This window comes from Brassica napus, chromosome C3 (genome assembly GCF_020379485.1).
Source record: "Brassica napus cultivar Da-Ae chromosome C3, Da-Ae, whole genome shotgun sequence".
In the NCBI taxonomy this organism is placed as follows: Eukaryota; Viridiplantae; Streptophyta; class Magnoliopsida; order Brassicales; family Brassicaceae; genus Brassica; species Brassica napus.
Window position 1 is genome coordinate 56,640,597 of NC_063446.1, and position 72,089 is coordinate 56,712,685.

At 34.8% G+C, this 72,089-nt stretch overlaps 4 protein-coding genes, 5 long non-coding RNA genes and 1 pseudogene across 12 annotated transcripts; 4 read left to right on the forward strand and 6 right to left on the reverse strand.

Annotated features, from left to right (window-relative positions):
* Nucleotides 1–1,937: 1,937 nt before the first annotated feature.
* On the forward strand, nucleotides 1,938–3,136 carry LOC106384562 (putative F-box protein At1g47790). Its single transcript, XM_013824508.3, has one exon. The coding sequence runs from the start codon at nucleotides 1,940–1,942 to the stop codon at nucleotides 3,134–3,136; it is 1,197 nt and encodes a 398-aa protein (XP_013679962.2). The 5' UTR covers nucleotides 1,938–1,939.
* A 704-nt stretch (nucleotides 3,137–3,840) lies between these two features.
* On the reverse strand, nucleotides 3,841–5,327 carry LOC106389621. The gene is made up of 2 exons (XR_001278084.3): nucleotides 4,482–5,327; nucleotides 3,841–4,395 (listed from the first exon to the last, which is right to left on the reverse strand). It is a non-coding gene; the product is annotated as an uncharacterized LOC106389621 (long non-coding RNA).
* Nucleotides 5,328–11,558: 6,231 nt separating this feature from the next.
* On the reverse strand, nucleotides 11,559–13,956 carry LOC125584018. The gene is made up of 2 exons (XR_007321025.1): nucleotides 13,660–13,956; nucleotides 11,559–11,861 (listed from the first exon to the last, which is right to left on the reverse strand). It is a non-coding gene; the product is annotated as an uncharacterized LOC125584018 (long non-coding RNA).
* Nucleotides 13,957–14,508: 552 nt separating this feature from the next.
* Nucleotides 14,509–16,026, forward strand: LOC106386016. Its single transcript, XR_001277350.3, has 4 exons — nucleotides 14,509–14,910; nucleotides 14,997–15,189; nucleotides 15,281–15,572; nucleotides 15,647–16,026. It is a non-coding gene; the product is annotated as an uncharacterized LOC106386016 (long non-coding RNA).
* Nucleotides 16,027–26,639: 10,613 nt separating this feature from the next.
* Nucleotides 26,640–29,143, reverse strand: LOC106389622 (annotated as a pseudogene).
* Nucleotides 29,144–40,580: 11,437 nt separating this feature from the next.
* LOC111204163 lies at nucleotides 40,581–42,515 on the reverse strand. The gene is made up of 3 exons (XR_002656578.2): nucleotides 42,405–42,515; nucleotides 41,433–41,793; nucleotides 40,581–41,360 (listed from the first exon to the last, which is right to left on the reverse strand). It is a non-coding gene; the product is annotated as an uncharacterized LOC111204163 (long non-coding RNA).
* Nucleotides 42,516–42,680: 165 nt separating this feature from the next.
* On the forward strand, nucleotides 42,681–44,162 carry LOC106386017 (putative F-box protein At1g50870). The gene has a single exon (XM_022697847.2). The coding sequence runs from the start codon at nucleotides 42,895–42,897 to the stop codon at nucleotides 43,813–43,815; it is 921 nt and encodes a 306-aa protein (XP_022553568.1). The 5' UTR covers nucleotides 42,681–42,894; the 3' UTR covers nucleotides 43,816–44,162.
* A 12,675-nt stretch (nucleotides 44,163–56,837) lies between these two features.
* Nucleotides 56,838–58,676, reverse strand: LOC106386018. 2 transcript variants are annotated; one of them, XR_001277352.3, is made up of 4 exons: nucleotides 58,543–58,676; nucleotides 58,265–58,454; nucleotides 57,563–57,757; nucleotides 56,838–57,271 (listed from the first exon to the last, which is right to left on the reverse strand). It is a non-coding gene; the product is annotated as an uncharacterized LOC106386018 (long non-coding RNA). The 2 variants fall into 2 exon arrangements; XR_007321023.1 differs by having other exon boundaries at nucleotides 56,838–57,757.
* Nucleotides 58,677–61,983: 3,307 nt separating this feature from the next.
* LOC106389623 (chaperone protein dnaJ 1, mitochondrial) lies at nucleotides 61,984–67,171 on the forward strand. 3 transcript variants are annotated; one of them, XM_013829932.3, is made up of 19 exons: nucleotides 61,984–62,123; nucleotides 62,205–62,262; nucleotides 62,531–62,575; nucleotides 62,650–62,741; nucleotides 62,864–62,947; nucleotides 63,050–63,088; nucleotides 63,160–63,270; nucleotides 63,357–63,398; nucleotides 63,492–63,579; nucleotides 63,974–64,038; nucleotides 64,138–64,200; nucleotides 64,291–64,363; nucleotides 64,760–64,851; nucleotides 65,039–65,110; nucleotides 65,649–65,705; nucleotides 65,882–65,930; nucleotides 66,010–66,079; nucleotides 66,350–66,439; nucleotides 66,785–67,171. In XM_013829932.3, coding segments are annotated over exons 1-19 (1,209 nt in total). In that variant the 5' UTR covers nucleotides 61,984–62,105; the 3' UTR covers nucleotides 66,786–67,171. The 3 variants fall into 3 exon arrangements, with proteins under 3 accessions (XP_013685386.1, XP_013685385.1, XP_013685383.1); XM_013829931.3 differs by having other exon boundaries at nucleotides 66,807–67,171; XM_013829929.3 differs by having other exon boundaries at nucleotides 61,985–62,123; nucleotides 66,843–67,171.
* Nucleotides 67,172–68,625: 1,454 nt separating this feature from the next.
* On the reverse strand, nucleotides 68,626–70,773 carry LOC106386903 (purine permease 1-like). Its single transcript, XM_013826725.2, has 2 exons — nucleotides 70,069–70,773; nucleotides 68,626–69,509 (listed from the first exon to the last, which is right to left on the reverse strand). Exons 1-2 carry the CDS (start codon nucleotides 70,771–70,773, stop codon nucleotides 69,144–69,146), a joined length of 1,071 nt encoding a protein of 356 aa, XP_013682179.2. The 3' UTR covers nucleotides 68,626–69,143.
* Nucleotides 70,774–72,089: the final 1,316 nt, after the last annotated feature.

Consider the following 72,089-nt stretch of genomic DNA (forward strand, 5'->3'; position numbering starts at 1 on the left):
GAGTGATTTGACTAATCCAACTTATATATAAAATCATAGATTTAACTACGATAAGAATATATAATTTTATAAGAATAGTAATTTACTTTATATAAATCATAGGACAACTCAAAACATATTAAAATGAAAATGAAATATTAATCAACTGTTACAATTTAGTTCTTTGTAAAATTTATATATATGCATGAGACTTCAGAATGTTATCATTTCGTTATATTAATTTATGTAATTTGGGATCAGACACTTTACTTTATTTTTTATTTCATTCTAAGCACAATATATATTAAGTTTTACATTATCTTCATAAAATATATTTACATATCTAAGACAACAACCACCTAAATGCAAATAAAAAGTTAATCAAAATTTTAATATATAGAATAAAAAATATTACAGTTGAATTCATAGACGCAATCCAATTTACCTAAATGATAACTAAATTGACTGCAAAACAACAATACCGATTAGATATAACATATATAAAATCGTATGTATTATTAAAGTAATACAATATTATTAATATAAATTATGCATATAATTAATTTAAAATTAAAAGTAAGAAGCAACCAATTATTATAATATATTTACTTTAGAAATATTTTTACCCATGCATGAGCACGGAAAAATCGCCTAGTAACTAAATATGAGTAAATATTCTTTTGACATAAAATATAAACAAGTAAGAAAATAGAAAACGTAGTTCAAAATATTTTAAATAAAATATTACATATTTTAATTTTAGTTTTAAAATATAACTAGATTTTAATCAGCATGTTCGTGCGGGTGTATTTTTTAAAAAATATGATGCTAGTTGTTTTTATGTTATTATTTAGGGTTGGGCAAAAAACTCGAATTCGAAGAATCGAACCGATCCCAATCTGAATAAGTAGTACCAAATCCGAACCGAAATTGATTAAATATCTGAATTATTCAAAATTTTGGTATTTAAAGAACTGAAACATAATCTGATCCGAACCGAAATATTTTGGGTATCCAAAATAGATTTTTATATATACTTATATATATTAATTAGTTTTAGATTTAATATATATAACAACATCCATAATATATATGATAATTTTAAGTTCATTTAAATACTTGAAAATATATACAAATAATCAAACATAAATGTCTAAAATAGTTAAAATATATTCATAACTCCAAAAATACTTAAATAATTATTAATTCTCTATCCAAATATTTAAACTAAACCAATTTAAATTGGTTATCCAAATCCGAACCGAATCTTCAAAGATCTGAACCGAACACAAAATCCCAAACAGACCCAAAAACGAACCCGAACGTCCACCCCTAATCACTATTATATATCCTATATGTGTCATCATAGGTTATATAAATATGTGTCATCATAGGTTATAAAAATATGTGTTATCATATAATTAATCGTATTTTATACATACCATCAAATAAGTTTTATTATAATTAATAATATTTTATACGTACAATCATATAAATAATTACATATATTATATTTTTAAATTTCAATATGAAGTATAAAAACCATAATTTAAGTTGGTGTTTGAAATAGAGCTTTGTATTGTATTTTTCTTATATATATTGAAAATATTTTAATAATGGTTATTGGAAAATATGTTAGCAAAAATCAAATTTTGAATATATGTATATTTTTGATATAAATCAATTTTAAATTATTATTTTGATTTGAATATGTATATCAAGTAACATAAGCCCACTACTTTTTAATATAATGTAATGGACTTTTAATTTTTTTAATAGCATAAACTCATTATTTTTTTTCTAATTTACTGTTATCTATGTTTCCAAACATCACTATTTTTTTAAGTGCTATCTATGTCGCCAAAAAAAACTTTAATGTACTTCTACCCGATAGAAGTTGGATATATATTTGGAAGAAGGAATTAGGGTTTTTAATATTTTCATTGTTGAGCAATCGGCCATGGAAGAACATAAGAAGACAAGAGAGATCAACAGAGCAACACAAGATGATGAGGATGATAGATGTCGAGTAGACAATATTCCTCTTGATCTAACCTTGGATATACTCTCAAGGCTTCCTCCAAAATCGATCGCAGGATTTCTCTGTGTATCCAAGCTCTGGTCTTCTTTCATCACACTTCCGAGTTTTATCACCTCCTTCGCGTCTCGGTCCTCTTCACAGCCTCCGTGTCTTCTGCTCACCTTCACACTTCTAGAGAAGAACACACTTCTAGAGAAGCACTCGCTTCTAGAGAAGCACTTCGTTTTCTCCTTTCCTCAAAACCAGAATGAAGACGGGTCATATCCTCCGTACCACAGTTATCAGATGACAAACCCAAAATATTCGGTTATTACACTATCCGAGAGCGTCCAGGGCTTGATTTTATTAAAGGATCTTGTAGTATGGAACCCAACCTTGAGAAGGTTTTTAACCTTACCACAACCCCAAGAAACCATCTCGGTTAAAGGTTCGCCTTGTTCGGGATACCGTTCTTATTTGGGCTACGATCCTTTGGAAGGTAAACACAAAGTATTGTTCATGTTGAGAATGGAATTTACCGACCAGCCACGGGTTCTTACATTGGGAGGTCAAGAATCATGGAGAATAATAACCAAAGGACGTTGCCCTATGCATTCCTCAAGTATAGGAGGATATGGGCGATGCTTCAATGGGATTCTGTATTACGAAGCTTATGATACTGATGGTCATCGTATAATAATGAGCTTTGATGTCAAATATGAAAACTTCCATCTTATCAAAATTCTGGAAGGTTTTTATCAAATGCCGTGTCATATGATACTTTATGAGGGAAGACTAGCCTTAGTTCATAAAAGGACACATGACCGTAATCTTCATCTATATATTTTGAATGATTCAAATGGAGACGAATGGTTGCATGAAGAAAGCTGTCTTCATATACTTGCTGGTCTATTGTTAAACGGTGTTACTGCTGCTGGTGAGCTTGTTTTTACCTCTACCAAGAATGAATCGCTTTATATTCTATATTTAAATCCGAGGAGAAACATGATGAGAGAAGCTTTGTTTGAAGGAATTGTGGATGGTGACTTTAGAAGTCGTTATGGACTTTGTAGCAACGGCGGTATATACAATATTAGTGTTTTCCAAAACCACACCGAGACTCTTGTGTCTTTCTAAATCAGCGCTTCATTCGCAGTTGCACCTTTTCTTTTCTTCTCAGTGACACTTAAAATTTATGACACTAAATGATTCTCTTATGTTTTCGTTTTACTTGTGATCTTTAATTAATGATTTGACCGTTCCTTGATTTGTTCTGCCTATGCAAACTATTAATTACATGCGTTTACAATAGATGGTAGCGGCTTTATCTTAGAAACAATTGTATGAAGTTAGTTGAAGATATGGAGAATACACAATATTAAGCTAGATGGTTAATTATCAGCTGTATACGTATGAGAAGAAGAAACATGTGACATAGTTTGATCCGTAGTCTGTAAAGTTCATTTGATTTTTGAAATATAATTAACCTTAACAAAACATAAAAAGGAATAAGCATGGTTAACTAAACCAGAAACTTTGATTTTGTCAAACCATGGGACTAGGACTGACTATATGCAGTTCATCTCCTTGTCTTAGTTAGGTAACTGATTAGGTGAATTTGTAGAAGAGAACTAACGTGTATATATAGTCCGTTAAATATTAAATATGCCAACAATGTACAATAAACCACTTCGGCTCAGGTGGTAAAAGCCGCTGTTTGGTTGTAGTGAAACACCATTTATAACCCTTTTCTCACCGATCTTCTCTCGAGTCCCTCTCTTTCGCATGATATCCGTTATAACTGAAAGCAAAAGGTAAACAGAGAATAGAAACAGAAGATATACTCAAAGCTTAAACTCCATTTTTATTACTTAAGAATTTTTTTTCTTTTTATACTTAATAACTTGTACATCCTTTGTTATTTATACAGAGAGGACAAGCTTAACCTAATGGAATATATTAAGGAATTTTCTACTCAGAGAGCTTAAATGTCGTTTTCTGCAAGGAGACCAAATCTGTTCTCCAACTTAATTGTTGAATCCATACTCTGCTTGTTTTCAGGGAAGGCTGAGCTGTTGACAGTCAAGCTAGCTGTTGGTGTCTTGAGCTGAGTTGTGGGCTTGCGTTGTTGATGGCTCAATTCTTCTTCTTTCTTGTCATGGGCTGTTGGACTGTTGGGTTGATCATGTTAACAGTAAATCCGGTCTTCTTCCAAAAACCAGAACTCTTTTTCCTGCTCTGTCTCCCTCCTCTGTTATATTTGTCTTTTTTTTTGGAAAAAAGGGGTTCCTCTGTTATATTTGTCGTCTTTACTTTTCTTTTTGTGTGCACATATTTGTTGTCTTTACGACCGAAGAAATACCAAACATAGTCCTTCCTTATCGAACTCGACTGGGCTGAGAAATAAATTAATAACAACAAACAAATAAACAAAAACTAGCCGATGTTTCAATACAACAGTGAAGTAGTCGGTAAGACTTACAAGGTAACTCCCAAGGATCCAAGCTATAGATATCGACTGTGTTAATGAATTCATTGACATGAGTCGTGTTGCCATCCATATTTTTTGCCCTGAGGTAATAGCCAATGATCTCCTCGTCGGTCGGATGGAATCTGAAACCCACCGGATGCGAATTTACCATATTCTCCATGAGAAATCTAAAATTTTCAGATCAAAAACGAAAAAGAAGAACTAAGAAAAAAAAATATGCAGCAGAGCAGAGCGCTTCTTTCTATGTTGTCGCTTGCTGTTCTGTTAATTAATCTTCTCTTGTTTGTTATTATGAACAAGACGAAAGGTGTGGGGTTATATAAAAAAACTTGTCCCGGTATTTGCGGGGACACAATTTCAAATATTATTTTGTGTCACGGCATGGAAACACATAACCGTGACGTATTGTGACGTTTATCTTTCGTGGGACATACGTGGAACGGTAGATACTTATCGTGTTCATGACCTTTTCCTTTAAATAATAAAATAAGAGGGTGTTGATATAAAAAAAACCTTGACCCGGTATTTGGGGGAACTCTAAATTTCAAAAATTACTTATTGTGACGTTTTATCCTTCGTGGGACATACGTGGAACGATAGAGTTTGCCATGTTCATGAACTTTTCCTTTAAATAATAAAATAAAAACCAGTGCTTGTGATATGGTGTTGATTAATTTGAAGAGAAAAACTCAAGAAGGTGAAACCACTAGAATTCGAGTCCTAGCCACTAGAGAATTAATATTTCGGTATCGCTAGAAACAGAGAACCGACACGTGACAACACATAACTAGTCTATACCATTTATGTGAGGCCAAGAATATTCCTATATAATTCAAAAAATAATAATAAATAAATAATAAAATAAAAAGGGCAAAAGCGGAATTTGCAAGTTGTCATCGACGGTCAATAACCATGTTTAGGTCATCTCTAATCGAACTGTAAAATACCATTTTAGTGTAGTTTTTACACTAAAATCATCTCTAATCTAACTGCAAAAATCACATAATTTCATATCAAATTAAAAAGTGTAACACTATTTATCACGCTACAACACTATTTATTCCATTAAAATATTATTCATTTATTTTATTACTAAAATATACAAATCCTCCAGTATATTAATTGAGAAGTCACTTTAGTGAATTATGCTGACGTGTCACTCATACAAGAAGTCTCGCAATAATCCTTATAATCTATACTATTAAAGCAGAATCCTTCTTAGGATTATGCCCCTGAATTTTCCAATTAATTACAAAATTTTCCATTAACTTTTTCAGTGACTTTTCCAATAATAAACCTAATTTTGTCGGTCAAAACAATAAACTAGATTTGTAAGGGCATTGGGCTTGAGCCTATTTAGGTAAAATAAGATATATGTTTGCTTTGCTTTCTGGTTGAATTGGTTTTTGCGATCCAACTTAATCATTTTTGCATGTGATTTTAAAATCAAGTAATAGTGCGTCTCATTTTAATTCTTTTCAGAAAATTAAAATATTTGAAAATATAAAATATCGACATTATAATTTTTTCATAATATAAACATTACAGATTAAATTTTTAATAAAAACTATAACATTTTTTTCTAAATATAATAACTTTATGTTATTAAAATTATTTGCTATTCTTTGCTATATTATTTATACCTTAAATAAATAGATATGTAAATAAAATAATTTTCTAAATATTTCTCCTATTTTATTATATTGGTGATTTACAATATGAAGATTTTTTTTATTTTACCTCAATTATTTGAAATGATTTAAAACAGAAATGTAACCAGAACCGAAAAATTCAAAATTTTTATATATCCTTACCACATAAAATATCAATATATTCAATCACTTTAACCAAAACTCAACTTCATATATAACCAAAATTGTTTTTATATTTTTTTAAACCAAAAACCACAACCAAACTAAAATCTAATAAAGGCAAATTAGAGTCGAACAAAAACCAAAAATGTTTATAGCGAAATAAATTAGTTAACAAACAGTTATATCAATAAATTTGTAAACAAATATATTCCAGCGCTTTGAAAGCACAGATCAAAATCTAGGCTAATCTATTAAAACAGGAGTACATTTTGTACTTAGCCCTGAGTTTTCTTCTATAATTACAAGGTTATGTCACTGAGTTAATAAAATAATTCATTTATTCGATCATTAATGTCCCTTGCGTAATTTAATACCGGAGCATAACCAGCCCATTCGATAGAATTACGCATTAGGTATTTTGACTATTTTTAAACCAATATAACTTGGTTTAATCTTCCACGGTGGTCAGAATTTCCTTTCTCTGCAAAATAAGGTTTGTATCTATTAATAAACCAAGAAGATTAAACCAAGTGCATAAAATATTATTCATGTTAAACTATTAATGGAAAATTACTATCACTCATCCGTGCATATGTAATCACACAAAATCCAAACCAAACCGTATGTTATATACAAACCATTTCAAGGGAAATGGTACATCCAATTGTAAAATTAATTTGTATGCGTTTTTGTGAATAATAATAGTATATACATTTAAATATTAACCAAACCGAGCCAAATGTTATATACAAACCAAACCAAACATTTTAGTTTTTGAGAATACGAAGTATACATAATCGCTTATAGGATAACAAAAGCGAATATTCGATGGATTTAAGCAATGCTAATGCAAATTGTAAAGTATTGATACGTATTTAAATATCTAATCTTAACTAACTAAATATGACAAACCTTAAATATCAGAATCACTGAATCAGTATTAATTATTTCAATATATGCATATTCTTTTTCTTTTTTTTTTGGATCAAATGCATATTCTTTTTCTAAAACGTGCAAATCACACTAATTTAAAATATTTTCTACTGATTCCTTCCATATATTCACAATCACACCAACCATATATATACCATGAACTCTATTTATATTCAGAAAACAAAGAAGTCAAGTCAAAAGAAGTTTTACTTCTCAAGAATGTCAAGCCATTTAAAACCGGATGCATTCAAGTAAAATTACAGCATTAGTTGAAGAAACAAAACATCTCCTACGGAAGAAAATCTCTTGAAATGGTTCTCGCCGATGAATCTGTAAGTTTTTTATCATGTAATTTTTATGTTTTCACGTTGATCTAATACTATCACAATACCGATTTTGTAGCCAATGGTTGCATCTTCATAGAGAAAAAAATCAGAATTCAAATGCACAATGGTGGATTCTTTAGAGTATGAGAATCAGCAAAGAAACATTAGTATCTGGGAGAATTTTGGCAATATTCAGACTATTTAATCCATTACACATCGTCATGACAAAAGTATTCTAAACATGCAAAACCAAACTACTCTTTCAAGGGAAATCTATTTGAGACATGGATTAAAACTAATAGAATGAGAAAATATAGTTTATAAAAAAAAGAGTGAGAAAATATAAGTTGGGTCAAACCTTGTGTTTTGATTTATTGTACGTTACATAAACGGTCTCCATGGCTGAAGTTCTTAATTGGAGGTGAACTGTTCCTTAGGTTTTAGATTTGGTGTTTTTCTCTGATTCACACACGAAATCTGCAATATTAAGTTTATATATCCTCCAGACAAGATAAAAGGCTTATATACGATGAAAAGGAAGATGAATAAAAAACAATTTAAATGAATCAAAGAAATACTTTTAGATTTCCTGTGATTCTGTTTATCCAACCTCTAATGCCATCTTATTTAGTCGGGTTCTTTATCCAACATGAACATCCGATTGTTGATTTTGAAGAAGCTTCTACAGAAATCTCCAAGAAAGTAAAGTTACTGATTTCTTTCGTTGTCCTTTAATTTTTTTTCTTAAAGTGGTGTAACGAACGGTCATATTCCTAAAACAAAAGGCTTTCACCAAAATGTTTTGATATCATATGATCGAGGCCCAAAATATTTTAATTGCTTATCAAACTTTTGTCATCTGGCTCGATTAGAAGTTCTCATTGACTACTAATTCTTTAAACAACTCATTTTAAATATATTATTCGGCCACTTCTAGGCAACAAATATGATAAATTTTAGACAAACCCAGTCTAAAATAAGTACAAATTTTCTTTTAGTAAAAAGTATAGATAAGCGCAGTAAATTTTAGAATAAAATTACAACATTTTATTCAAAACAATATCTATCTTCACTGAAAATCATTATTATTGCCAATATTTGCAACTTGATTGTATCTTCCCAAACCAAATAATATTTACCACATTTATTCAATTTAAAATAAATTAGATATAAAAACAATATAAATGTATTACACATAAAATCATATTTATATCAGTGTCAGTTATTAACACTCATTTTAAATTAAAAATAATAAAATGTATATTACTAAAAAATTCCCAGTAAAATTCTTTATTTAAACATACAAATTTTTGGAAATACACATTAATCTTATAAATAAATAAAACCTTTGTAATGTTGTTAACATAATTTCACACCAAAAATAGAAGAGAAATTCTCTAAGATAGTCTTTTTTAAGTTTTTATCACAAAAATAGTCCTCAATGAAGAAAAATGACCAAAATAAGTTTTATTAAAGGATAAAATATATTTTTAACCTAGGGTTAACTAATCTAAACTTAGGGTTTAGAGTTAAGGGGTGGGGTTTTAGGGATATGGTTTCAAATAAAAAAATATATATATTAAAATTTTCAAAATAAAAAGAAGCTATTTTGGTCATTTTCATTCTTGAAGGTTATTTTTGTAGCAAAAACTTAAAAAAAATTATTTGAAAGAATTGCCAAAAAATAACCAGCACTTTATTTCATAACTACATTTTTATTATATTTTTACAAATTGGCTAATACCTAATTATTTATTACTAATAACTAAACATTTAAAATACATACGAGTTAAATAATGAATCATTATCACTATAAGTAACATTGTTATGATTTTTTTAAACATGTTAATCAACATATATTTTTTATATATCTAACAAGAATTGTTTTTACATAAACGGTGAGAACCATAAACTGTAGAAAACAATATATAAAATTACTGTAGATTTATGTATAAAACTGTGTTGTTAAAAATACAGATTAAATAAATATTTTTATTTGTAAGTTTAAAGTATATACATTAAAAGTGTAAAACAAATTTTGAGTAATATAAAAATAAAAAACATCCGGGTGTCTCTGGTCAAAATCTAGTTTCATTGGTCGAAACTTTTTATTTTCATTTATTTTTTAAACATTACCGAGCGATACAACTAAAATACATTGCCAAACAACTAAGAGCATCATTATCCTACCAACTCATAATGAGTTGCTTAATTATATTATAATAGTATTTAATGAGATAATTTGGGTAAGAGACTTAGCTAAGCAACTTGACATTTTTTCTCCTCCATTGCAAGTCTCTTATTTTAGGATGCTTAATTATTTTAAACTTTTTCTTATGAAAATTAAAAAAAATTATTACATAAAACATAATAAAAGATAACATTTTGAACATAGATTTTTAAATAAAAACATGAAACCAAAGATTAGTAAAATAAACGAAGTACATTCGAAAGAAGCATCAAAGCTTAGTTGTTGTCTTCATCACCCCCAAATCTATATAATACATGTTCAACCAAATCATTTTTCAGTTGTTCATGCATTGTTCTATCACGAATTCTTGTTCGAACACCCATCATATTGGCGATATTTGTAGGGATATCTCTATCAAAATCGAGATCGACATGTGAACTTCCGTTTTCTTCTCCTTGGATGAACTCTGAAACATCAAATTGAGTGTATTCATCTCGCTCGTCTTCTACGATCATATTATGGAGTATGACACATGCTCTCATAATCTTCCCAATTTTGACTTTATCCCAAAAAAGTGCTGGATTTTTAACAATAGCAAAGCGAGCTTGCAAGACTCCAAAAGCACGTTCGTCGTCTTTTCGGACAGCTTCTTGATGTTTAGCAAATAAAACAGCTTTCGGCCCTTGTGGTATTGGAATAGATTGAATAAAGGTTGCCCATTTCGGATAAATACCATTGGTGAGATAGTAAGCCATATGATACTTTCCTCCATTGACAAAGTAAGTCACTTGCGGAGGTTGACCGTTTATTATGTCATCAAAAACATGTGAGCGATCAAGAATATTGATATCATTTAATGTACCTGGAGGTCCAAAAAACGCGTTCCATATCCAGAGATCATATGAGCAACCGCCTCTAAAACAATAGTTGGTTTACCCGAACCACGAGTATATTGCCCTTTCCAAGCGGTGGGACAATTATTCCACTCCCAATGCATACAATCGATGCTTCCTATCATCCCGAGAAATCCACGATGCTCTCTTATTTGAAGTAGACGTTGAAGATCTGCCGGTGTTGGTCTTCTTAGGTACTCATCACCGAATAAATATATTATTCCTTCCACAAAATTTTCCAAACATAGCCGAGTTGTTGTTTCACCGAGCCGGAGGTATTCGTCGACTGTATCAGCCGCAGAACCATATGCCAAAATTCGAATGGCTGCAGTACACTTTTGGAGAGGAGAGAGACTAAGCCGTCCGAGCCCATCTTTTTTTTGGCGAAAGTATTGAACCTCGTTGGAGAGTCGATCAACAATGTGCATGAACAATCTCCTGTTCATTCAAAAACGTCGGCGGAAGAAATTGTCGGGATACGTCGGAGTTTCACTGAAATAATCATTCCATAAACGAACATGGCTTTCTTCACGATTTCTTTCGATATAAGCTCGTTTTTTTCTTTTTTTCCTTTCTTCTTGTTGATCACCAATGGTAAAATTCTCAAAGGTTTGATCAAAATATTGATCAAATGTTTCATCTTGTGATCCTTCATTACTGGGTTGAGAGGAAGATGCCATATTTGTGCTTCAAAGGAGAATATGTGTGTGTGATCAAACGATGATGAGAAATGAGAGTGTGTGTGTGTGTGATCAAACGATTATCTTGGTAAGGTGAGAAGGATAATATGTGTGTGTGATCAAACGATGATGAGAAATGAGACTATGTGTGTGATCAAACTTTGATCTTGGTAAGGTGAGAGAAAAAACTATGAGAATGATGAGCGAAAGTGTGTGCGATCAAAACATGTCTACACAAGCTTATTTTATAAAGAGAATATGAATTTAGATTCAAGACTCGTGACATACAAATACACAAGTCAAGACTTGTGACAAAAAAACTAAGAAAACAGAAGACTTATGACACAAAACAACAAAACTACAAAACTCCTCGTGACATACCAATACAAAACAACAAGACTGACACAAGACGTGTGACACAAAACTACAAAACTCCTCACAAGACTACAAGTACAAGACTTGCTCCACTCGTTCTCGTCTGTTTGCTCTGTGACAGAAGACTACAAGTACAAGACGCCGTGACTCCATTTCCACCTGAAAGAAAAACATGAAATCAATAACCACAACAAAAACATAAACTTAAGAAGATGCATAAACATAAACTTAAGAACACGAACAGAACAACAAACAACTCATCATTCTCATTACTGAAACAGAACATGAAACAGACAACAAAGAAGAACATGAGACAGACAACAAAGGAGAATATGAAACTCGACAGACCTAAAACAAAGACAGTTAAACAGATGAGCGTATTCTCTAGACTAAGTGGAGAACAGCTCATTAAGAGCTTCTTCTTGAGACATTCTTCGTACTCAGGGAGTGGCTCTGTTTTAGCAAGTAGAAGGTCAAGTAGACCCATCTTGGTGAGCCTTTCTCTCCTACTCAAATCTTCTTGTCTAACGTTCCACACCCGCTCAAACTCACAAAACCCCTTCCCCTCCACTGGCTTCTTACCACAGCTTTTGGCTGCCTTAACACCAGGGGGCCGAGCCGTTCCCTCTTCCGCTTCACCAGTTGCGTGAGATGTTGACGATTGTGCACCATCTTCACCTTTTCTCTTTTTAGAGGTTCTGTTGGTAGATAGATCACGTCACTTCTGGTCATGGCGAAGCTCCTTCCACGCATGCTCCAAGGTGAATTTTTTTTTATAGTTGTTGAAGAAGATGATGTGAGCTTGTTTGAGAATGTCATTCTCATTTTAGCCGCTAGTTTTCTCTCTTGCTGCAGCTTCATATGCTCCACAGAATTTGCAGACTAGATCATTGATCTTGTGCCATCGGTGCTTGCAGTGCATTGGGTCTCTTTTCTCACAGCCTGCAAGCTTCGGACTAGCAGCGACGTAGTCTGCAATCCTCTTCCAGGAGGCCGCAGCCTTTTGCTCGTTCCCAACGACAGCATCCTTGCTGGTGTTTAACCAAGAGCTGATGACGACTACATCATATGTAGGCGACCAGGACCTTCGTTCTTTACGCTCTACAGGAGTGTCTTGCTGGAAGTTTGAACCTTGTGTAGCTTGCGTGCCAGACAACGGAATGGGAGAAGATTCTAAACCTATGTCACTATCTTGTTGACTTTGAAGAAGATCAACAAAATTTAAATTCAAATATGGATTAGAATCCATATTTGAATCAAGTGATGGAAAAGAGAGATGATAGAAAAGAGAGATGGAAGAAAAGAGAGATGGAAGAACGTGAGTTTGATAGATGGAAGAGTTAAAGGATTCGGTTTAATAGAGGAGAGAAATGAGAGAAACGAAAGAGCATTTATAGCCGTATTCATCACACCAAACCGTAGAGACTAGACATATAGCTACCAGCAAGCATCAAACCAAAACCATTCATAACCGCATTCATCACATCCAACCGTAGAGACTAGACATATAGCTACCATAATAACCACACTTAAACATCTATTTGTTAACTCGTTCAACAATAATCTAACACTAACCATTTATTACCAACGACTCAACCACAAAGCTTTAAATGAATTCAAAAAGCAGCAAAGCAGACATTCATGAAGAACATGAAACAGCGACATGACTAATATGAAACACACAACAAACAACTCGACAGAGGAAAGAAACGATTTGAAACAGAGGAACAATCATTGCTTTATATTTGAAACACTCAGAAACAAATCACATGATTGAGAAACAGAGGAAATAAACGATTTGAAGGATTGAAACATACAAACAAAAGGAAATTGCGAACATATCAAAAACGATTTTATCAAATCACAGAACATCCAACTTACAAACAATTCATATTTGCTCCATCAATCTTAAGACATAAAATACCAAATCAAACAAATACCAAAACAGAAACTTTACCTTTCGATTCGAGGAGAGCCACCGTTTGAGCTTCGTCTCCACCGAGAGAGAGCTTCGTCGCCACCGAGATAGAGCTCCGTCACCGTCGAGGAGAGCTCCATCGCCACCGATAGACCGAATTGAACCGAAGAAAGAAAGAAAAATAGGCATACTTTCAATCAGCACAAGTACAACAAATTAAACTAGAACTAACAAATAAGATAGAAAAACTACTGATCAGAACAAGAACATGCATAAATCTTAAGACATGCATAATCGAAGAACACAAAAGCCGCTTACCTTTCGATTAGACAAGAGCCACCGAGAGAGAGAGAGGTCGCCGCCGAGGAGAACCATCGAGAGAGGTCGCCGACGCGAGCCACCGACGGACACCTCGCCGCCGAGACCAGAGCCACCGCGATGGATACAATTCGCCTTTCGTAGATGAGAGGATTCGAGAGAGAGAGAGAGAGAGAGAGAGAGAGAGAGAGAGAGAGAGAGAGAGAGAGAGAGAGAGAGAGAGAGAGAGAGAGAGAGAGACCAAAAGCCAACTTTGATCGCGTTCAACGCGTAACCGAACCTCAACCCTCTCATTTGCTGACACCTCTCCAAGAGAAAACGTTGTTTCTCGGGTTTAATTAGGGACCGTCGCTTCTGCTTTCTTCTATTTTTGATTTTACTTTAATTATCATTAATGTTAAGCACCCTTATTAAGCGCTAGCAATAAGGATGGTCTAAAGATGAATAAACCAGGGATCCAGAGTTATACTTTCATTTACCTTTAGAGCATGATTATTGGGAGTTCTTAAGGTGGAATTTTTAGCAGAATATAAGAACCCGTCTCTTAACTTTTAACTAAAAAAGCTAAGAAGCGGTTCTTAAATAAGAGTTTTAAGAACCGGCTCTTAACTTTTTTAGTTAAAAGTTAAGAGACGGATTGTTATATTCCGCTAAGAACTCCACTCCAAGAACCCCTGTAATCATGCTCTGACAAGAAGATTTTTTTGTTTCAGTTTTTCTTTCTTCAATCCCTCTTTCTCGCACCCCTAACGCCGCCGGAGATTTGCAACCTCACCGGTCGTAACCGTTCGTTTCGCGGCTCTGCTTCGTCGGATTCCGTATGGGAGAAGAAGCTACCCCCGAATTATCACGATCCGCTTGATTTGTTACCGTCTTAACCTCTCACGGTTTTGGACTTTTTCATAAATGCCCTTTGAATTTTAATTGGATTTGGGGATTAGGGTAATAAGAAGAGGAATCTCCGGTTTGTTTGTAAGTTTGTTTGTCCTCAGAGAAAGTAACTGTTTTCCCATGGATCTATGTGTTTAACCTCCTATTGGTCTTATGTTTCTTTAAAGAGTGGTGTGGGATGCTCCATAAACTGTAGATGTGAAGGGTGTAAGAACGCATTTGGCCGCAAAGATGGTTAAGCTTCTCTTCTTCTGAGTTTTCACTGCTAAACAGTCTCAAGTTCAAGGAAGAAGATGAAGATGAAAACTCCGACCAAAGTCGATACCTTTGGGTTCAAAAGAATCGGAACAGAGACTTCAGGTTTGTTAAAATCAATCTCTTTTTTTTTTTTTTGAAACTTTTGTTAAACTCAATCTCTCTGTTTCATAAAACAGTTTTAACATTTTTGCAGTGTCTGTGTGCAGAAGTTGAGTTGTTGAAAGAGAGGATGGCGAAGCTACTGCGTCGTGAAGACATGTCAGGTTCTGGTAAGGAGTTTGTCCAGCTCATTCCGGGAAGATGGAGATAAATGGTGGCTTCCTCTCTGCCACGTGTGCCTTCTGATGGACTCTCTGAGCAGTCTAGGAAGAAGCTAGACCACTCGTGATTTCACTAACCAAATCTTGAAAGCGTGTATGTCAATCAACAGCATTGCTTTAGCTGAATGGAAATTCCACAAGCATACCATGAAGCTCTTCCAAAAGGTATAATAAAAACTTTTAAATCTCATAGCTAATTTTCTGAAGTTGTGTCTGAATCACATTTTTTTGTCTAACAGAACGGGAGACCATGTCTGGGAGATTTTCTTTTTATAAACATCACTCTTGATAACTTCTCAGCAGATTACTTGCTGGAGTCAATAGATCTTTCATCTCAACATGCTGTTGTGGAGATGGCGAATAGAGTAGAAGCATCAATGTACATTTGGAGGAGAAGAGCTTATTCATGCATTTGATTTCAATGTATAGATCCACTGGTGCAAGACCCTCTTGGGGGATGATAGTGAAAGAGATGAACCAAACGGTAACACCATCGAAATTAAACCAATACATTATTACTTAGTCATTAATTCGTAACTAAACCAATACATTTGTAAAATCGTAATTAAAACCAGTACATTTGTATGTTACTTAATTTATTAAATTTTTAGTTTCCTTATTGTTGCGTTAGTTCATATACTCAATTATTCCAAACCTAAGTATATAAATTTAGCTTTAGTTTCTGTCTTAACTGTTTCGTGATTAGCTTTAATCTATGTAGTATTCATTATTAGTCTTAGTCATTAATTAACATTAATATTACTATATGCTAGTATATTCGAATATACAAATGATAATGTGATAAATGTATTTTTTCTAAATGTTCCTAATTTGTTAATTTATTAAATGTTATAGTAACTTTTTTGTGATATACTGCTTGCGATAGTTCATATATGCAATTATTGCAAGACCACATTATAGCAGTTAAGCTTTTTACTGCTTTCTCTCTAAATTGTTTGGTGATGTTAATGTACATACCTTCCGAAGTTTTAGTATAAAGGTTTAGCATAATAATGTTAATGTAAATAAATATTATGCTAATAACTCTCAAACGTGGAATGTAGAGTATATATAAAGGAGACCTCCAAGTTCTTACAATACAACCATATTTCTCTTTTGCTAACAGTTTTAAAAACCAATGGCAATGGTTCAACCCCTAAAATCCGAGATTCTTATGTCAAAGACTTAAAACTGTGGGAAAATACATGGCGTATTGAAGTTAGGATTATTCACTTACGGAGAAATTATAACAAAGAATCTGGAAATACTATCAGAATGGTTTTCGTTGATAGGAGGATTTGGTTGGTGATCAATTTTTATACCATTTATCATGCACTAATAATTTATATCTCTTGATTTTGTTTGTTTTTTTGGTTATGTGGATGTTGTTGGCCAAATAGTTAATTTTGGGTCTCTTGAAAACAAAATGATAAAAGGAAAAGGTAACATGAAGCTTTTAATTGAGTTACGTGGCCAAAAGTAAGTTTAATACATTTTCTAGATAAACATATATATTCTATTTATTAGCTTAAGTTTAATTTATATGTCAAGATAATGTATGCTTTCTGGGGTAGTTATGCTAAGCAAGTATATGATTATAGTACGAGTAACATGTCCACAATAATAATTTGTGTTATCAGGTTCTCTTCTATTAAAGAGTGGAAAGGTATATAATACACCTAAGTTTCTAAAATTATTAATTTTAGAACATGTTAATAAAATCAAAATATAGGTGATTACTCCATATCTTGCGGATGGAATTCAACCCATATTTTCCTCAATCCAACACTGGATTAGATTGACCAGTTCAAAGCAAGGTACTTCTCCAGTATGTAAGCTTTTGTTAGCTAATTCTTAATTTATATACAGAACCTTGACAACATACTACAACGTTTTGATTTTATGTATTAATTTATTTTGCAGTCTCCCTAATGATTCTCTTGCTCTTACAAACTATGGCGTTCGTACTGCTTTTTATCGAAAATTGTAATTCTTAATTTATATTACTTCAACTTTTTATCATATTTTTTAAAAAATTTGTTACTGTTTTTAACAAAAATAAAAAAACATAAATATAATCTTTCACCTAAAATATATAATTACAACATATATACAACACAATTTCACTTAGTGATAATATAAAATATGTAAAACTAAGCACTATTATCTTTTTAATTTTTTGTATTTCTTTATTTACATTATAAATATATATTAAACGCAAAAGTGCAAATCAATACAGTGGGTTTCAGTGTGCTGGAAAAATACAAAACGATTTGGTCTAGATCTATAAGCAAGTTTGAGCAAGACAAAAATATAAAACTAAGCACTATTACTCTTTTCATATTTCGAATATTTTTTATGTGGGTGCGACTAGTCACCTAGTTACAATTAAATAAATGAGAAATAAATAAATAAATACATATAATATTATAAAATAATTTTAGTGTAAAGTTTGGTAAAGTGGTTGAAAAAAAACTATTTTTAAATGTTAAAATCTACATCAAAAATAATGCAGTTTTGACACTATTTTAGTGTTATGGATTGAAGATGTTCTTACCTTAAAGATGATCGTCGCCCTTTTTTTTTTCAGAAACACTAATTATTTATATTAAATTAAAAGTCCAATAAAATTATGTAGTTACTAGTTACAACGAGTACTCGACGGGAAAACAATAAACAAACATAAAAAACAAAAAAAAAGGATGGGAATAGAAAACACAAAAAAGAATCCGTAGAAAACCTTCATTTGAAATTTTTGATACCGTTGGTCAAACAAATATGATGAAATCGGATTCGATAGCAACATTGAAATACTCAGTGGAATTTGAAGCGGTTTCGTAATTGTCTCTGGTAATATTACCTTTACCGGAGAGCCAAGGAAGTGGTTGATCTCCCGTAAAACTCCTCAGTGAAGGAGAGTTTGGGCCATGATTTACGCACCACATCTATTTACAAGTTTTAAATGTCCAATTCTTAATTTCGTTTTGCTTTAATTTAACCAATCATTTCTTTTACTATTTGGCGGTAATCAATGTTTCCAGATTCTTTTATTTTGATCTCCAGTATCCATTAGTAGGGGTGGACACTTCGGTTATTTTCTCGGTTCGGTTCGGGTTCGGTTTAGTTCGGTTAGTTCGGTTCTAGTATTTTTCCAATTGAAATAAACCATAGTTAGTTTGGTTTGGTTCGGTTCGGTTTGTGTTTGGTTCGGTTTATATTCGGTTCGGCTTATATTCGGTTCGGTTGGATTTATTGTTTGGATCAGTTTATTTAGGTTCTTCTTAGTTGGGCATAAATTATGTAAACATAAACTATGTGAACTAAATTCAATATAAAACTGAAACAAAAATATTTAAAAAGTCACAAAAAATAAATACGAATTAAAAGGTATACCATGAAGCTCTTCCAAAAGGTATAATAAAAACTTTTAAATCTCATAGCTAATTTTCTGAAATTGTGTCTGAATCACATTTTTTTGTCTAACAGAACGGGAGACCATGTCTGGGAGATTTTCTTTTTATAAACATCACTCTTGATAACTTCTCAGCAGATTACTTGCTGGAGTCAATAGATCTTTCATCTCAACATGCTGTTGTGGAGATGGCGAATAGAGTAGAAGCATCAATGTACATTTGGAGGAGAAGAGCTTATTCATGCATTTGATTTCAATGTATAGATCCACTGGTGCAAGACCCTCTTGGGGGATGATAGTGAAAGAGATGAACCAAACGGTAACACCATCGAAATTAAACCAATACATTATTACTTAGTCATTAATTCGTAACAAAACCAATACATTTGTAAAATCGTAATTAAAACCAGTACATTTGTATGTTACTTAATTCATTAAATTTTTAGTTTCCTTATTGTTGCGTTAGTTCATATACTCAATTATTCCAAACCTAAGTATATAAATTTAGCTTTAGTTTCTGTCTTAACTGTTTCGTGATTAGCTTTAATCTATGTAGTATTCATTATTAGTCTTAGTCATTAATGAACATTAATATTAGATAAGATCTGCGCCTTGCGCGGAATTAAGTTATTATTTTTATTATATTTTGGAGAATGAAACAATAGTTTGGCTTCATTTGGATTAGGGGTGTTCAATCCAGATATCAGATTGGTTTCGGTTCGGTTCGGTTTTTTCGGTATTTTGGTTAGTAAAATATAACTACTATTCTAAATCCATATTTACTTTGACTTTAATCTTTCACATACATTTGAAAGATTTCAACTGGACAACTAAATTGATCAGCCATTCTTGTTGCTTTAAATCATTAGTATATATATATATATATATATATATATATATATATATATATTATTTTGTTTGAATATTTATTAAATAAAAAAATCATATGCGTTATATTTTATGATCATTTGTAACTTATTATAACAAAAAAAATAATCTATTGATCACAAAATTTTCAGAGTGAGAATCTTCAAATTTCTAATAATATATAGACGTTTTGAAAAATTCAAAATATAACATATAAGAAAAAATATAAATGTTTTTATTATATATTTAATGTGATTTTTAATATCTTTTAATAATATAAAATTTTAAAAAAGAACTAAGATACTAAAATTGTTATCAAATATTTATTATTCATAATAATTAATTTTCATATATACGTTAATCATATTAGGTAATTTCGTAGCTTCTAATTAAGGAAAGTGCAAAAACAAAATTTGGTAGATTATTTATCAATTCGAATATTCGATAGTTAGCTTAATAAAAAATATAATGTAAGTTAAGAATAGTATATTTTATATAGTCATTTATTAAATGAGAATTTATAATCATACAGTTCTATGATCATTCATATCGTTTTATAACTGAATATTTAAATCAACGATAACAAAATTTTCAATGTGAAATCTTTAATAAGTTTATAATTTATAAATGTTTTTGAAAATTCATTGAAAGTTTTAATATTAAAATATTTATGTAATCTTATGGTATATAGTTTAATCTATATATAGATATATGTTTTATTATTAAATGATATTTTTTACTCATATGGTTTTAAATCATGTGTATCTTCTTATAATATTAAATAAAAGTTCATATTAATACAATTTTATGATCATTTGTAACTTATTATGACAAAAAAAAATAATCTATTGATCACAAAATTTTAAGAGTGGAGATCTTCAAATTTCTAATAATTTATAGACGTTTTAAAAAATTCAAAATATAACATATAAAAAAATATAAATTTTTTTTATTATATATTTAATGTGATTTTTAATATCTTTTAATAATATAAAATTTTAAAAAAGAACTAAGATACAAAAATTGTTATCAAATATTTATTATTCATAATAATTAATTTTCACATATATGTTAATCATATTAGGTAATTTCGTAGCTTTTATTTAAGGAAAGTGCAAAACATTTTTTGGTATATTATTTATCAATTCGATAGTTAGTTTAATAAAAAGTGTAATATAAGTTAAGATGGACCAACCTATTTTTCTAAGAATAGTATATTTTATATAGTTATTTATTAAATAAGAATTTATAATCATACGGTTCTATGATCATTCATATCATTTTATAACAAAATATTTAAATCATCGATAACAAAATTTTCAATCTGAAATCTTTAATAAGTTTATAATTTATAAATGTTCTTGAAAATTCATTGAAAGTTTTAATATTAAAATATTTATGTAATCTTATGGTATATATATTTTAATCTATATATATATATTTTTTTATTTTATTATTAAATGATATTTTTTACTCATATGGTGTTAAAATCATGTGTATCTTCTTATAATAAAAATGTTAAACTATTGATCATTAATTTTTAACATAATAATTTTAATAGTTTTAGTCATTTATTGTCGTTTTTAAAAATTCAAAATATAACATATACGAAAAAATCTAAATTTTACTTTTATAACTAATTTGATTGTTTAATTTATTTTAATAATATAAAATTAAACAAAAAATGATGGAGGAGATATAAATTGTTATCAAATCTTTATTATTAAAATCATTAATTGTCATATATATATTAGTCATTTATGGTAATTCCGTAGGTTTTATTTAAGGAAAGAAAATAGCATATCATATCATTATATCATATAGTTTGACCAACTTATGTGTCTAACAACATATAAAAATCGAATGTGGACCTACTTATTTTTCAATTGAATGCAATTGACTACCTAATTGAGTGCCACCTATGCATTGTGGCCTATTTTAATTAATACAAAATTGAGGTTACATCTTTTCAAATGTTTCTCAATTAATATATAGGGGATATGCTAGTATATTGGAATATACAAATGATAATGTGATAAATGTATTTTTTCTAAATGTTCCTAATTTGTTAATTTATTAAATGTTATAGTAACTTTTTTGTGATATACTGCTTGCGATAGTTCATATATGCAATCATTGCAAGACCACATTATAGCAGTTAAGCTTTTTACTGCTTTCTCTCTAAATTGTTTGGTGATGTTAATGTACATACCTTCCGAAGTTTTAGTATAAAGGTTTAGCATAATAATGTTAATGTAAATAAATATTATGCTAATAACTCTCAAACGTGGAATGTAGAGTATATATAAAGGAGACCTCCAAGTTCTTACAATACAACCATATTTCTCTTTTGCTAACAGTTTTAAAAACCAATGGCAATGGTTCAACCCCTAAAATCCTAGTTTCTTATGTCAAAGACTTAAAACTGTGGGAAAATACATGGCGTATTGAAGTTAGGATTATTCACTTACGGAGAAATTATAACAAAGAATCTGGAAATACTATCAGAATGGTTTTCGTTGATAGGAGGATTTGGTTGGTGATCAATTTTTATACCATTTATCATGCACTAACAATTTATATCTCTTGATTTTGTTTGTTTTTTTGGTTACGTGGATGTTGTTGGCCAAATAGTTAACTTTGGGTCTCTTGAAAACAAAATGATAAAAGAAAAAGGTAACATGAAGCTTTTAATTGAGTTACGTGGCCAAAAGTAAGTTTAATACATTTTCTAGATAAACATATATATTCTATTTATTAGCTTAAGTTTAATTTATATGTCAAGATAATGTATGCTTTGTGGGGTAGTTATACTAAGCAAGTATATGATTATAGTACGAGTAACATGTCCACAATAATAATTTGTGTTATCAGGTTCTCTTCTATTAAAGAGTGGAAAGGTATATAATACACCTAAGTTTCTAAAATTATTAATTTTAGAACATGTTAATAAAATCAAAATATAGGTGATTACTCCATATCTTGCGGATGGAATTCAACCCATATTTTCTTCAATCCAACACTGGATTAGATTGACCAGTTCAAATCAAGGTACTTCTCCAGTATGTACGCTTTTGTTAGCTAATTCTTAATTTATATATAGAACCTTGACAACATACTACAACGTTTTGATTTTATGTATTAATTTATTTTGCAGTCTCCCTAATGATTCTCTTGCTCTTACAAACTATGGCGTTCGTACTGCTTTTTATCGAAAATTGTAATTCTTAATTTATATTACTTCAACTTTTTATCATATTTTTTTAAAAATTTGTTACTGTTTTTAACAAAAATAAAAAAAACATAAATATAATCTTTCACCTAAAATATATAATTACAACATATATACAACACAATTTCACTTAGTGATAATATAAAATATGTAAAACTAAGCACTATTATCTTTTTAATTTTTTGTATTTCTTTATTTACATTATAAATATATATTAAACGATCCCAAAAGTGCAAATCAATACAGTGGGTTTCAGTGTGCTGGAAAAATACAAAACGATTTGGTCTAGATCTATAAGCAAGTTTGAGCAAGACAAAAATATAAAACTAAGCACTATTACTCTTTTCATATTTCGAATATTTTTTATGTGGGTGCGACTAGTCACCTAGTTACAATTAAATAAATGAGAAATAAATAAATAAATACATATAATATTATAAAATAATTTTAGTGTAAAGTTTGGTAAAGTGGTTGAAAAAAAACTATTTTTAAATGTTAAAATCTACATCAAAAATAATGTAGTTTTGACACTATTTTAGTGTTATGGATTGAAGATGTTCTTTAAAGATGATCGTCGCCCTTTTTTTTTTCAGAAACACTAATTATTTATATTAAATTAAAAGTCCAATAAAATTATGTGGTTACGAGTTACAACGAGTACTCGACGGGAAAACAATAAACAAACATAAAAAACAAAAAAAAGGATGAGAATAGAAAACAAAAAAAAGAATCCGTAGAAAACCTTCATTTGAAATTTTTGATACCGTTGGTCAAACAAATATGATGAAATCGGATTCGATAGCAACATTGAAATACTCAGTGGAATTTGAAGCGGTTTCGTAAATGTCTCTGGTAATATTACCTTTACCGGAGAGCCAAGGAAGTGGTTGATCTCCCGTAAAACTCCTCAGTGAAGGAGAGTTTGGGCCATGATTTACGCACCACATCTATTTACAAGTTTTAAATGTCCAATTCTTAATTTCGTTTTGCTTTAATTTAACCAATCATTTCTTTTACTATTTGGCGGTAATCAATGTTTCCAGATTCTTTTATTTTGATCTCCAGTGTCCATTAGTAGGGGTGGGCACTTCGGTTATTTTCTCGGTTCGGTTCGGGTTCGGTTTAGTTTGGTTAGTTCGGTTCTAGTATTTTTCCAATTGAAATAAACCATAGTTAGTTTGGTTTGGTTCGGTTCGGTTTGTGTTTGGTTCGGTTTATATTCGGTTCGGCTTATATTCGGTTCGGTTGGATCTATTGTTTGGATCAGTTTATTTAGGTTCTTCTTAGTTGGGCATAAATTATGTAAACATAAACTATGTGAACTAAATTCAATATAAAACTGAAACAAAAATATTTAAAAAGTCACAAAAAATAAATACGAATTAAAACAAATGAAAGTTAACTAAAAAAAAAAACCAACATCATTAGTAATGTCTTTTATATCATTATTAAAAAGCTTGCAATGAATCATCTTCCATGTGACGCTGTGGATAAGAACTTTTGTTTTTAATAAAACTTGGGTAGGTCTGCGCTACGCGCGGAATGTGCTTTATATGTGATTTATATAAATATGTAATTGTATATATTTTGTGTGTATGTTATGTAAGCTTTTGCAAGAGAAATGATAATAATGCTTATGGTTTTGAGAATGTTAAAGGTGAGAAGAGATTATGTATGTTAAAATTAATTATGTTTGGTTTATTAATAGACTGCAATGTATAACATATATATTGGGTAGATGAGGTGTATGTGGTGCTCTCATTGTATATTTTTGATGATTTTGAATCCAAAATTGGTTGATTAATACTGATTTGCTATATTTTAGGTTTTTAAGAATAGGTGTGTGTTTTGACAAAAAAAAAAAGAATAGGTGTGTGGTTCTTATGATTATTATTTGTATGAATGGATTGAGGTCAACATGATTGTATTTTGTTATGGTATAGGTTAAGCTGAATATGATTTTTAAGAACTGACTAAAACAGTTAAGTGTAAATTTAATTGTTTATATTATAAACTAACACTTAAATATATAATTATAAATATTTTTTTCAAATATTTCAATTCGTTTAAGGTCGTTGCATAGATGTAAAGCAGATACCTTAGATGCATAAGTAATCTACGTCTTTTGAAGCTCCAATTATATTTTTTAATAAATATTATGTAAATAGTTTAGTTTCATTTTTTATTTTTTATTAGTTTCTTAGTTTTTACAGTTTTTATTGAATATTTTTTAGTTCTTTGTAAATGAATAGTATTATTTTAATGTTTTATCTTAAATGTAGATAATTTAATATTTAAAATAAGGTTATATTTTATGGAACCAAAAAATATTCATCTAACAATAAAAACGATGAAGATATATATAAATTATTTTTATTCCATATCGTTGAACTCTCCTTATTTATAATTTGGGATAATGGATTTTTTATGTACTCTAATACTTTTTTATAAATTTTTAAAACTTTTAAAAATCTTTATAAATTTAGTTGTTTTGTATGATCATATGATGTCAGGATAATATTTATAATGCTTTTACTTGAAAGATTAACTATTTTGAAGCCTATAAAAAAATTAAATTTTATGTTTATATTCTAAGACAAAATTTATTTTGGTTTAACATATTTTCAAACGATCATTTATACTCCATTCGTTTCAATATAGATGATTTTTAGGTGATTGTTTTTGTATTACAATAGATGATATTTTCTCATATCTAGGTAACTTTAAATTTATTAAAATTGTGTAGCCAATTGTATTATTACTATTTTTGTTTATAATTAAATAAATTAGTCTAAAAATGTATTTTCAATAATTTTCAGAGAAAATAATTTTTTTGATATGTGTGCAAAGAGCTAAAACTTCATCTACTATGAAATAGAGGGAGTATAATTTAGATCCATACTTTAAAATGTTCATAATTTTTTTGCATATTTTTTTTTGTATTTTATGTTTACTAAATCCTACATTAAGCTATGTGACTGATTTTCTTTCTATATATAAAATGGTTTAATTTGATAGTAAGTGAGAATTATTATTTTTGTTTGGTTATTTCACGTTTGTTTACATGATTTTCTAGCTAAAAGGTCCACAAAAGAGTTGCTAGACCATTTCACTATAAATGTGGATATTTACATATAAGTGTGGTGTAGAAATATGTTCTGAAGTGGTAGTGACACTAATTAATGGCATACTTTTTAAATTAAACAACTTATATATATATATATATCAATTTTTTATTTGTTATAAAAATATGTTAAAATCATTTTAAACATAATTTAAATAGCAAACAAAATTTTGAAAACAACATTTGTCAGCAATTGAAATTTAAAATTAAAATAATGTGACATACGCTCTTTATGAAAATAATATTATTAAGTTCGTTCTCTTAGGATAGTCTTAAAATATGAAAATATAAATTATATTAATATTCACAAATTTAGTTTTTTTAGTTGTTTAAAAAACATGTTTAGGTAATAATTATTTTGGAACCATCTAACTGCTCTGGATTCCTAAGATTGCAGTAGATGGCTACTGCTGCCACTAAAGCTCGATTGGGTTAAAACTCAGCAGGTGGTGGACAATAATTTGATGAAAATGCAGTCCCACTGTTAATATTCCTCTCCATCAACGCCTGCACAATGAACCTTAAATGCATTTTTAGATGTTCTCAGTTCCTTTTCCGTTTCTGATTGAGAGTCGAGGCATTTTGAGTTCTTTCGAATTCATAAAATGCGAGATCTCAGCTTTCTTTAATATGAGAAACAAAAAGTTAGTATAAGAAATCTAAGGAACAATGGTAAGTGAAGATAAAACCTTCACTAATCCAATCTACAATTTTGTGTTTTGTTTTAATCAAGATATGTCAGATTGATGGAGCTTGTACATAACTTGAAGCTTCAATCACTCCATCGCAACTTCTGCAGCCCTGATTCCTGTCAGCTTAGTCATAGCTGAGTCGAATGCTACAAAGAGAGATTTATCATCACCCGCCTCCACCAGCAGCTCAACACGATACCTTGCGATTGTGTTTTTTTTTTCCCAAATAGTTGGCACAAATAACAAAAGGCTGTTTTTATTAAGCAAGTTTAATATAGATATGCGAACCGAACCTGACAACTCCAACAGCAATGGCATTAAAACATGTAGGGCATGTGAACGAAGAGTTCCCTCGCTGGAGCTTCTTGGAGCATTTAGCACAGGAGATGTAACACCATCCGTTTGTAGTTTCCAGTGATGCGATCTTGGCTTTGCATAGAAACTCAATGGCCTGCAGTTATTAAAGAATTTTGGTCTTAGTCCACAGAAGCATGAGGCTGAGGCAGTAAATTATCAGAAACTTACTTGTAGGGGTGACTCCAGAACATAGTTGTTCAACTCTCCTGGTGAAACCTTTTCGAGCTTCTTTACACCATGGTACTGCTTCGCACTGGTAGTGTCCTTCTCGGGTTTTGAATACAACCTGCATATTGTATATAATCAGATATGAACAAAGACATGTGTAGATTATTTTTAGACATGTGTGTAATAAGATGAGTACTCTTGAAATAGTCTCTGGCTTGCGGCCACCTCATGGTCAAAGTAAAAATGAATCCCATAAGTAGCATCCAGGTATAGTCAACCTAAAGAAAAAATTAAATTTATTTATATTTGTCAATGGACATAAACATATGATTTGGAGTGGAAATAAATCAAAAAATGCTTACCCCCTATAAACTTGGGGTTGATGTTGGTTGCGACGATCACCTTTGCCACACCGAATGTTACCTCCAATAGACTTGGGGTTAATGCTGGTTGCGACGATCACCTTTGCCACACCGATGGCCAAGATATTTGGTTTTAGCTGGTCCGCTTATGCATCAAAAACACTTAAAGAAACAGTTGTAGAACTGCAACTAAGTTTAGTTCCATATTAGACTTCAAATATAAATTATGTAAACACATACCTATTATGAATCAATCATCGCACCTGTTAATCATAATGTGTTGAGCTGTCCACGTCTGATCATTAAAAGTAATGTTGATGTCTCGTACAGCCCCTATGATGTCTACAAAGGTTAGGTTTAGTTTGATTATACTCGATACAATAAGATCTAAACTTTATGAGTGAAAAGCTTTAAAATTTATGGGTGGTTTTGGTAAAAGTCGAAAACTTTCGATACAATAAGACGTTAGAAAAAGAATACAGATTAACACGTTCCTAACCTGGTAACTGAGTATTAGTATTTGCCAAAGACATCAGCTTAAATCACTAAACCATTCAAGAGCTACTAAGATGAGGAAGAGAAGAGAAAGGCTTCGACTTTTACTAAAACCACCCATAAAGTTTAAAGTTTTTCAGTCATCTAACAAAACCCTTATCAGCATAGAACAACAGATTAAGAGAGAGATATCTTCTTACATAGCCATTGAATTGCTGAGCAGCTGCCTTAACTTCAGACACAGAAGAGATAGTCACGAACCCGAAACTCCTGCTTCGTCATGTCACTTTGTCATAGATCACCTAACAAAGACAAATGAACTATTCTCAACTCAACAACAACAAAAAAGAACATATCTTTGTCTCCTGTCGGAATCCCATTGTAACATAACATTAACTACAGAGACAAATGAACTAATCTCAACTTAACAAAAATAAACAGAATCAATCTTTGTCTCTTGTCAGAATCCCATTATGACAATAACACAAACCACTTCAAAAAGCATAAAGAATGATTCTTTCATACCTCAACCATCTCAACATTTCCGGCGCTTTCGAAGAGCTTAGCGAGCTGAGCACTATCGACGTTAAAGGGAAGGTTACCGACAAAGAGTTTATGGTCAGCAGAGAAGGATTGCTCCTGCTGCGGAGGCGGCAGAGCCTCATCGGAGAAAATGCTCCCTTCTTCTTCTACGTTGAAGTCGTCTGTAACCGCGATGTTGCGGACGAAGCGAGACGCGGCGGAGGAAGCGAAGATGGAGAGGGAAATGGATTGGGAGTTGAGTTCGAAGGAGAGGGAAGAGGTAGGAGGGAAGTGGAGGCAGGTTTGGAGATGGAGAAAGGAAGGGATTTAGGGTTGAAGGTGGAGAGAGCGAGGGACGAAGCTGAAGCAGCCATGGAGGAGGAAGAGAAGAGATAGCGTTGACGACGTTAAGAGAGGATTGCGTCAAATCCTCGGCTAGTCTTTTTATCCACATATAAGGCCTAAAACACATAGATAAGCCAGCATCAATTCATTGCCAAGTTAATGAAACGGTGTGTTGTAATTTATGGGACATATGTAGCCTATTGCCCTATTTGATGAGGTGGCAAGAGGAAAAGAAAACAACCTTCTACTTTATGTTATAAGATTTGCTTTATGGTTTAGGTTTTAGATTTAAAATCAACTAGATCTCGATCCGCGCAACCGCGCGGATTTTTGTTTTCATTTATTTTTATATGAATATTTTGTTTTCAATTTTTAATTTGTATATATATAATATATGTGTCTATCAATTTTTAAAACATAATAAGTTTACAGTATATTTTTTGCATTGAATAGATTGTTTTAAATTTTTTGCATTGAATAGATTGTTTTAAACTTTCACATGCATTTGTATCTTCTTCTATATATATATTTTTGGATTATTATTTCATTATTAAAATCGTAGATATATATATATATATATATATATATATATATATATATATATATATATAAAGATTAGTAAAATATTGTTTTATTGTCATATTCAAAGATATTGTAACATTTCACAAATTTAGAAATTTTTTTAAAAATTAAACTTTTCGCTTCATAGATTTATATTATCGAGTAAATAATTAAACATTTAGTTTTTGTTTAATTTTTAAAATAAACTATATAGCTTAAAATTTGTTTTCACTGGTTTAAGGTAGTAAACATTAATCATTGTTAGATAATATAATTTTTGTTATTTTCAAAAAAAATCTTTATAATTTTAAAAGTTAACATCGACAAATATTTAAATATTTAACATATAGAGGTATAGTATTATAACATTAAATTATATCTATTTAATTTATACTAACTATAAATCTAATGGATCATCTATTCTTTAAATCCAACTATTGATAGCCCAATAAAAATTTCTGGTATGCCCAAAATTTAAATGATAAGATTAGAGATTAAATGTAGCATGACTTTTAAGGAATAGGTCCATTATGTCTATTTTTTTTAAAAAAAATCACACATTAATCAAGGTTGTGACTTCTGTTTTAATATTGCAACATTAGACAAATTTAGAAAGATTTTAAGAAATTAAACTTTTCGCTTCATAAATTTATATTATCGAGTAAATAATTAAACATTTAGTTTTTTGTTTAATTTTTAAAATAAACTATATAGTTTAAAATTTGTTTTCATTGGTTTAAGGTAGTAAAGATTAATCACTGTTTGATAATATGATTTTTGTTATTTAAAAAAAAATCTTTATAATTTTAAAAGTTAACATCGACAAATATTTAAATATTTAACATATCGAGTTATAGTATTACAACATTAAATTATATCTATTTAATTTTTATTATCTATAAATCCAATGGATCATCTATTCTTTAAATCCAATTATTGATAGCCCAATAAAAATTTCTGGTAGGCCCAAAATTTAAATGATAAAATTAGAGATTAAATGTAACATGGCTTTGTAAGAATAGGTCCATTAGGTCCATTTTTAAAAAATCACACATGAATCAAGGTTGTGACTTCTGTTTTAATATATAAAATGTTTACATATATAATAATATAATAAAGATACATACTTTTCTATTTTTTTAAATCAAATATTTTAATGATTACATAGTCGGTTAGAAGAATGTATGTTAATAAATGGAAAAATGGAAAATACGTGGTATGGTATTAGAATTTTAGTATATTGGTATTACTAATATTTTAATTTAAATAATTACAAAAACACATCAGTTCGGTTTAAAACCGAACCATTCGGGTTGGGAAAATCTTCAACCGAATAGTTTGAAGTAGACTTTGGTTCGGTTTGAATCGGTTTCGGTTTGGTTGGTTCGGTATGACTCTGTTCGGTTCGTTTTTTTTGCCCACCCCTATCCATTAGATCTCCACTTGCACATTCATATGGATTTTTTCTTTTTTATACTATACCATTTTAGTTTATATAAAGAAATTTATTATTAAAGTAATGTAATTTATATTTATGGAAAATTTGGAAAAATACATTTATATAAGATTATAATATGAAAAGTACACCTTGATTTAATTATTTTGAAAACTGCACTTTTGGATATTTAAATTGAGCAAGTTATCCAATATAAATATTTAAATAACACATTAACAACTATGTTTTTCAAAATTCAGAAAACTCACTAATTCTCTGAAATTTCTTTATCTCAATTTTTAATTTCATTCTCTTATTATAATTATAAAACATCAATTGGATTCTCTCATGGTTTTAAAATTAGTTTTGCCTTTACTAATTGTGCTTGTTGTTTTGTTCTCAAGATATTTTTGTGTTTTTTAAAGAAACTAGATTAAGATCCACGCATTGCGAGGGATAAACATTATATATAAGTTATTTTTACGTATTATTTTTTTTTACACGTTATGAAATAATAAATATATATTAAATATTTAAAAATCAGTGAATATTTCGTATATTATCAAATTGATGCAAACACATAAATAAATTTTATTAATCCAAACACATTTTTTATTTTATGTGGTCTATATTTAAATTTAAATGATATTTACATAGATATATAATATATTTTTAATATTGATATTTATTAAATCATTTTTTCCACTCATATTTTTTGATCATTTGTATCTTCTTATAACAAAAACTTTGAATTATTGATAACAATGTTTTTCATTGTGTGATGTTTAATAGTTTTTGCAATTTATAATTTCTTTTAAAAAATCAATGCAAAATTTAAAATTTAACTATTAAGCTGTCAATATTTGTACAAAACTTTTATCAAAAACATTGTTCAAATAAAACTTCAAAATGTAAATATTTATGTATTTTATATGGTATATAGTTAATTTAAACGATATATATATATATATATATATATATTTATTTATTCTTAATATTTATTAAATGATTATTTATACTTATATGATTTTGTAATCATTTGTACCTTGTCAAAAAAAAATTAAACCATGGTTCACAAAATTTTTAATGTGAGACTTTTAACAGTTTTAGTAATTTATAGTCATTTTTAAAAATTCAAAATATCACATATACGGAAAAATCTAAATTTTATTATATGGTTAATGTAGTTGTTTAATTTATTTTAATAAGTTAAAATTGAATAAATGATAGAGAATACACTATTTTTTATCAAATCTTTATTATTCAAAATCATTAATTGTCATATATATATTTTAACCATATTAGGCAATTCCGTAATTTTTATTTATAGAAAGAATGAAGAACATTAATAATTAATTTATGGTTAGTTTAATAAAAAGCTTATTATATATTTAGATGAACCAACATATTTCTCTAGAAACTTTAAAAATTATTGTGGTGATGACACATGGCTACCTCAAATGTTGTAATCGTCGCAACAACGATTATGGACGGATTAATGTGAATCCATCCATGAGTGTTCAAGGCCTCAAGGGAATCACGCAAAAACCTCTACTACAAGTGATTTCTAAAAGGAGATGCTGGTATTTTGTTTGTCAATGTCCCCTTCATACAGGTTCAGGTATTCATAATGAACTTGAATTGGCATGTTTCTCTCCCTTTTGACACAGTCTCTTTATTAATATATCTAACTTGGAGTTTTTTTTTTAACAGCTAATAAAGTGTATTTTTCAACAACTTGAAAAAGGAATGCATTTTTCAAAATGTAAACTATTAATAGTGTTATAAATCAATTGATGGATGTCCATAACCGGTCCGGTCCATAAACCGGCTCATACACTAAGAGAGAGAGACGGTCCAACCCTAGAGAGAGGCGGCCACGACTTGAAAAGAGAGAGAGAGAGAGAGAGAGAGAGAGAGAGAGAGAGAGAGAGAGAGAGAGAGAGAGAGAGAGAGAGAGAGAGAGAGAGAGAGAGAGAGAGAGAAAGAGAGGCGGCTTATGCTTTGGAGAAAAGAAAACTCTATTTCCTTTTCATTGTAATTGTTATCTTTCCATTATTATGTATTAGTAGTTTTCCTAATCCTAATGGGTTAAGGTTTTGGATACTTTCCTTTTTACTTATCTTGTAATCCTCTATATAAAGGGAACACTTATTCATTAATGAAACATAGAAACATTCAGTTCAAAATCTAGTGTTTCACAACACGTTATCAGCACAAAACTCTAAATACCCTGAGCCCAAAAACCTAATCGACAAAACCCTTAAACCCTAAACCTAACCCGACGAACCCTAAAACTCGATCGCGTCTCGCGTTCCCATCTCAGTTTCAGACGATCCCTGTCCGTCTCAGTTTGCGATCCGCCTCAGCCTCATCTCGCGATCCCGACTGCAACATCCAAGACCCGATAGCGATCAGCTCGCGCGACTTCAACTCCAACTCGTTTGTGCTTCCATTCGCGACAACTCCCAGCCCGCGACTTGATCAGCACAGAACCAGCTCGCGTCCGTTCCAGTTCGCGTTCCAGCTCATTCCAGTTCGCGTTCCAGCTCGTTCCAGCTCGCGTTCCAGCTCGTTCCAGCTCGTTCCAGCTCGCGTTCCAGCTCGTTCCAGCTCGCGTCCGTTCGAGATTCTCTTGGTGGTCCGGTTTCAACAATCTGCAAACAAAAGATAAAACCCTAGGATAATAGATCAAACCCTAAAAGAGTAAATCGGAGCTCGAATAAGTCTGATCCCCTAAACCCTAAATCGAGATTGATCCATTGATCAATTAAAATCATAACCTTAAAGGTTTTGAATCTCAAATCAAATCTCTTTGATCAAAGATCAAAGTTTCAAAATCCCTAAAACCCTAAATTGGAAAATCGGTTTTAATTTTGATTTGAAACTTAATTATTTGTTTGATCACCTAGAAATATTGATTAGGATTGTTTAAACTTGAATCTGAATTGCTTGACTTGGTTAAAACCCTAATGACCTAGTTTTATCACTTTGAAATCGAATTAGATTGTGGCCGTGTGGCCTTAATACTTTCTAGGTTAATTGTTCTAGATCATCATCCATGGCTGTGTGGCCTTGTTGCATTCATATCTTAACCTGATCACTACTGATTGATTGCAATTGAACTTAGATCTAATTCTAGGGATGATATTGAATTGAACTAAATAGCCGTGTGGCTTGTTCTATTACTTGGCCGATTGGTTTGTTTTGATTGAATCATGAACTGATAGAAACCAACTGCCTTAGGATTGCAATTACATGTAAAACTATATGCATTAACCCTAAATTGAATCTTGGCCGTGTGGCTTCTACTTGGCCGTGTGGCTTCTTCTTGGCTGTAAGGCATATACTTTGGCCATTAGGCTTTACCTGAATGTTTTAAAAACCTTATTTCTAAAAGACCTATATTATCTATGATTTCAGATGTCAAAAATCAATAACTTGGATTTTGCTGCCTTAAATGTCTCTGGAGACAATTACCTTCAGTGGGCGCTTGATACCAAGATCATATTGAAATCCAAAGGTCTCGGTGAATGTATCACTGAGGACAACAACTCAAATGAGAAAGATAGTTACAGAGCCATCTTGATCATTCGTCACCATCTAGCTGAGAGTCTCAAGGATCAATACCTAACCATTGAGAATCCACTAGAGCTTTGGAACAAATTGAAATCGAGATCACCAGAGAACGGTGATCCTACCAAAGGCTCGGTCTGATTGGAGGGATCTAAGAATCCAAGACTATAAGTCCGTGGACGAGTACAACTCGGCCATGTTTAAGATCGTTTCAAAGTTGAAACTGTGTGGTGAAAGTATTACGGATCAGGATATGCTTGAGAAAACCTTTTCCACTTTCCACACAAGCAATGTGCTGTTACAACAACAGTTGAGAGAGAAAGGTTTTAAAACCTATGCTGATCTTATTTCTTGTCTCTTGCTTGCTGAGCAGAATAATGAGTTATTAATGAGAAACAATAAGATGAGACCTGTTGGCTCAGCAGCACCACCTGAAGCACACAACACTGAGGACGATAAAGAGTCCCACTGTTGGGGTCAAAATCAGTCACGTAGGAATCAATGTCTGAAATTCCGTAAAAATCGGCATGAACGTTTTTACGAAAAATAAATCTTAGAAAAAAATTTATTTTTACGAAGAATCTTGCGGAGAAAACACATTCACGAAAAATCAGAGAAAGACACGAACAAGGTTGCCGCGTAGCAACCAGCACAAAAGCTGGTCGCTACGTAGCGACCGAGCTCTCACCGAAGCTCGGTCGCTACGTAGCGACCAAGCACGTACACGGCTCGGTCGCTACGTACACGGCTCGGTCGCTACGTAGCGACCGAACTCTCCCAGAAGCTCGGTTGCTACGTAGCGACCGAGCTCTCCCCGAAGCTCGGTCGCTACGTAGCGACCGAGCTCTCACCGAAACTCGGTCACTACGTAGCGACCGAGCTCTCACCGAAGCTCGGTCGCTACGTAGCGACCGAGCTCTCCCCAAAGCTCGGTCGCTACGTAGCGACCGAGCACGTACATGGCTCGGTCGCTCTGTGCACGCACACAACTCGGTCGCTACATAACGACCGTGCTTTCTTAAAAATCAATACAACACGAATCCATGCATTCTCGTCTACTCTTTAATGCTATCTCCCGAAGACCGTAGCCAACCCATTTAATGTTTCTCGTCATTTGAAGTCATCGATCGAACTTTACGATGAAAACCACGGAAAGTTCGTTTTTATCGAAAGAAGCTGTAATAAACGTTTCGAGTCAAACAACGGTCCAAAGAGACCTAAGACGTGACTCGAAACCCACTTACGATTTCTTAACCAAAAGCCCCTAAACCGTAGGAGGGTTTATGCTTGGTTCGCAAGGGAAGATAAATGTCAAGTTTCTGCGGATAAATAAAAAGTATTCGAAGATATTTAGAAAGATCGGGAAAAACGAAATATCTCCATTTTTAAGTTATGACGGCTTAAGGGCAGAAGAGGAAAAAACGTAAACCGACCTAGGAGCGAGTATATAAGGAGTCCTAGGCGAGAGGCACGAGGACAACTTTTTAGACTCAGAACTCTCGGCACTTAGAAACTCTGAGGCATTATTCTCGACATGCTCTGTTTTCATGACTGGCACCCGATTACCAGACGAACGTGCACAAGCAGTTCGATCTCTTGGTTCACTCTTGAACTACGTTTGGCTTGATCCTCGAAAGGGGGTACGTAGGCAGCCTTTCATAAGGTTCAGTCCGAAATCAATCAAAAACCTTTTCTGTATATTCTTCGTCTTTTGTTATCGAGCTGCTAGTCAACTAGGTTTGAGATTTTAGGCCGCTAGAACTAGGTAACTTGCTGACAGCCTTTGCGGCCAAAGCTTTTATGATCTCTTGTAATGATCGCAACGCTCTCACGCGGACTCGAAATAAGATCTACTGTTTTCTCTAAACTCGGTTTTTATCTTTTCATGATTTTTGCATATATTTGGTCACTTGCCGTTGGCTCTCGCAGAGATTCGGGATCTCTGGGAAATTAGGGTTTTCCTAGTTTCCTAATTTAAACGTAAATCGACAGTGCGAATTTCGGTTCCCACAGTTTGGCGCTAGAAGGAGGGGTTGAACCTCCGACCTTGTGGTTAACAGCCACATTACCAAACCTTGTGGTTAACAGACACATTATCTTAGCGACCTGTCGGGCCTCAAAAAGCTCCTCCTTTGTTTTGTCTTTTGAATCCCGATCGAAACGCTTTTCGTTTCGTCTCAATCGGAGTTTCTGTTGAGATTTTACGACGAAACAAGTAAGACTCGTCTAAACTCCTTCTCTTGCTCCTACTCGCCCTTACCTCCATCTTTGTGTTCTCCTTCAAATCTCGATCGAAACGTCTCTTGTTTCGTCTCGATTGGAGTTACCATTGAAACTTTACGATAAAAAAAAAACCCGCAAAGACTAGTTTTCTCGCGTGGATTCGGATTAATCGTATAATACGGCAACGGTTAACTTAACACCTTAGCCGCCTCAACTATACGATTACGTTGAACCTTTTTATTGACTTCGTATCAGTCAAGTTTGGAAGATAAATGTCAAGTTTCAAAGGATAAACACCAATATCGAAAAAGGCGAACATCATCTTCGAGAGAAATGAGCAAGCAAAACTGAGAAAGCAAAACTGAGAAGAGACAAAACTGCATCTTCGAGAGAACTAAGGTATTTGCGACTTGAAATTTTTGAAATCAGACTTGGAGTTTTCGTAGGAAATTACTAAGAAATAAAAACGTCTTTGAGACTGCCATAGAACTTTAGGGAACGTAAAACCTAGGTGGATAGTCTAGTGAACTAAGTCTTAGGTGATTTTTCCTGTCTCGATATATTGTCCCATAACTATTCATCCAGATCTTGCAAACCGATCTAAACTCTCCGAAAATCGAGAAACGATCGCCACGCATATCAAGCTCGCTTCCTAAGGAGAGAAAAAACTAGAGACATGAACGTCGTCTTAAAACCGATTCGTTTCTGGCAATTCTCTCGCAACCGACATATTCCAAGTCTTCAACCTGGAAACAACCAAATCACAGTCCAAGCGTCGTCTTCAAACCGATTCGGACTGTCGATCATTCTATTCTTCGAGAAAAAAGAACGGAGTAGGTGCGTATACTATACTCGTATACTCTCATACTTCAAAAACATATTCAAACAATGCGAGGTCTCGTCAAGATCAAGAAAACGCTTTCAACAAGAAAACGCTTTTGACAAAGCAAACTCTCGTAGAAATATGCAGAAAAATATTCATACAATGTGATGTCTCGTCAAGATCATCCTAAAAGCAAACGACAATCTGAGATTCGTCTAAACGCTAGGAACTGATCCAAACCATGCTGGAAAAATTCTCAAAGACTATACAGCATCTATCATCGCAATCATTCGTTTAGAAAACTTCTGCCAAACTTCAGAATGAAAGTCGATGATTTGCTGAAGTCATAAAGATCTTTTCCGATTTGATAAAACGATTTTCGTATAAGAATCATTATACGAGAAATCTTTTGGCATCAAAGCATCACTCTCATTTTCCGTTGAACCAACCGACTCACGGAGAAACATCAAAAACATTTGCGACAAAGCAAAATCAAGAACAAAAGTAACAGAAAATACGACAAAGAGAACACGTCCTCCCCGCTCGTCGACTAAGTCTATCGCTGTTTAACTGATTCATTCAAGAAACCTGCAAAAACGTTTCGCGACTAGATCTCGGTGTAATAACCTTTGGTAAAACTCCATGAGTGACTCAGAGAAACTTTCACCGAAGAGTAAAAACAAAAGCGAAAACGTGTCTCAAAAATCTGCGGAAACATCGTTATTTTGACATCTCCATATGTCGCGTCAATTTAATAAATTCGTAAAAACCGGTCGCCCATTACTTACGTAGAAAATCCTTCGTATAATCAGATCATGTCATACGAAGTAACTTTTTCAAGTAAACGTAATAGGTTTTACGAAAAAGTACTTTCCTTATAGCAAAAAACCAAGCTGTATGATCCGACATTGGACGACCAATATAAACTTTACTTCCTCGTACCATGATCTGAAAGGTCTCATTCTTTAGCCCCGCGACTCACTGGCATCCGCTCTCATTCCGCGTGGTCACGTCCGAGCAGGAAATCACCCCGCAACTGACTCCGCACGGGCTCTGTATCGAGCTTCTTAGGCTTTATCTCCCTCGGAAACAAAAGAAACAACTTCCATACGAATAAAGGAAACATTATACAAAACTTTCATCGTATAAATTAACCCTAAAGTGGAAAAACGTTTTCTACCACCATGGGCATACTCGGCCTATCAATCTCGATAAACGCCATTCGTCACTCGCCCAATTACGCCTTTCCTTCGAAGCTGAACTAGGTTACAGCATCCCCTTTAAGGACGATTCTAACCGACTTGACCTTATTGAGAGCACGAAAGTGTCATGGTCTAATCCTTTGGCAACAACGTCCTTGGCTATAAAGCTGAGCACAACCTTCATGCAAAGCCAAAACAATTGAGCAACCACCGCTCCAATAACTTGACGGCTAAACGGTACCGCTCCAATAACTTGACGGCTAAACGGTAATCCAGAATTTGTCTTGAAACGCCAAGTAACAATTACACAAACAATTATCGTACCACCCAAAAACGGGAATCATACGGTAAATTCGTCATAACAAAACTCAGTCCTAACAACCAAACAGTTAAGGGAAAGGTTCCACTTGTCAAAAAATCGACCAAGTTCCATATACTACGATTCAGTTTAAGCCTGCTGTGTTTTACTCGTAAAATGCGGCATGTAAGGAAAACTCGTGACAGAGCTCCTATAGCTATATGGAACATCCTCAAATAGACACGAAAGAATTCTCGGAAGGCCAACACCACACAAAGCACGGTATAGGAGGATGCCTATTTCCGGGGACAAATTTACGCGACCCCTTGGTCCTAACTCCTCGATCGCAAATCAAATCCAAACAGGAACAACAATTCTGGTTGCGAACATCCGTAGTCAAACCAGAATGTTTCCCAAACGCTGGGCTAAGACTAATCCCTTGCAACATCGCGAAACATCTTCAAGCCCGCGAACATTTCAAGCACGAAACGCGGCATACGAAAGAATAACAAATCTTCAGCATCGCGAGACGTCGCAGACGCCTGAAGATTCGTTCTTCGACGAAATTTTCTTCCTCGATAAAAACACTTTCTTGGAAGACCATACAGTCATACGCACTAACATCTTCTCAAAACATATCCTTCGCGAAGACTCGAAACGGTAATTTTAACCATTAAGTTTGTTGCTTATCACAACAAACTCTTAACGTCCTAAACAGACTTAGCCATCTCGTAGAGATGACTCTCGTACATCCGACACAAGGATAATAGCGCTATAAAAGAAACCCAAAATTTTTGGTCAGCACTTCCAGGAGGCTTAAAAATTGTCCTTGGAGAGATGCTCGGTTCCAACCATACAAGTCGTATAAGCCAAGAACCTATCGCAGACTTTAAATCGGTATGGAATCAGGATGGAACTGAAACGGGATACGTAAGTCGAATTAGTCATCGCACCCTCTAAAACCAGGAGTAAACCTAGGTCTTGCCCTAAACCCAGCGCATTGGTCTCTAACATCTCTAGGCATAGTATCAAAAACCTTGATACGAGATCCCAAAATTTGTCTCTTTGCCAATATTCGAGCGTCTTCAGAAATTCCGCAAGTTTACACGCTGCGGAAAACTCTCGAAACAGATCACGGATATAACAGTTCACACAGAGTTAGATTACGAGATGACAACTCGTAGTCTTCCTTCTACACCCATATAAGATACCATCAGCAGCAACACGCCTGATAACCTCTACATAAAAACCAGAATGTAAAGGTCTCGCTGGAAAACTGGTCATACGAACCTTAACTCCAAGACGAACTACGAAAGGCTTGATCCCTTCAACAAGGGTATGTAGGCAGCCGTCATAAGGCGCAGCCCCAATCTTATCGCGTTTTACTTTTAGAAGAGCGAGAAGACAACTTCACGGTTTCGTTCTATATAAGCACGTTTCATTTGCTTATTGGTTTGGGCCTCGAGAATGTCGTTGAATGTATCTTCGCAGATATCGTCGAAAACTTCGTCTAATCTTTCTTCCAATTCATCGGATGAAGATGATGACATCCTGCTTGAGAAAATAATGTCTAAGTTTTTTTTTGTATAAGTTAATTTTTATGTATAATCTCAAATTATGTATAAGTTATTTTTATGTATAAGTTCAAAATTTTAATTCCAAATTTATGTTAACATAATCAATAGTCCTACGCTTAAAATTATGTGTGTATTCGTTTGGTTTCAATCGGAAGCAAGAGAAGTCTTAATATTTTGAAGTCTTAATATCCTTTTTACTATAACATTATAGCAAGTCTTAATATTCTACCAAGTGTTGAGTTCAAATCAAGAGAACATCCTTTTTACAATAACATTCTAGCAAGTCTTAATATTGATACAAAGAGAATCAAGAGAACATCCTTTTTACTATAACATTCTAGCAAGTCTTAATATTGATACAAAGAGAATCAAGAGAAGAACTTCTTACACGCAAATATTACAAGAGATCAGTCAGGTTTTGTGATCTTTAGAAGATCATGGTAGCAACATCTTACAACATCTCCGAGAAAACACAAGAACATAAGTCAAGTTTTGATGAAGAGGAAACAAAGAGAAGATGATACATAGCTAAAAACCAAATGAGAACTACTTATACTACATAAACTGAAAGAGATGAACCCGTGACTTTCAGTACTCCTAATGCACCCGTGACTTTCCCTACTCCTAATGCACCCGTGACTTTCCCAAGCTTCAATGCACCCGTGACAACTTCAGCCTTAACCTGAAACAAGGAGAATCAAGAGAAGAGTTAGTTTAGTTTTAAAGAAATTAGTACTCAAAACAACAGTAATACCTTAAACCGAACAGATAAACATCAAATCAATTCAGACATTAGTTTGAGTTTTAGAGTTGTTTCCATCTCAGAGAGAGGCTCCTTTTTTCGCGAATAAACGATCAAGGAGCTTTTGCCTAGACAGTTTTTCTTTGAGTTCTAAAACGCCTTGTAACTTTGACAACTCCTGTTCTCTGCCACTCTTCTTCCATCATCCGCCTCTGGTTGAGGTTGGTACTCAATCGCCTCTGCATTGAAGTAGCTACTCTCAGCTTCATCCGCGTACATCTGACCTTCTGCTTCAAGGAGGGAGGTTATGTCTACAGAGTTTGATGATGAAGATGGCTGGCTGTAACTGTAATCGTGTCCCATATTCGTTTACCTGAAAGAAATGATGTAAGAACATGGTTAAAAAACAATAATCATCATCAAACCAACGCAAGCAACAAGTAAGAACAGAGTTAAAGCACAAAAATCATCATCAACCAACGAAACCAACGACCAAGGATGCAAGTTATATCCGACTAAGTTAAATGATAATATTATCATGGAACCAATATTATCATTTTTATAAGAACAAATATGACAAATCAATAAGAACAGATTGAAATCGAACACAAATAAACCTAAGATAACACAATCTCGTTGTAATCGATTGCAAACATTAAAAATGACAAATCAATAAGAACATGTTTCGATTAAAAAAATAAAAGGTTTTGAAACCGTTAATCGATTGAAACAAAAAATGGAATTTCTAACCGTATAAGAAATAAAGAGAAGATTTGCTTCCGATTGAAACCAAAATTGTTTCGAAACCATATCTACAAAAGCAAAGAATTCAGAAAACAAATTTTCCCCAAATAGTTTTGAAACCCTAATGTCAAAACTTTTCCCAAATCGATCGAAACTACATAACCCAGCCCTTTTTAGACAACAAACAAGATGGAAACTGATCTTAATCGAGAAATCTACAACTTTAAAGCTTGGATTTACCTTGGTCAAGCCGAGGGAGAGATATCGCCGTGTTGTCGCCTTTCTCTCGAGAGCTCTTTTTTTTTCTCCTTCGGTCGAGAATGATTTTCTTTTTTTTTACCCAAGCCAAACCATAAACCGAGACCGACCCACTCAAGCGGTAACACGTACACAAGAACTTGATCCTTAATATCCTTCTCGACGGACCAATCCTTAGTTCAATTAGGATAATTAATAATATTTTATTAAAACAAACCTAAGGATTTGCGCTAAGGATTCCTTCCCGTTGTGGATGGTCTAAGATTTACAAAAGATATATTTGTAAATGTTAAAAGGATAAGTAAGAACCTGACTTTCAAAATAGTTATATAGTATATAGTTTTCTATAATTATTATATGTAATATATTTGTCAATATATTATTACATATCGTGCCGCCTAGGTTATTATATATACACGACTACATATAACTGAGTCTAGTAAAAGGGGGAATATAACTCTGGAAAGAAAGAATGAGGGTTTTTAAGAAGAACAAGAAGAGAAGAAGACGAGAGAAATCCAGAGATGATAGATCACAACCAAACCATATTCCTCTTGATCTAACCTTTGAGATACTCTCAAGACTTCCTGCCAAATCAGTCGTGAGATATCAATGTGTCTCGAAGCTCTGGTCTTCTTTCACCACACTTCCGAGTTTTATCAACTCCTTCGCGTCTCGGTCCTCATCACGATCACCGCGTCTTCTGATCACCTTCACGCTACAAGGGAAGCACTTCGTTTTCTCGTTTCCTCAAAACCAGAACCCTGAAGGGTCTTATTCTCCAGTGTACCGTTATCATATGAAAAACGCTTATTATGATTATATGCGATCGGAGAGCGTCCATGGTTTGATTCTATTATATGGATTCCGGATTTGGAACCCAAGCTTACGTCGGATTTTTACCTTACCACATCCCGAAGAGCACATCCCCATCTCGCTTTGTAGTCGTAGATCTTATTTAAGTTACGATCCATTGGAGGGTATACACAAAGTACTGTGCTTATATTATGGAAGTAATTCTGTAGAGCCTCTGATTATTACATTGGGAGCTCAAGAATCATGGAGAATAGTAACCAAAGGACGTTGCCCTGTGCATTCCCCAACTAAAGAAGGATATGGGCGTTGCTTCAATGGGATTCTGTACTATCAAGCTAGAGTTGATGATCATGATATAATAATGCGCTTTGATGTCAAATCTGAAAGCTTTAGTCCAAAGTATACCAGTAGTTTTCGATCGTATAAGATGATGATACCTTATGAGGGAAGGCTAGCCTTAGTTACTCATGACTTTCCAGGTGAATTATATATTTTGAAAGATGCAGATGGACACGAATGGACGCGTCAATGTTTACCACGTGTACGTTTTAAGAGCAAGTGGAGGATTTATATGTAATTGAAGGGTATTACTGATGCCGGTGAGCTTGTTTTTGCACCAAGAAGTTTTGTTGACTCGTTTTATATTCTATATTTTGATCCAAGGAGAAACAGTACTCGAGAAGCCTTCTTTGAAGGATTTATGGGTGATGAATTTAGACGCAGTGATTATCGATTTCCTAACGACCGAACAGACTGTTTGGGTGTTTTCGCAAATCACATGGAGAGTCTCGTGTCTTTCTAGGTGCAGCCTTCTTTCGCTCAATGCTCTTCAATGTTTTTGTTTTCGACTTTTGTTGTGGTTTTTTTTTGTTGTTGAAAGAATGTAAACATTTATTAATTTCAATCAAAAACATTGTTACAATAGATGTGTCACTGTTTAGAAGATCAAACACAAGAAAAAAATGTCATGCTTTTTCCCTAGTTCCTCCAAGCCTCCATTGTACCTTGATATTTGCTGCAATTCATTCTCCAAAATGTTGAGATTTTTTTTTTTTTTTTAATTTTTAAAAGTTTTTACGTACCCACAAAGATGATGCAACCGATCAAAATACATAAAACGAAACAGATATGAAGCAAGCTATAGTTTAGGAGAATTTGTGTAACAGCTCCTTAGACTTGGACTCTATCGAACCAAATGTAGAGGAAGGTTTGTTGCTGTTGACTTTGTAGAGTAACAGGTCTCCGCAAATTTGTTGTCTCTATATCCAATGCAAAAAGCTTTGAGCGCAGCTGTAGAGATATGTCCTTTATAATTTGAGCTGGGGGCCTAGTTGAGTTTAAGTGAAACCTGTTGTTTCTTTCCTTCCAAAGGTGATAGATGGTTGCCTGAAAGAGTAGATGCATCATGATTTTTAACTTTTCTGTGAGTTGAGGAGAAGAGAGCCAAGCAACAATGGCCTGGAGCGCTGAAGGGGGTGTGAGTCTTGATCTGGAGACTAATCCATTCCAGACAGAGAGATAGTAGTCGCATTCAAAGAAAATATGAGGGGCAGTTTCATCACAGCTGCCACACAATAAGCACGTTGAAGGAACATTCATACCCCAAGAGATTAACCTGTCACCATTCTTTCTCTCATGACGAGCCAGGTTATGAAGGCATGTCTAGGAATCCGCTTTTTAAACCAGACCACCCTGTGCCATTGTGCAATAGGTGGGTCAGGGTTTAGCGTGCTGTAGAGCTTGGAAACAAAGAAGTCCGAAGGTTGGTCAGCTGGAGAATTGCGCCACAGAAAAAAGTCTTCATCTATGGAATCAACATCAGGCACATGAGCCGGAAGCACTGAGCGAATGTAACGAAGAATTGGGTGTCTGCTCCTTGAAGAAATGGTCCACGTGCCATTTGTTACAACGGAAGAGACAGAAGCATCCAAGGGAATACCCGAGACCATAGGGCCAGTTGGTCTGGTTCTTGAGAGGATTGGTCCATCAGGAGTCCAAATATCATGCCAAAAGGAGGCTTGCCTTCCAGAAACCGCATGACACATGATGAGGGGACGAGTCAAGTCCCGCAGCGTCATCAGCCATCTCCATATCCAACTCCCAACAGAGGTGAAATCAGCAGTCCAAAAGAGATTATCCGGAACATAATGACGCTTCACCCAAGCAACCCATAAGGACCCCGATCCAGCAAAAATGTTCCACACGTGCTTAATTCCATAAGCCGTATTTAGATCTGAAATCCGGCGAAGACCTAACCCTCCACTCTCTTTAGATGGGCAAACTGAAGACCATGCAACTTTTGCTCCCCTAGCCGAATCTGGCGCCCCAGACCAAAGGAAAGCTTTTAACATCTTTTCAAGAGCCTCCACACAACCTTTTGATAGAGGAAAAGCTGATGCCCAGAACCCGATGATGTTGTAGAGTACTGACTGAATTAATTGTAACCTCCCAGCGAATGATAGATGTCTTGCTTGCCACGAGGTAACCCGAGATCGAATCTTATCCAGAAGAGGCTGATAGTCTGTTCGCCTAGCCTTGTGAGGTAACAACGGCAAACCCAAGTATTTTACTGGGAGAGAACCCCTAGTGATGCCAAACTCAGTAGCCAAACTAGCAGATGCTTCAGAATTTTCTCCTATAACAAAGACACATGTTTTACGGAGGTTTAAAGCCAGGCCCGTACTCTTCTGAAAATCTCTGAGCACCGTTAGAATACCTCTAAGGGAGTTAGAGGTTCCATCAAAGAAAATAAGCAAGTCATCAGTGAAGCTCAGATGAGTAACCAAGGGGTCTAGGCAACTCGGGTGAGCTCCAAACTTCCCTTCACGAACAGCAATGTCCAGATCCTTGGATAGAATATCCATAGCCATAACAAACATAGATGAAGATATTGAATCACCTTGCCTTAAACCCTTTCTTCCTTGGAAAAAACCTGAGAGTTCTCCATTCAGCGCAACTGAGTAATAAGGTGTTGTTATGCAAGCCTGAATCCAACTTATGAAAACAGGAGGAAGGTTGAAGGCAAGAAGAATATTGAGAATAAATCCCCATTCAATGCTATCAAAGGCTTTTGAGATATCAACCTGAAGGCAGCCTTTGGTGATTCTTCCCCTCTTGTGGAAATCAGCAACCAGCTCAGACGCAAGTAAAACATTTTCACAAAGCACCCTGCCTTTCACAAACCCCACTTGGTTCCTTTGAACCGTATCCTGAGTGATAGTCTTAAGTCTAGCAGAGAGGATCTTTGAGATAATTTTGTATACAGTATTGCATAATGAGACTGGCCTGAAGTCTGTGAAAGCAGACGCTCCAGCTATCTTAGGGATCAAAGAAATCACTGTTGCGTTAGTCTGTCTTGGCATAGAAGACGTAAGAAAAAAGCTCTGCACTGCGCTGATCAAGTCTCTTCCAACCAGATCCCAAGACGAGGTGAAGAATTCTGAGGTGAAGCCGTCTGGTCCTAGAGCTTTGCATTTTGGTAAAGAGAAGATGATTTCCCTGATCTCCTCAACCGTTGGAATTGCCACTAAAACATCAGTTCGAGAGGAGTCGTGTCGATAAGGATGAATTTCTCGGATATATCCGATTGCATAAGGAGTAACTGCCACATTCGATCTCCCTTGAAGGTAGGAGTAGAATCGAATGACCATACTCTTCATTTCCTGTCCATCAAACACCCTTCTGTTATTCTCATCATTGAGGAAGTGAATGACATTCCTAGCCAGATTTGCCTTAACAGACTTGTGAAAAAAAGCCGTGTTCAGATCTCCTTTTGTCTCCCATCTGACCCTGGACTTTAGTTTGAAAAAGTTTTGTTCAGCTGCAGCCAGCAGGAGCCAAGAATCTCTGGCAGTTGCCTTAACCTGAAACAGCTGAGTCGAGGGAGCCGTCAAAACCTGAGATTGAATATCCTGCAGCTTCTCAAATGCCTCTTTGGTTCTCTTTTCAATATTGCTGAAACCCTCTCTATTTATCCCTTTGCCACAAATCTTTGCTGCTCTCAGCTTTTGATAAAAGGATATTAATGGTGCTGAAGATAAGACCGAAGAAGTCCAGGCAGCCTCCAGAAGTTCTCTGTAGTTCGGGTGGGAAGTGAAGAAGGTGAATCTGGTATTCCTTCGAGGAGGGTCAATTCCAAATTGCACTATGCAAGGCGAGTGGTCCTGGGGCGTCAAAGATTGCTAGTGAATTAGGAAACTTTTCAACCCATGCCTCATTAATAAGAGCTCTGTCCAGCTTCCTAGTCCTGGGGCTGGTAGGACTTTTGTTTGACCAAGTAAAGAAACATTTTGAAGGCTAGGTCAAAGATCTCACTCTCCTGCAAACATTCTTGGAAATCTGTCATACCTCCGATCGATAGGTCAGAAGGATGAAGGGAGTAAGCTTCTGATAACGCCAGTACTTAATTGCATAGCTTAACCAACGCCGAAGACTTTAACTTTGAGACCCATAAAGCCGAGGAAGGCCAAGTGGACGGTCCGAGGTTTGCTGTCGGAGCCTCAGAAGAAGCGGCCGGAGGAATCACAGGTGCCAAAGGAAGAGGTGACGAAGGTCGAGAAGGCGGCGACGGTGAAGAAGGCGAGACCTCAGGATGAAGAAACTGAAGCATATGACTTGGTCGTTGAGTAGTTCCGAGACTTGAGGGATAAGTTTGTTTTCGTTTTTAGTTGTTTCTTGCTGAATAAGTCATCCTAATTATTAGGATCAGAGTAGTTAGGCGTTGAGACTTTTACGCTAGTTTGTTATCTTCAGTTTCTATTTAAGCTTATGTAATTCTTCATTTACGAAATAAGAAAACTATTCAGCTCATCTTCTTCTCTTAGTTTCATGTTCTAAATACAACAAGTGGTATCAGAGCTCTTATCTTAATTGAGCAAACGAGCTGCTGTGAGAAACAAAAGAGAGATCAAAATGAGTGAGAAAGATAGGTCACTGAGCATTCCTAAGTTTGATGGTGATTATGAGCATTGGGCTATGCTCATGGAGAATTTGTTGAGGTCCAAGGAATGGTGGGAACTCATCGAGACAGGAGTGACTCAAACGGAGAGAAACGCGATCCTGACGGAGGCACAACAGACAGAGATCGCGGAACATAACCTGAAGGACTTGAAGGTGAAGAACTATCTCTTTTCATCTATCGACAAATCCATCTTGAAGACGATCGCAAAGAAGGATACTTCCAAGGATATCTGGGAGTCCATGAAGGTGAAGTATCAAGGGAACAAGAGAGTTAAAAGCGCTCAACTCCAGCGGCTACGAAGGAACTTTGAGGTGCTAGAGATGAAAGAAGGAGATACCATCACAGACTACTTCGCTAGAGTGATGATGGTGGCCAATGATATGAGGAATCTTGGAGAAGAGATGCCGGATGACAAGATTGTAGAGAAGATACTCAGGACACTTGTGGAAAAGTTCACATACGTGGTATGTGCAATTGAGGAGTCCAAAGACATCAAGGAGCTCACGGTGGACGAGCTACAAAGTTCCCTGCTGGTACACGAGCAGAATCTCAGTAAGCATGAGAATGGTGATGAACGAGCACTGAAAATGGAGGGAAACAGAGGTCGTGGTAGCTATGGAAGAGGAAGAGGAGGTTACAGAGGAGGAAGAGGTGGTAGAGGAGGCTCCAGCTTTGACAAAAGCAATGTGGAGTGCTACAAATGTCACAAGCTAGGTCACTTTAAAAACGAGTGTCCTCTATGGTAGAAAGCAGCCAACTATGCTGAGTTGGAGGAAGATGTACTACTGATGGCGATGGTGGATAAGAAGGAGGAGCTAGTGTGGTATCTAGACTCAGGATGCTCGAATCATATGTGCGGAACCAAAGGGTGGTTTGTCAGTCTGGATGAGAGTTTCAGACAACAAGTGAAGCTCGGTGATGATAGAAGAATGCAAGTAGAAGGAAGAGGAGACTTAAGATTGGAGATTGATGGTATTGTGCAAGTAATCTCCTCGGTCTACTTTGTGCCAGGGTTGAGAAACAATCTTCTAAGCGTGGGGCAGCTGCAACAGAAGGGCTTGAAGATTGTTATAGAAGACAACGAGTGCAGAGTTTGGCATAAACAACAGAAACGAATGATCATGCATTCAAAAATGTCTGTTAACCGTATGTTTGTCATCTTAGCTACAGTGATGGAGCCCAAGAAGTGTCTGGAGATGAACCAAGTGTGCAGTAAGGATGAGGCACCAGAGGAAACATGGCATAAGAGGTTTGGTCACCTTGGTCTCACCTCTCTAGCCACTCTTGCGGAGAAAGACATGGTAGCGGGTCTTCCTGCAATCACCAACACTGGAGCAGTCTGTGAAGTGTGCATGAAGGGGAAACAGAATCGAGCAAACATACCAAAACGCAGTGAGTGGAGATCAAAGAAGAACCTGGAGCTGGTACACAGTGACATCTGTGGTCCTATCTCACCAATCTCAGAGAGTGGGAAGAGGTACATCATAAACTTCATTGACGACTTTAGTAGAAAATGTTGGACATATTTTCTCAATGAGAAATCAGAGGCGTTAAGAGTGTTTAAGGACTTTAAGGTGGCGGCAGAAAGAGAAACATAGAGTGGTTAATCTGTCTGAGAACCGATAGGGGTGGAGAGTACAACTCAAGGGCCTTCCAAGACTTCTGTGTTGACAACGGTATCAAAAGACAACTCACTGCGGCTTATACACCTCAGCAAAATGGCATCGCAGAGAGGAAGAACAGAAGCATTATGAACATGGTGAGGTGTATGCTATTTGGAATGAAAGTTCCACTGAGGTTCTGGCCTGAGGCGACGCAGTATGCAGTCCACATTCTGAACCGAAGTCCAACGGCAATACTGGGAGAAGTCACTCCATCAGAAGCATGGAGCAAGCACAAACCGTCAGTGGAACATCTCCGAGTGTTTGGATGTCTAGCCTACGCCATGATCCCATATGAGAAGAGAACCAAGCTAGAAGAGAAGAGCGTTAAGTGCGTAATGTTTGGGGTAAGTAAGGAGTCAAAGGCGTACCGTCTCTATGATCCCACTACAAAGAAGATCATCATCAGTAAAGACGTAAGGTTCGATGAAGAAAAGATGTGGAATTGGGAAGAGAAACCTGATGATGATGAAGTCTTGAAAGATATCGCTGAGATAGAAGAAGAGACAGAAGCTGTGGGTACTGAGGCTGTGGGCAGAGAAGAACCACTAGAGACTCGCGGTGAAGAAGAAGAAGTTGCAGAAGCCGATCAAACTGGTGAACAAGTAGTTACGAACGAAGAAACAAGAGCAGTTGGATCAAACAGAGGTGGTAGAAACATACAAAGACCAACTTGGATGAAAGATTACGTCTGTGAAGGACTGAGTATGATCATTGAAGAAGGCGAGGCAGAGCTCATGGCTCTGTTCATTGGAGAAGATGATCCAGAGAAGTTTGAGGAGGCTATAAAAGAAGAGAAATGGAGGAAGGCAATGGAGGCAGAGATAAAGTCTATCAACGATAACAACACTTGGGAGTTGGTAGACTTGCCAGACGGTGCTAAGGTGATTGGGGTGAATTGGATTTTTAAAACCAAGTTCAACGAGAAAGGAGACATAGACAAGTTCAAGGCAAGACTTGTAGCAAAGGGCTTTCATCAAACCCATGGCATTGATTTTCATGAGGTCTTCGCACCTGTGGCAAGATGGGACACAATAAGGTTGATTCTTGGTTTGGCGGCTCAACAAGGGTGGGTAGTTCAACAGCTTGACGTAAAGAGTGCATTTCTTCACGGAGACCTAAATGAGGACGTGTACGTCGAGCAACCTAAGGGCTTCAAGTGCAGAGAAGAAGAAGGGAAGGTGTACAAGTTAAACAAAGCCTTGTATGGTCTAAGACAAGCTCCAAGAGCATGGTATAGCAGGATTGAAGGTTACTTTGTCAAAGAAGGCTTCCAGAAATGCTACTGCGAGCATACCCTATTTGTGAAGACTGAGAAGGAAGGTATTCTTATCATCAGTCTTTATGTTGATGATTTGATATATACAAGTAACTCGGGTGAGCTTCTCAAAAGGTTTAAAGCCTCCATGGAAAACGAATTTGCCATGACTGATCTTGGACAGATGAAATACTTTCTCGGAGTGGAAGTTATTCAAGATGATCATGGCATTTTCATTAGTCAAAAGAAGTATGCAGAGGACATACTGAAGAAGTTCAGTATGGAGGAGTGCAATGCGGTGAGAAACCCAATGGTTCCTGGTAACAAACTAACCAATGATGGAGATAGAACCAGCATCGATCCTACTTCGTTCAAACAACTGGTGGGAAGTCTCAGATACTTAACTGCTACAAGGCCAGATCTCATCTACTCCGTCAACCTAGTGAGCAGTTATATGGAGAAATCTGGAGAATCACACCTATCTGCAGCAAAAAGGATCTTGAGGTATGTCCAAGGAACTCGAGAGTATGGTATTCAGTACAAAAGAGGTGGGGATGCGAGTCTAGTTGGCTATGTGGATAGCGACTATGCGGGTGATGAGGACGATAGAAAGAGTACTTCAGGGTATACTTTCATGTGGAGTGGTGGAGCTGTCTCGTGGGCATCAAAGAAGCAGCCCATTGTCACACTCTCCACTACTGAAGCAGAGTATGTATCTGCAGCTTATGGGGCGTGTCAAGCTGTTTGGTTGAAGAATGTTCTCAGTGAAATTGGATTAGATCAAGAAGAAGGTATAACTATGTTCTGTGACAACAGCTCTGCAATCAAGCTTTCAAGGAATCCAGTGCTACATGGGAAAAGCAAGCATATCAGCGTAAGGTATCATTTCTTGCGTGAACTTGTCAGTGAAGGTGTGATCAATTTGGACTATTGTTCCACGCAAGAACAGATATCAGATATCATGACAAAGCCGGTGAAGTTGGACGTGTTCGAGAAGTTAAGGAAGATGTTAGGTGTTGGTCCAAAGGAAGAAGTAAACTGAAACAGAGTGTTTGCAGTTTAAGGGAGGGATTGAAGCATATGACTTGGTCGTTGAGTAGTTCCGAGACTTGAGGGATAAGTTTGTTTTCGTTTTTAGTTGTTTCTTGCTGAATAAGTCATCCTAATTATTAGGATCAGAGTAGTTAGGCGTTGAGACTTTTACGCTAGTTTGTTATCTTCAGTTTCTATTTAAGCTTATGTAATTCTTCATTTACGAAATAAGAAAACTATTCAGCTCATCTTCTTCTTTTAGTTTCATGTTCTAAATACAACAGAAACATCGCATAGGCCAGGTTACTCGCCTGAGAAAATCTCGAGTCGGGAGAGATAAGACACAGATCTGGTGGCCAAGGAGGCTCAGACAACGCTGAGGATGGGTCCGTCGAGGAAGACATGAAGACCGGAGAGGGAGAGATTCTCAGTGACGGCAAGTGGCACCGACACCGGCAGCGGTAGGAGGAGAAGAACCTATCGCCTTAGAAGTCGCAAGACTCGGATCGAGATCTTCTTTCAAATGTTGAGATTTTATTTCTAACAGTCTTCTCAATGAATCAACTTAGCCATATGTGTGAGCATTTATTATATATCTCAGCATGCTTCCGACCATTTTCCCCACCATACTGAGTGGATAGGAAGTTGGTAAACATACCGAAGAGACAACAAAGTGATTTGTACTTTGAATCATCCACCATAATGTCTATGACATTGCTTCAACTAGACGTGTAATCTGACCCAAGAAGTGCGGCGACGAGTGATCTCCGTACTCCCTCCCTGTAGTTGCACTCGAAAAACACTACTAGAGAATGATCGAGGTCCAAGAAACTTTAGTAGATGCTCAGTTGATGTAGCAGAATCTTTATTGGATAAAACTAGAAATCCTTTCATTCTGAGAATATCCGGAAAACTAGAATAATACAAGGATCTTATTTAGTCTAAGAATACCGCTTTAGAATATAAAGGATTAATTTAATAACTACTTTGATTTTAATAACTATACTAGATGATGACCCGCGTACCTGGGCGGGATTTTTTTGTTTTGCAAATTTTATATATATGTTGTATATTATTTATAGTTATATAATTTTGAGTTGTATAACACTTATTTTATGTGATATATGTATTTTACTCAATTTGAACTATATATATTTATAGTTTTCCGTGAGTGGAATACCAATTATTTATTTATTTTAATAAATATTCTCTTTACCTGTGAAAGTGAATCATGAATAAGAAATATCAAATCAAGAGATATGGTTGAAAGTTAGATTTTATGGTTAGTCGAAGTTACTTGGAGAATGGTTTATTCCATAAAACATTTTATGGAAACGTTTAAATTGATGTTTCTGTTACTGGCATAGATATCAATTTTAGATTGTCCTTAAGAATAAGAAGTTAGAATAACCAATTTATTGTGTTTTGAAAGTTTAATTTGGAGATTTCGATTAAAGAAAGATATTAACTATTAGTTATTCTCATTTATTTTCGAAATAAAATATATACTAACTTTCTAACCGAGAAAAGATATTTATTTGGAAATTCTTGGGGAACAATGTTTACCACTCACTTTTTAAAAATAAAATATATACCAACTTAATAACTGATGCAAACGATTATTGTTTCGAGATGGTTGGGGGAATAATGTTTACCTTACCACTCATCTAAGAAGTGTTGATATTAAGATACGAGTTATTCTTGGGTTCATTCCATAGGGTAAACCTCTAGGTTCAACATCTAATATAATTTCATTAATTCAAATTCGATATCTTTTAAAAAAGGAAGCAAAATATTGTCAAGTTATATTATGTTTTTAAAATTAAAAAAAAATAGTATTACAGAAAAAAAATTAAAAAAAAAAATATTTTTAACATCATCAGCAAAACACTAAACCCTAAATCCTAATCCCTAAACCATAAACCCTAAACCCTTGGGTAAACCCTAAACCCTTGGATAAACCGTAAACCCTTGGATAAATCCTAAACTCTAAATAAAAAAACACTAACACCCTAAACCCTAAACCCTAAACCCTAAACCCTAAATCCTAAACTTAAAACCCTAAATCCTTGAGTGTTTTAATGTTTAGTGATTTTGATTTAGAGTTTAGGATTTATCGTAGAGTTTAGGGTTTACCCAATGGTTTATGGTTTACGATTTAGGATTTAGGGATTAGGATTTAGGGTTTAATGTTTTGCTGACGAAATTAAATTTTTTTTTTTTGTAATTACTACTATTTTTATTTATTTCTTTTTACTTTTTAATTTTAAAGACATAATATAATTTGAGAATATTTTGTTTCATTTTTTAAAAGATATCAAATATGAAATAACACAATTTTATTGGTTGGTGAACCTAGAGGTTCGCCCTAGAGGGTGATCCCAAGAATAAGTCTTAAGATACCAAAGAATTTTTGATTTATATGTAATTCTAAATTTATAATTTAAATATAACGTGCTTCTAAAAAATTCTCCGAATATATAATAACTCCGGATATATATAGAAACTTCTAAATCAATATCTTATGTTTATGTTTTAATAATAAGAGAGATTATAAACCATGTTGAAAGTAGAGTAGAAACTTTTGAGATGGACTAAATGGCTATGTTTTTAATATATAGGCTAATGGTCAATGGTTAATAAAATAGATATAACGTAATTGAACTATAATGTTGAGCCAAATGTGTTTATCAATGCTGGTTGGTTCACGGAATTCCTTTTTCTTTAATTTAAAATTATATTTTTTTGTATCATATTCATTTTTGACTGAAGATATATATATCTTTTTATTGATTGTCAATCTTATTTTTAGTTTAAATATTATTATATCATACTTAGTTTATATGTTCAATGAATATGGGTATAGAGTTTGTCATCTTCAAAAATTAATATGATATTGATATATGTATGTTAATGAATACGAAAATATATTGCATATTAATAATCTATCTCATAGTATAGTAGGTTAGATAATGGGACGATAATATAAGAATATAGGAAAACATGCGTACTGGATGCATAATATATGAGAAGTAGAAAACAATGATAATGGTCGTTATCAATAGAATTATAAAAGGGTACATTTAGTAATAGGCATATTAATATAGCATTAAATAGATAGGTCCACCTTAAAAATCCACCTAAATCCACCTAGAAAAAGTTGTAATGTTTCTGTTTTAATAAGATAGATATATTCATCAGCAATTTTAGAACTCAAAATGATCGTGTCTATTTCCAGGTTTATATGGACTCAAAATATTTCGTATTATGATATTAAATCAAAACTACACTCATCACATCTCAGAAACACAAACATAACCACTGAAAGTTCTACACAAACAAAAGCCTTGTAGAAACTTTTATGTTTTGTTTTTATTCGTTACATGGTCAAGGCTAAGGCTGGGCAAATAAACCGAACCCGAAAATCTAAACCGAACCCGATCCGATGAAAATAAATCCGAACCGATCCGAACCCGACATAAATACCGAATGGATCTTGTTTTACGGTATTTCGGGTTATGGGTATTATCCGAACCGAACCCGAAATTAAATGGATATCCGATAGAACCCGAAACATTCAAAATGCCAAAAAAGAACTTGTACCAAACATGATTTCAATTCCTGATATGTAGCCAAAATACACTAAGATATTATTAAACATCTACGATAACTATCTACTACATGAAGGTTGATGGTTGAAAGTGGCGGTTGAGGCTTGAAATTTTTAGATTTTGGTTTTATTTTCATTGAATAATTTTTTTCATTTCATGATAACTTAATTTTTCGTTTTATGATTTCATTTATTGGTTTTCTTTCTATCAATAACAACATATACCTTTCGTTTGACTTTGAATGATCATGTTTGATGTTTTTTTCTTATTTCTGAATCTATTTTACTTATGTTTTGGTTACAAAATAGGTACAAATCAAGTACTTTAAACCCGAAGAACCGATTTTACTTATGTTTTGGTTACAAAATAGGTATAAATCAAGTACTTTAAAACCGAAGAACCGGTTGGAACCCAAAACCCGAAAGTACACCGGGTTGTACCGGTTCTTTGAAGATTTACTAACCCCGATCCGAACCCGATAAAACCCGAACCGGTCCCGAACCGAATTTTTATATAATCCGAATGGGGCTGATTTTGATAAACCCGAAAAACTGAGACCCGATTGGACAAAACCGAAACCCGATTAGGACCCCGAATGCCCAGGCCTAGTCAAGGCAAAACATTCTTTGCCGCTCTCTCTTTTCCTCTTGAATAATAGCTTCTTCAATAAGCCTAATCCTCACTTTTTTCTTGGAACCATCTGCATCTTCTCAGCATTCTCGGCAAAAAAGTTTGAATTAATATTTTAAATTATTTAATTGATTGTATCTTTAAATAAGTTTTTGTTATTAAAACTTTTTGAGTGGTTTTTGTCAAAAAAGCAAAAATCTTAAATAAGAATTGAAATCATATACTAAGCTTACTGTTACTAACTAACACACATACTTGAAAATATTCTGGTTGCTTAATTTAGAGCTACCAAATAAATTTTCTCTATCTTATTTTTTTGTCATGAATCCAGAAATCAGTGTTTCTGCTTATTTCTCAATGTTCTCATAGACTTTCAAGGAATAATATTAATCAGAAACAAAGTATCAGAATTGGGATTTGAAAGTTGAAATCATATTATTGTAACTGTATATAAGAGTTTGAATCTCCAAACCCATAGATATGATCATCGAGCTTCGTAATTAGTTTGTTCTAAAGAGTCTCTCTAAAAGTGAGAAGCATGAGATTATAAAAATTCTCTTCAAAAATATTGATTTTGCTCTTCAATGATCTAAAATCCCTCGAAACCAAAAGGACAAAAAGAGAGATTACAGGCTCTGACACGAGCGGCAGCTTTAACAGCAGCAAAGAGATGCCCCTCTTCAATGATGTTTTTCTGCGTCCAGAACTTCTTGATCTGTGTATTGGTTATGCTGTCTCCCTCGATCTTTCTTGATCAATATCCCAGAGATGGCGGAAGCTGTGGAGGAGGAGGTCTCAGTGACTTCATGAAACACAAATTCTCAGACTCCTCCATAATCTGCTTCTTCATATTGTTCCACCAAGAACTTCAACTTCACCAACTACGACAAAAATATGGCACAGAGATGCAACTGAATCTAACCTTCAAACTAAACATACACACCTGAGATTCTACCAAAGAATTAACAACGTCCACTTCTACTCTTCCAATTTGGCTTGTACGTCAAGAAAAAGTACAAACTTAAAATGTAGAAGAAAAAAGCAGGTAGGTTTAACTTCTTATCTCATTCAATGATGATGTAAGAAATTAAGTAATGTAAATGCAAAACATTCCGGCAACTGGTTATGACTTCTGATCCGACCCACTCTGTCAATGGCTATACGAAACATACCTCTCATCTGACACACCGCTTCACCTTGTTGTCCTCTCAGCCTTCTGGCATGCATCAGGTTTCGTATAGTGGTAATCAGGGAATGATACCTGGGGTGACATCCTCCCTTAGTTTATAATAGGCTCTTTGCATTTAGTAATTATCTCAGCCTCCGAGTAAATAACTCCGTACTTCTCTCCAATGTTCTTTGTATATCTACATAAACAGAATCACTAACACAGCTCAGAATTTTTCAGATAGTTTTCCATGTAAGCTTATGTTGTAGACTGGACCATATATGATGTATCACTTCCACAATGGCAGGTTCCATGTCACAACTTTATCCTTTGGTCAGAAATATGAATAATAAGGCAAAATGGGGTTGTACAGTTGTTATTTCACATACTGAGGCAAAAACATATTATCTTCCACAAAATATTTTTACAGATCAAGATCAAAAGGGACATAAGGGAAGTGTTTGTAAGGATCCTACCTGAAAGTATGATATGCATCCTTTAGATCTTCAACCAATGCAACCAATAAAAGCTCGCATAGGGCTCTAAATAATTCTAGAAACGTCCAGCAAATTGAAATCGAGTGGTGATAGCAATAAGTGTACTCACGACATGCTAACCCAGATAACACTCTGATAACTTAACAGTAGCTGTTGAAGTATACCAAAAGCAAGTACTCTTTAGATGTCATGATTATGATTTTGGTTACCTTTCTTTGAGTCCTTCAGAGAAGCTCACAACTTGTACTCTGTCTTGTTGAGCTTTGCTGTGTGCAGCTTTGTATCAAGAGCTTCGTCTTCCTTCACTGATTTTCTGTTTCCATGTCAGCCTCCCGTTTCCTTTCTTTCTCTCAATGATTTGACCTTTGCATCAAAGCTTTTGACCCTTAATTCATTTCTCTGTTTCCAGAACATAGCAAAGTGCTTTTGCATCATGTGGTTGAATTAGGCCTGGAAAGAGAAACTTTAAAGGGAAAAAAATTCTCACCCAGTCTATGAAATCTATGAATCAGATTTAGCTTTTGTTTTGCAAACAGAAAGCACTTTACATGTATACAACTTTGGATGGACCTAACAATGCACTGCCTCGATAAACATGTTTCAGCGATGTTGCTTTACCATTATCTCCCTGATACCAATAATGATAATTCAATAAATTTTCGCTTCTCTAATCATTAAACAGACCAAGTAAACTTGATAGCTGATTTTACCTGGCCAAGCCTATGATTGGATGAATCTTCAAACCGACCAACTTTCACAATCGAACCAGTAAGCAAAGGGGGACAGTAGTGTTGGCAAGACCAGCGGTTCTGAAGAAGATTAACTGACAGTGGTTCTGAAGATTCATCCTACTCTCAATCTTCTCATTTTTATAGATTGGACGTGAAGGAACCGAAGAGGCCGACATTGTTATTGGGTTAAATGTGAATAATAATTATTGGCGAAATTAAGATACGTTGAACGATAGAGGAGGTTAAGAGATGAGAGGATGCGTTGAACATAGGGGAGGTTAAGAGACGAGAGGACGAAATCATTGGGTTTGCAGATTAAAATAAGCGAAGACAGCGTAGTCGAAGAGTTGAAGAACTATAACAACGAAGCCCTAATTTACTCAACACAAAACACAGAGTTTGGCTTTAAAATCGAACCAAAACTGGAGAACCGAAATCAGACCAAACGTAAAACTCTATCGACCAAAGGACAGAACGCGGGACTCACAGACTTTAAAAAATGCATACGTGGACACTCTCAGAAGAGAGGAAAGTGCCCCATTATGTATATGATGATTAGTGAAAGACTTCTTTTTACCTATTCATGAATTTCAAGTCCTAGCATATGCCTCTTTATTTTAAAGAACGATTTGGGAAATATATCAGAAACACAATCATGTTACTTTCTGAGTTTTGAGAACAGAAAAATGACTTCTCCAGAAAAGCTGTACAAAACATGAAGTACATAACCATGTTGCCTGTGCCACAGTCAATTCCAGATTACCTATGAGAACTCTATTCTTGTACATCACAAAGTTTCAACCCCGTTTCAAGGATGATGTATTATCCCGCGAGAAAAAAAGAGGAAACCTTAATTCAGGTTTCTTTGAGATTTAATCATTAGCTTCGTTATTGTTACAAAACGGTACATTTGTCTACACGGCTACTTGGAAGAAGTGGACAACATCGTCTGTTAGTCTCACTCAAGTGATATCTATTCATCCTTCATTTATTTCATCTCAAACATATTAATTTTTAAAAATAACCAAAAAGATAAAAGATAAATATATTTTAGTAATATACATAATTAAATCAAAATTTGAAACTTTCTTTATAAATTATGTAAGATAGGAATGTTAAAAAAACGAATATGAGATCATAGGTTATGTTTTCTACAAACACTTCTAGCATCCAACACAAAAATTTCTCACTGTAAATAGGGGCGGAACCACTTGAAGGATAGTGAGATCAATTGACACACCAAAAATAATATAAATCAGATTTTATTTCCTTTTTATTTTTTTTTGTTTTGGGGTATAGCCACTGATTATAACGTACATTATATGATTAAATAAAACTCTAAAAGTTTAATGAAAGCGTTTACATTTTACACAAAAACCAAACCGAATTTAGAGGCATAGTCTATGCCGCATAGAGCTTTTTTTTTTTGTCACACAAACGATTATATTAAATCTAAAACGAGTTTAAGCGATTACATCCGGAGCTATGCTCAATGGTAACAAGATAATAACCGGAGGGGTCCTCGACGGTTTGAAGAACATCATAAAACACAAACACTAAACCAAGGGATAACAAAGCTAACATGAGAGTCTTGCTCGATAAATGGAGGACCGTGGGAAGCAACAGATGTGTCCCTGAATAGGCTACTACCACGAGCATGAAATCATCGCACACAACGTTGATTAGACCAAACTGCCAAGTTTGAAAGGAGGTGGAACGAGCATGAACAGCTCTAACTCCGACCTCGATGTTCCCCGAAGAGACTACGTGAATCTCATCAGAAACGAAGAGTAACAAGGTCCTAGATTTGGAGCTGGCAAACAAATAGGCTGGACCTTGAAACCGAATAGCGCCAGTGACAAATTCAGAGCTAAAGCTAACTCTACTGACCTGTGATGAATGTACGAATAATGACGATTTTAGTTCGACATCACGGCTTTTGGCTAGGTGAACCCTTTGCACTGAGGCGCGACGGCGGACCATGACAGACATGATGCTTCAGAGGAGGATTGATGGCTCAAGTATATAATAATCAGCACGTTTAAGCTTCTTAAATGGTTTTGGTTCAATCCAAAGCATGTGTCAGTTGAGTACCAGCGGCTCTCGGAAGGGATAGGAGTGACAAGGCAACGCGGCGGATGTGAGGCGATGCTCTTGACGATCAAGCATGAGGGACTGCGCACTGAGATCCAGCTGATAAGGTGAACTCCGATATTACCGTATCGGAATCCATGGCTCTCATCGAAACCTGAGCTTAACCGCAATTCCATTGCAACACTTTGAAAACTCATATCAAGAGATTTGTGGGGGTTAGAGACCAAGAGTTGATACGGCGATGATGAGCGCAATGGTGAATCTGACGGTGGAGGAGCGAATCTGACGGTGGAGGAGCTGCGGTAGTTGAAGGGGAATGCAAAACAGAGGTGAGGCGTAAGAGGGGAGAGATGGTGTGGCGGAGGTGAATAGATGCTCTTGACGCTATTCCAAGATGGGCCGAGAGCTGGGAACAGCTGAGAAACTGTGTTCCACTATTACCATAGCAGAACTCGTAGCTTTCAACAAACCCTAAGCTGAGTACGCTCACAACAACAATATGAATGTTCCTATCAAGAGATCTGTCGGATTGAAACCCTCGGTGAAGATTCTTGTCCAAAGGTTCGAGATTTGGAGTTAGTGGAGAGACGAGGCATTTCGGCGGAGAGGGGACTTGTCTTGCGACCTTTACTATAACCGGCTAGGGAAAGGGGAGAAACAGAGGAGGCTTAGGCCGTGTATCGAGTGGAGACTCAGTGAGTACGAACATATGAACCGACCCAACGAGACCACACACGAAGTGAGTAGTTCTGGTGCTTCTGTTTGCCTTGAGAGGTTGGGCGGTGATGAAGAGATGAGACGGAGAGGCGGTGGCGCCCAAGAGAGTAACATGGAATACAGTAGCGATGAGAAAGTCCGGCGAGATGGCGATGGTGGAGACGACGAGAACACTGACACAAGGACTGAAAACAACGATGTAAGAAACAGAGATCGATAAGGGGTGGTTGACGGAGCAGAGGACCCGACGCCGGCGGTAAAAAAACCTCACCGGCGTTGAGGGATGCGAGCGGCGGCAGCGTCTTCATTTGAGTTCGCCCTAGAGAGCGTTTAAGGGGTTTTTCTTGTTACTCTTTTCATTCTTTCTAATTTCGGACCTTCCGAGTGATAAAGAGACTTCAAACGATCGGTGAAAACGGCAAAACGTCTCTCTCTGTCTCGGCATTTGCGTAGGGTTTAAACTCTCAAAACCAAAAACCTCTCCTTTCCTCTGTGCTCCGTCCTAATCATGCGAAGATTCAATTCGGTTTGCTTCCTTCTTCTTCTTCACCACTCTCCTCGATTCCGCCAGAGAGCTTAATCGTCTCTCTTTACCCTTTCTTCGCAGGTTCTCCGGAGTTTACAGGCGCGACGAACATTTGACTCCGCGCTCGGATTGCGACCAGGTAATCGGATAAGTCTAGAGTCATTGTTCTCTCGTCGGAGATCACGATTTGTGCCTTATCTGAGCTGATTTAGGGTTAACGAGCATATTAGAAGAACCTCAATGTAGTGATAAAGCTTAGCTGGAAAAAAGGTTTTTTTTTTCTCTTAAAAAGGGTTTGTGAGGATGTAAGAAAGTTATGTCCTTTAACGTGTGGTGAAGCTAAACTCTTAGGGAATTTCAAAGTTGATGTTTGTGTGAATTTACTTGCAAGTCTTGGTACTTTGCAGGGTTTCAGAAGCCCTTCTTGTTCGAGCGTTACATTCATGCTACAGGTCTTGACGGAGAACATTTTGTTTATTTTTTTTTTTTATCATTTGTATTCATTAGAAATTTGTTGTTATCTCAGGAGTTTCTTTCTCCAGTGCTCGTAACTACTATGATGTTCTTGGTGTTTCTCCTAAAGCTACCCGGGAAGAGATTAAAAAGTCATTCCATGAGGTGAGCCATTGTTGAATGAAATGCTTCTTGAGGCTTTCATGCTTTTTTTTTTTGTTGCGCCGAGGAGGAAATATTAGTATATCGTCTGCTCGAGTTTATGGATTGAATGTACAATCGTGCAGCTTGCTAAAAAGTTCCACCCTGATACCAATAGAAATAACCCTTCCGCTAAAAAGAAGTTCCAGGAGATAAGAGAGGCCTATGAGGTGCTTTATTTTATCTTCTTCTTTTCAGTAAATCTTACTTACTCCATGTGTATTTTGAATCTATTGTCTGATATACTTCTGTTTTGGATTGAGAAACTGCAGACTCTGGGAAATTCTGAAAGAAGAGAAGAGTACGATAAGGTACGCTTGTCTTGTTGGTTGTCATTTATATCACTAAATGAATTTCTTGCTATTCTTATCACACAATACAGGTGCGTTATCGGAATTCAGAATATGTAAATAATGACGGTAGTGGCGCAGAGAGGTTCAGACGTGCATACCAGTCCAATTTCTCCGACTCGTTCCACAAGATTTTTTCTGAGGTACATTGTTGTGTTCTAGATTTTCCTTGTTTGTTTATGTGGACCAGTCAAGTCTCTAACAATAGTACACTTGTTTTTTTTTAAAGATATTTGAGGACCAATCTAATCCGCCTTCACCTGATATTCAGGTCAGTTTATCTGATTCTCTCTTTATTCTTTTTGTACGATGAGAAGCTGGTCTGCATTTCTAAACCTTGTTGTTATTGTTGAATATTGAATAGGTGGAGCTGACGCTCTCTCTTTACGAATCTCTAAAAGGGTGCACAAAGCGTTTAGAATTTGATGCATATGTCTTTTGCGATTCCTGTGGTGAGTGGCCCCAGAATTTTAAGATATCTGCTCTTTTGCATTTACTAAATTAGAAAACCAGTTATGGTGCCCTGTAAAAATACGTGAACGCTTTGAATAATAAGTCCTAACTCGTCCTAGTTCTTTATATATATATATATATATATATATATATATATATATATATATATATCTTTTGTTCAAATGGTAAAACAATAAATTCGTGAAGAATATTCTTCTGGAAATGGCTCTCACCCATTGATGTTTATGTAATGTAATGTACATTTACGGGGCTCTAGTCTTTAAAAATCTGCCGAGTCAAGCCAACTTAGAGAGGACGAATGACTCACTTAATTGACAGTACTATTGAAGCACACCCGTTATTCCCAGTCTCTCATCATTTACCGTTTTACAGATGGGCTTGGCCACAGTCTTGATGCTGCCACGAGAGTTTGTCCAACATGCAGGGGCCTTGGACGAGTAAGTTCCAAGTAGAGAATATAATCTTTGTTTTATTTGGAGTTTTAGTAAATGATACACTTTACATTTACAGTACTATGCCTTCTGTCTCTTTAACAGGTAACTATTCCTCCTTTTACAGCACAATGCCAGACGTGCAAGGGGTCGGGGCACATTGTTAAGGTCTGAGAACAAGAGATCTATTTTGATGCTTCAGTGGTTATCTCTCCGTCACTGCTTACAAACATAGATATGTATTGTCTTTCTCTTCAGGAGCACTGCATGTCTTGCAGGGGATCCGGGGTCGTGGAAGCCACAAAGACGGTTGAAGTTGTGATCCCTGCGGGTAAGTGTGAAGTCTTCTTGATTTTTTCCATCTTTAACTTGATTTTGGGTTTGAAACATGCCAGTTCTGCTATGAAATGAGTGGCAAGATTTCATTCTCTAAGAATTTGTGTGGTTAAGATGTTATCCAATTCACACATTGGTCACACTTATAGTATAGCTCGCTTGTTCTTTTTCTTATTTTTAAGACTATGCTTGGCTGTGTATTACCTGGTTAATTGGCTTTTATCTGCATTCGATATTTGCGTCTGAGACGAAACAAATAATTTAGAACTGTGATTTCGAGTTTCATAATACATAAAGTTTACTGGACTAGATAGGCAGATAGTCAATTTGGTTCTTGGTGATATGATTCTGTCAAACTTTAATTTGCCAATTTTTCTTTACTTGAACAAAGGGATGGAGTCCGGCGCTTCGGTCACAATCGATGATGCTGGTCATGTAAGATCAAGAACAAGTCGACCTGGAAAGTTGTATATCAAATTTAAGGTTTGTTAAAAGTATCTGTATTTTCTTCAAATTCTGAACATATTACATCAAATGAATAGATTATTACGCAATCTTGTACACTCCATAAGTAGTCTTATAATCTATCATCATTCTTGCCTCATCTATGGTCTTCCTGAATCCTGCAATTTCCCTTGATGACAAGTATCTAATCTTTTTCTGCTCACAGGTTGCTAATGATTCGACATTCTCGAGAGATGGCTCAGATATTTATGTGGATGCTAATATTAGCTTTACACAAGTAAGCACACTGGTCATTCCTGAATCTTGGGTTATAGTCAGAGTAGTACCTTCTAAACTTCTGTTTTTCATGCGTGGTGACTTTATGTGGTCAAAAGTGTTAACTACCACTCTGCCAGTTGATAAAGCGCTATAGTAACATATTTTATGCAGTGATGACAAAATAAAACCTCCATAGGCCATTGACTAGATAAAAGTTGCCTGCTGTCGATTTGAAAACTAACAAGTTTTGTCCTATGTACCAGTAAGTTTATTAAGTATAATAACACTAGCATATTTATCATTATGTTTAACGCGCTTGTCCTATAATTAGATAATTTAGCATATCAGTTCCAACTTCATTTGATAAAACTCAAATGCATGCTAAAGCTGTATTTTTGCCATACAACCATAGAGGTTTAAGCTTCTAGTGCAAATTGCTTGTTACACTGCCTATATTAGCCCAACATGATGCTTTCTTTCATGTCTTTTTCTTCACGTTGTTTTTACTGTTTATTCCTTAAGCCATACTGGACATGTCTTAAAAACTTATTTGACAGGCCATTTTGGGAGGCAAAGTTGTGGTGCCAACACTGTCAGGCAAGACAGAGATAGATGTAAGATTCGCCTCCAGTGAGATCTATAGTATATTTCGTGTATGGATGGATTTCTACAATTTGGCATTTACCATTTGTAACTGAGTTCAAGTTGGTTTCCATCCTCTCACTGAGAGGATGGTTAAGATCTCAATCCTTTGGAGATTCTAGGGGTGACTTGTTTTAAATTTTTGCAGATACCAAAGGGGGCTCAGCCTGGCGAACTTCTTATTTTAAGAGGCAAAGGTACATTTAACTATCAGCCTATATGGTTTAACTTTTTTTTTCTTTGCTTGTACAATTTTTAAGATGCGAGTTCCTGCAGGACTACCGAAACAAGGATTTTTTGTTGATCACGGAGATCAGTATGTGCGGCTCCGTGTTAGCGTTCCTACGTAAGTTTTCTTCTACTTGGAATTCAAGTAAAAGTTGAGGCTTTTGAAACAGTTTCGCTGGGAGTTTATTTGTGATTCTAGAAACTAGTGTTGATTTGATCAGCTTCGTGATATCTAGTGGCATGTGGCATGTGGCATGTGGCATGTGGCATGTGGCATGTGTTGGGTTCTCTAATTGTCATTCCGTTGTTTCAACTGATTTATTTTGCTGCTGTATGTTATTTCTGGCATATTCTTATGCTGTGTATCTATGATCTTTTATTTTTCTAGTGAACTTAACGAACGTCAGCGCGCCATACTGGAAGAGTTTGCGAAGGAAGAAATCAACAGTGAGTTGAGTGGTTCTGCTGAAGGAAGCTGGTGAGTACATACATTTTATTTTGTACTCTGCATTCAGAACAGCAGAATGTGGGTTTAGTTGATTACAATAGAAGGTTTAGTGATGCTTATATGTTCTCGTTGGATTTTCTAGGCCTGCTAAAAGTATGTAGGTTGTCTTATACAAGCATGTATCTATTGGCATAGGGCTGTTTTTAGTGTTTTTTATGCATTCAAGTTTCAATAAAATAACTAGAATCGCTAGGGGAAGCAGTGTGGAAGATATGTGGTCTGAAAAAATTTAGATTTGGTTTGGTTGTCTTGAGTATTTTTACTTTGCAATGTGATTCAACTGAATGTTATCTCCTCTCACTGGTGATAATGAAGAATCATGAAAATGAACAAACAGGCTTTACCAGAAGCTCTCTACTGGTTAAACTTACAGGTGGGATAGGATGGGTCCTCGAATCATACGCGATTTCTCCTTAGTGGTGCTACTGGCGATATTGTTGAGAAAGTTAATGGGATGAAACCACCAAACCACAAGAGATGAAAAAGCTAAAAGCAATCAGCACAAGACAGCACAAGAACAAAAACAGTTCAATAGCATAACAGAAGGGTCATAATTTGACCTCATATTCTATCACAAAACTCATTTGATGTGATAATGAAAGAGAAAACCTTGTGTTTTTTTGCATAGTTTCAAGTTGTAAACGTCCTCTAATCTTATAACAGGGATGAAATAAAATAATAAATGATGCTTTACGATGTGCCTTTCTAAGCTCCTTCGTTTTAGTTTACACCCGCTTCTGGTTCTTCCGGGCAAAGATTACATTAGCTATAAAAATAAGAGACAAAACCCAAAAGGGAGAGAGCAAGAGAAAGACCCTTCTCTGCTTGGAACTTTAACCTCTGTGATGCGTCTTTCTCTTGCTCTCTCCCTTTCGAGTCTCTCTTGCTCTCAAATAAAAAAGTTGAAGTACTTCAGGACTTGAGTCAAAAACATTGTTCTGTTTAGACTCTTTTGCAGGTTTTAAGTTCTAAAGAGTGACAAACCTTTAAATCACCAGCCATTAACATACCTACCAATGGCAAGAGAAAAAAAAGCATATATAACAACTACTGACAGTCACTAAAAACCCAATGATGTATAGCTTGTGAGTCTCGTGAACCGGCTTATCAGTTTTGGTATACATTCCCAACACCGCAGCTCCAGCAGTTAACAAAACAACAACATAGTAAAATGAGTGAACTTGTGGGTGACCATGAAATTGCCAACTGTGAAGCAATGATGAGAGCAGCTGTTGAAACTGGGAGATAAGCTATTCCATACGCCTATAAATGGTTATCGAAGCCTGAGAGTGACATGGTTAATGAGAAAGAAACTTGTTTTCGCTTCCATTGTAAATTCTGCGCCGGTTAAGGTAAGAGAAGAGAAGAGCAGAAAAATGAAGATGGTTGGCAAACATGCGGTTTAAAAAAAAAGTAGAGAACCAAATCATGTTGCCACCATTGTTGAAGTAGAGACGCATGATCAGAGGACTTCACAGTTTCATATGGCTAATATTATACAGTTTATGATCACAATTCACAAGAGCTCTCACCATTCTTGTCTTCTTGATTCTTGGATGGTTCTGGTTTCTGTGAGTAATGAAACTTTAGGGTTGGTGTTTGCAGGCTTTATTATTTATCAAAAACAAAAACAGAAGCTACTTACTGTCTTTTTCCTCAAATAATTTCTTTGTTTCATTGTTATGTATGCAGATGCAGTATGTATGATCTTTGCTTTGTTTTGTTTTGACTTAGCGATGATTTTTCCTGTGTGTGTCTCTACTGATTTATCTCATGGCCCTGGTAACGTATCAAAACGTTGTAATTATCTCATGGCCCTGGTAATATTCAAATTTAATATCTTAATTTTATGTACATTTTTGTTTTTTTTTCAAATCTACAGTATGAAACTGGACTTCTTTCTTTGTTTGGAAACAACTTGAAATTAAATTTATTTCTTTCCTAATTTAGTGGAAGGACATTAAGTAAATAAGAATATATTTGGAAGATTTGTCAATGAAGAGCTTACTGTAGTTCTTTGACTTTTATCGTTGTAACATCAAATACAGATCCTTTGATTTAACACATATGATATCAAAAGTTTTAAAATGTTATCTTAATTTGTATAATGATAGATAGTATGTAGATAGATTCAACGAAGATATTTTTTATCCAATTTGTTTTAGTTATATGTAATCATAGACCTTTCATCACTTAGATTTCCTTTATCTTTATATTGTAATCATCTCTCTAGAAATTCTATCTTACTACTTATGTTTTAATTTATTTCATTTATCAAATATTTTCACATTTACACTTGCGTATACAATTATTGGTTTTGTTATCCACAAGCAGTGCCGGCCCGATGAATTCGAAGGCTGGAAGCCTAACAGAAAATAAAAACCGCTTATAAATATGAATGAAAAAATTTTAATTGCATTTGAAGGATGTAGGCTTCGAAGACGTTACCTCTAAGGCTCAACCTAACGGCTTAACCATTATGCTATAGACAATTACTGTTCAAACGAAGGCCGATAAATTATGTATTTATTGTCGGCCGGAAGCTCAAGCTTCCACCGCTTGGTATCAGGGCAGCTACTGTCCACAAGAAGAACAGTAACATATTCACACACCAAAAAGATACACACAATCACACATAACAGAAAATAAAGAGCAACAGAAAAGTACACTACCTTCAAGCAACATCAGAGCCACTAACTGGAAGTGGAGGCAGTTCTGTTCCTGGAGACTGAGGACTATCGATAACTTTCTTACCGGATTTAAACTCACCGTAGAAGTAAGAGACAAATCCCCAAAGAGAGAGAAGGAGGGCAACACCTTTCTCCGCCTTAAACTTCTCTCGGAAACATACGACGGCCAAAACTTCCGTCACCGGAAGAAGAACACTGACGAAAACACCAGAAGCTAGAGACGACGCACAATACACAACCCCTAAGGCTCCTAAGAAGAAGCATTGCCATACTATCCCTATGACCACAATCAACGTGTAGTAAAACAAGGAGCTTCCGATCATGAACTCTCTTGCTTCTCTTGGTATAGCCTACAATCATAAATATATCCAAAATGCGTTACACAGTGAATGATTTGAATATCTAGTTTTTCTTACATTTCTTTGCATTTATTCTGCTAATGATTTTTTTTTTGGTAACTCAGGTGATGATTTTAGCTTTTTCACACATATTAAAAAACAATTTACAGTTATAATTATATCCTTGTTTTTTTATTGATTGCTATACTTCAAATTTTTCTGGGTGATAAAAATAGGAGGGGTAAACATCTTTTTTTTTTGTAAAATAGATACTTTATAACATAAAAATCTTCAAATGGAGGAAATATATCTTTTTGGATTTTTTTTCATTTACTAATTACTATATTCCTTATTATTTTGAAATTCCGTACTAATTTCTTGATATATTATGAAAACAAAAGGAACCTACAATTTAAAATACGAAATCCAAGAAAATTCAAGTTATTAGGGTTTGCATCAAAATTTACTTAACTAAACTCTGATTTTTAGATATTTTCTCAATCAAGATCATTCCAAAGAGTCACTTATTCGAAAGAAAAAAGACCATAAAAGATACGAATTTTTGTTTGACCTTGAAGTCGCCTTTTACAACCATCCCAACGAGACAGAAGCAAGTAGAAGCGAAGCACATGACCATCTGCATCTCGAGCACAAGTGTGAAAGTGATTTCTTGTCGAACTTTCTTGTAAGTAAGCTCAACGAGCGGCATTAAAAAAGCGTAGAGAACAGCTGCAATCAAAGTCAACAAGAACCCAACCACATACTCCTTCTTGCTGACGTCAGCCGGCCTGTCTCCGTCGGTATGCAAGGCCAGGACTCCTGTACCGACCGTCAACAAAACGACGGCGTTTATAGAGAACGGAGTGAACTTTTGCTTGACCATCAAGAAAGAAAAGATCGCATTGAACGCTAACTGAGTTCCCACAATGAGTGATGATGTGGAAACGGGCAGGTAAGCTAAACCATATGCGTATAAGTAGTTGTCAAGTCCAATGAGCAACCCGATAAAGATGGATGCGATGAAGAGAGGAGTTTCCATGACGAAAACCTTAGCTTTTTCTGCGGTTTCGGAGTTGTTGTGGTTGCGGTTGCTGCGGCGGAGGAAGGAGACATAGAGAGGGATGAGTATGATTGGACACCCTGCGGTTGCAAGAAAGCTCATGAACCAGATTCGTGATCCGCCTTTGGTGTAGTAGAGACGAGTTAACAAAGGACCTCCACATGTTCCTATAGCCAAGAAAATGCATACTATGATTAGCAGACCGTTCTTCATCATATTGGTGTTTTTGTTGTCTCTAAGTAACGCCTTGCTTTGTTCATGGGTATTTTTATACACATTTTCCTACAGCCAACTGATAGGAATATTATCTTAACATATTATCCTGGGCTTTGGCCTTTTTGGTGATTTCTCATCAGCTCAAAAGGGTTAAAGAGCCATAATATGCGTTTGCGTTTTGTATGTTTCTGGTTTCGAATCGTGTGAAGCATTATTACGTTGCGGCGCGTTTGCCACCCCAAAACGCTTTATGCTCGCTCCTTTTATCGTGTTAACACATCTTGATCGTTGACACATGAAAAAAAAACTAACACGTTTTGAGTTACACACATTAAGGGCCTGACTGTTTCAAAACGCAGCGGTTGCGGTTGCGGTTGCGGCTGCAGGAGTCTGCGGATACGAGTGGTTACGGTTTCTAGCGGTTTTAAGAGATTTGTACGACTGGTTATGCGGTTAGAAATTGGTGCGTTTGCGGGATACTTATGACTGGTTAACTACCAAATACAGCAGCGGTTAAATAATAAATTAACAATATTTACATTTTATATAATTATAAAAATATCAAAAATCATAATATTATAATAAATATGAAAATTATATTTAGAAAATTATAGTTTTAAAATTTTAAAATTATAGAAAATATTTTTATTTTAAAATTTTATAATATTAATTAAAGTATAATATATATATTAGTATTTTTATAATTCCAATTTAAAAATTTTATTGAATATTTTTATTTTTGTATTTATATGGTTTTTGTAAAAAAAGAAAAAAGTTATCCTCCCGCAACCGTCCGCAACCGCAAACGCTAGCTGGAACCAGCTTTTGATTTTAAGAAGTTTAGAGCGGTTTGAAGCGATTTGTAGCGGTTTGAAGCGATTTGTAGCGGTTTGTAAGATTGTTTCGAAACGCTGTCAACCGCTACCAACCGTAAAAGCTGCGTTTACGGGTGGTAGCGGAAAAATCAGTTAGGTCTTAAGTAGGACCAAACGAAGAGTTGAAATATAGAATTTATTTTATCTTTGTGTTACGTTAATTATTTTCTATTATGGGGAAGATGTCGTCGTGGGTATGAAAAGCAAGAAAAGAAAATTTCCACAATGAAAGGTGGATGTAATTAATTAAAGAGAAATATCGCTATCTTAATATTGGAGATAACGCAAGACTTGATCATATATTGTTCGCTATGTGGTATTTTAAAACCAAATTTATGTAAGTGTTCATTTTTCCCCTTTACCAATGATTTTGAACGTAAGATAAGATTATTATAACGAAAGTAAGTTACAATAAAACGTGATAGGAAAGGAGTGAACATA

What these genes read in the sequence shown, in the direction of transcription:
- LOC106384562 (XM_013824508.3), top strand. Translation starts at nt 1,940, where the DNA reads ATGGAAGAACATAAGAAGACAAGAGAGATCAACAGAGCAACACAAGAT.
- LOC106386017 (XM_022697847.2), top strand. Translation starts at nt 42,895, where the DNA reads ATGAGGGTTTTTAAGAAGAACAAGAAGAGAAGAAGACGAGAGAAATCC.
- LOC106389623 (XM_013829929.3), top strand. An exon ending in CTAATATTAGCTTTACACAA is followed by an intron (nt 65,111 to 65,648) that starts GTAAGCACACTG and finishes CTTATTTGACAG; the next exon opens with GCCATTTTGGGAGGCAAAGT. An exon ending in CTCCGTGTTAGCGTTCCTAC is followed by an intron (nt 66,080 to 66,349) that starts GTAAGTTTTCTT and finishes TTATTTTTCTAG; the next exon opens with TGAACTTAACGAACGTCAGC.
- LOC106386903 (XM_013826725.2), bottom strand. Translation starts at nt 70,773, where the DNA reads ATGATGAAGAACGGTCTGCTAATCATAGTATGCATTTTCTTGGCTATA. An exon ending in TTGTAAAAGGCGACTTCAAG is followed by an intron (nt 69,510 to 70,068) that starts GTCAAACAAAAA and finishes TTATGATTGTAG; the next exon opens with GCTATACCAAGAGAAGCAAG.